Source organism: Acinonyx jubatus, chromosome B3 (assembly GCF_027475565.1).
Source record: "Acinonyx jubatus isolate Ajub_Pintada_27869175 chromosome B3, VMU_Ajub_asm_v1.0, whole genome shotgun sequence".
Taxonomy (NCBI): domain Eukaryota; kingdom Metazoa; phylum Chordata; class Mammalia; order Carnivora; family Felidae; genus Acinonyx; species Acinonyx jubatus.
The window spans coordinates 22,260,548-22,332,636 of record NC_069386.1 but is presented as its reverse complement, the minus strand read 5'-3'; positions in this window follow the sequence as shown (position 1 = coordinate 22,332,636).

The following is a 72,089-nucleotide window of genomic DNA, read 5'->3' as shown; positions in this document are numbered from 1 at the left end:
GCATAACCTTAAAATGTACTTCAGACACTGAAAACATGGTTGAGAGTAAGGGATTAAAGACAAAAAAAAAAAAAAAAAAGGAAGTCCAATGCTTGATTTAAAGGAGTTCACCAGAAACAACAAAGAAAATGTAGAGGAACAAATTGCCTAAAACAAGGGATAACTTTATCTCAGGAGTGGGATATTTTGCTTTCTGGCTTCCTGTGGGGCCCAGGCAGAAGAGGGACCTGGGACTGCCAAGTTGATTCCTCTTTCTCCTTGCATGGACATCCCAAGTCAACTGCATCATAACCTCTGTACTTGTTGCTCCCTTTTCCTTGACTTTCCTTCTACCAGGTACCTCAAGGCATATCCCTCACTTATTGCAAGTCTTGACTTAGATGTCACTTTTTCCACCATTTCACACCCACCCCCCACCTTGACCACCATTTCACACCCACCCCCACACTATTTTATCATATCTTTTCTATTTTCGTTTTTTCTTCTTTCCATCCTTTCTTCCTTCCTTTTTCCCTTTCTTTTTGATAGCACTCATCACCTTCTTACAGGCTATACCTCAGGTTTATTTGTTCTCAGACTCCTTATTAGCGCTGTAACCAGCTAAAATATTAAACCTGGTAACCAAAAGTTAACAGGACTACTAAGTATAGCTACAGACTAATAAGTGCAGTTGCAACATTTTATCCAGACTGTTACCATTTGCCATTAAATATACCTGACTTTCAACCTTTGAGAGACAAATTCAAGGCTTGCCCTCCCCCTCTCTTTGTTTGGCTGCCTCTTGAATAAACCGTTTTTTTTGCTGTGTACTCTACTCAATGTTTCAGTGAGGGGCTTTGCTGTGCCTCAGGCAGATGAACTTGAATTTGCTCACACTTTTGGGGAGCCAGCCAGGATTTCTCTGCCTGTGGCTCATCAGCACCCCCAGCTGGTAAAGGGAGCCTAGTGATGAGTCAGAGCATCTGAGTAGGCTCTTTGTCCTAGACACCATCCCTGTGGCCCCACCCCAACTTGAAGCCTCTGATCTTCAGGATTTAATTTAACTCTTGTGTCAAGGAAACAGTGTTTGGTTTGTGTTTGGACAGAAGTTTTTGGTGAGTACTTCATGTGTAATGATTCATGAGCTTATTTATTACTCTGGTTTAGTTTGGCTCTCTTAGACTTCCTTTTCCTGCTTCATTGAGAAAAAGGTGACTAGGAAGCCATTTGGTTCAATAAAGCCCCAACTTCTTGGAAGGAATCAATATTAAAAAATGTCCATTGGGCTTCATTTGGTTTGTTCATTGCTGCAGCTTTTTGTTCTTTGAATAAAGCCAGCCATGTTCTAATTAGAGAATGGGAAATGACAATTTGACTCCCTCTTGCAGTCCTTTGGGTTGTATTCTCCAAAGTTGGGCAATGTGGTGTTCGTTTGTTTGTTTGTTTACCATTTTATTTAATTTATTTTTTTTAATTTACATCCAAGTTAGCATATAGTGCAACAATGATTTCAGGACTAGATTCCTTAATGCCCCTTACCCATTTAGCCCATCCCCCTCCCACAACCCCTCCAGTAACCCTGTTTGTTCTCCATATTTATGAGTCTCTTATGTTTTGTCCCCCTCCTTGTTTTTATATTATTTTTGCTTCCCTTCCCTTATGTTCATCTATTTTGTACCTTAAAGTCTTCATATGAGTGAAGTCACATAATATTTGCCTTTCTCTGACTAATTTCACTTAGCATAATACCCTCTAGTTCCAACCACGTAGTTTCAAATGCCAAGATTTCATTCTTTTTGATTGCTGAGTAATATTCTATTGTATATATAACAAGTCATCTTTATCCATTCATCCTCCGATGGAAATTTGGGCTCTTTCCATACTTTGGCTATTGTTGATAGTGCGGTTATGAACATTGGGGTGCATGTGCAAAGTTGGGCAATGTTAATTAACAATGATCTTTTTAATAATATTGGTTGGCCATAATATTCAATAGACTGTAGGAAAATGACTAATTAATGGATTTATAAATTATAATACCATCTTGCAATTATATTTCTTTTGTAAAAGGGAGATATTTGGAAATTGGGCCTTAAATGTCATCTCCATAAATATTAGTAAAGCAAAGGTTATAAGATTTTATTTGCAACATATTTATATATATATATATATATATATATATATATATATATATATGTCCATGTATGTTGTAATGTGAGATACTTTGGCTAACTCAAAATGGTATTGCTAAAATTAATTTGTGAAAGTGGGTTTATAGCAGGTAAGTTTAAGAATTGGACATATTAAAACTCAGAAAAATGGAAACTAACCCAAATCTTTTTTAGGTTCACATTATATGAGAAAATATTCAATATAAAAACTAATTTAAGGTTGTTAGTTTAATTAAAATGTATATGTCTTTAGAGTTGTCAGCATTAGAAGTAAAACTTTTCTTCTACCTGTGTTTACTGAAAATTGGGTGGATTCATGCTACCTCCAATGTAAAATTTGTGAGAAAAGAAAAAAATCACATGTCATTTGTCTTTCTACCACCAGTTTGTTTGTATTTATGAGTCTGCTTGTATTTTGCATGTTCATTTGTTCTTTTCTTTAAAAAAAAAACAGACTTCTGGGAACAATTTTGTATACAAGGAAAGTGAGATTGGTTATTTAAAGAGGGAAAACTTAGGATGAAATCTGAATATGAAATGAAAAATTGTAGAAGTTTATGAGAAGGGAATATTTATGAGAAGTTTTATGAAAGAGATTTTGTGCATGGTCTGGACTAATATTACAGAGATTAGTATGCAAAAAAAGTTTATTAGGGAAGTGATCAACACCTGGGGAGGAGAAGAGAGAGTAAGAAAGCAAGATTAGGCAAAAATTGAGCCGTGGCACAATATCAACAGAAGCTTCAGCTAATACTCTGAGAAGTTCCAAAATTGGATTACCCTTCAAAACCATCCTAAATTGGACCTAAAGTTCTGGACTTTTATATCTCATGTTAAACAAGGATGGAACTACCTGGGAACAGGGCATGGTCTTGGGAAGGGAGCTGCCTTCAGTAAAGGCAATCCATGATGTTGTCTGAGCATTGATTATTATTGACAACATTCCCTATAGCTGAGTCCTTCATTCCTAATGGAGATTCTGGAAAAAAAAATTCTTCTTGTTGGAATGAATGAGTATTATTTATTTTTTAAAATTTTTAAATGTTTATCTATTTATTATTGGGACTCAGCATGAAGCCCCACGTGGGACTTGATCTCGTGACTGTGAGATCATGACCTGAGCCGAAATCAAGATTCAGATGCATGACGAACTGAGCTACCCAGGCGCCCCAGAATGAATGAGTTTTAATATCGGAAGTATACCAGTGTAAGCTTGGAATTTGTTTTATCTCTCTGTTAAAAATGGCAGAACTTACTTACATTATTGGTCTAAATTGTAAATCTAATCAGCCTAGAAAAAAACAGAATTTCTATGTATTGTCTTTATTAACTCTTTGATTACTTATGAAAGTTGGAATCTTCTCAATATTAAAAGAGCTAAGTTTTTCTAACAACCATGTAACAGTATTTGCCTTTAGATTCTATTGTTGCCACATTGGCTAGATAGATAACGACATTTTGTAATGATCTGTAATCTTATTTAGGCATGTGCTTTAAAACTGATATTTCTAAAAAACTTACCAAAATTCAACTTCTCAATGAAATATTTTTTACTTGTTTGGCTTATTTATTTAATATGTCAAATTAAGTGGGATGTGTTAACAAATAAGTGATGATAAACCTCCTTAGGTTATATTTTATGGGTGAATGCTACACCTACTCCAGAAATTATGTAAAGGTCCTAACATTTGAAGATGTCCTGGTACACAAATACAGATCTCTGATACTCAGGTTAGTGTAACCTCAAAAGTAATAGTTTCCAGAATTAATGGGTAAACTGTGTTCAAACATACCAAGAGTTAATAACTAGGGCTGAATGATTAACCAAGATGATTGTATTTTCCTGTGATTCTTGTTTGAAACATTGCTGCTTCTCTAACATTTGCTTTTCCAGATTTAAGGAAATTTTTTTCACTTAAGCTATCTATGACTTACAGAAATTTGGTAAAATATTCCTTTGTAAACAAATATGAAACATTTATCTTTTTATCCTAACTTGATCCCTCCAGAATTTAGAAACTCTGAGTATTCTTATAATTTCATGGCAATTTATTGATTTGTATAAATTCAATAAGAATTTGTTCTCCTTATGACAGGACACAGTTGGAAATACTCATTATATTACCAAGGCTTTGAACTAGAATGTCATATCTGAGGAAGACATGCATAGACTCAGATATGGCCAGACAGCTCTAAGGAACTAACATTGACTTTACGGGACCAATAAGCCCCTTGAAAATTCAACTTGATACCTCAATTTCAGGGTTCCCAGCTGCCTTACAAGTGGAGTAAAGAAGGTCACTTCCTGGCAGGTGCACAAATATCTGGATATTTTGAAGCCTTCAAAAAGAAAGGAATCCACCCAAATCTGTAAGTATTGCAGGCAAAGTCTGATGGCAAGTATTTGGCTTGGCTCCTTAGTCTTGAGAATCTGTTAAAAGTTCAATTTGAAATTCCTTATAAATAGTTCCAGCAAAACAAAACAAGACAGAAAAAAAGAAAGAAAGAAAGAAAGAAAGAAAGAAAGAAAGAAAGAAAGAAAAAGGACATTTTATGGCCAATCATTATTCTTGCTGCACTAATGTAAATAATTGGCCAAGTTTGTTAAAACTAGACTTATTTTGCAAACAAATTAATGTGGCTATCTTTGGCGGAAATGAGAGTGATTTTAGAGAGAAATTAGGTTTCAGTAATACACCTTCATTGATTTAGATTCTAGTTCTAATTAACTGTCTTTGTTTGTTGTTTTCCTATAAAACTGGGCTCGATACTGAATTCTTCTGTTTTCCTCAGATCTTGCTATAACTCTCCAAACTAAACTTTCCAATTTTCTCCCATTCTCTTGACTTCAAACAAAACAAAACAAAACATGTGCCTTTTCCTGAATCCCTGCATACTGAAGTTAGACAACTTGAGGTAAACTTCAGAAAAAATTGCCACAATGGCCCATATTTAGAAACACAGATAATTGAACAAGCTTATTCCAATCATCACAATTTGATGGATCTGCCATTGAAAAATCGAGACTTTGAGATGTTCACAGATGAAAGCAGTTTTATTCATCAAGGGTAAAGCAGTGGTGACCCATCAGCTATTATCCACTGCCAAGAATGCCAGAAATTGGAATTGTTGCCAAAGGGAGAACGGAAGTACAAAAATCTTGGTAATGCAGAATGTTGAGTTTCAATTTGGAGCTAAGGAGTGTTTCTAAATGAGTGCAGGACAATTCCATTTCTCTACCCCAAATCTTTACCCCATTTCAGTAGGAAGTAACTAGAATGGTCATCATCCCAATTCCTCAAGAATGAGGACTGATCAAAAGACAGTGGAAATAGAAACCAGTAAGCAGAGGATTAATGGGACTAATAAGTGCAGCTGCAGACTAATAAACACAACTACAGATTTTTACCCAGACCTTTTTATTTGCCTTTATCCCTGACTCTCCTTCAGGGATGCAGATTTAAGTCTTGCCCTCCAGTCTCATTTGCCTCTTGAAGTAAGCCTTTCCTTGCTGCATACTTGATGTCTCAGTGATAGTCTTTGCTGTGCATCTGACAGGCAGACTTAGCTTCGGTTACAATATCAGGTGTGCAAATGCAGAAATCTTGGCCTTTTTGGCCTTGTAATGGAACTATAATTATCCTGGCAAAATGGCAAGTTCTCCATAGCTATTTACAGAATGAATAAATAAAGGAGTTTAGATAATCAGTCCTAGGTAGAACCTCAAATAAATAAAACAACATTTAAAACATAAAAAAATAATAAAGAAGAAAGGAGGAGGAGAAATCATTTACTTACACTGCCAAAAATATAAAAATGGCTATAATTTATTCATATATAACATTGAAAAACAAATTCAAGGTAATTTATGATCAAGTCCTCTTCCAGTGGGCTGTCAGTGGTGTATTATGAATTTATGCCTGTATTTCTACCTACTTTAACTTGAAGCAGTAGGAAGACATTGTTGTGGGGAAGGGGAAGGTGTAGCCACAAAATTTGCTGGCATGTTACTTTTCTCAGTTCATGATAAAAACCTGTTATGCTCAATATAAAAAATATCAAGTTTACAAATGATTTTTACCACTTGTCATACTTGCAGTTTTTGAAGTCCTACTTGTTTGTTTTTGCTTTTGGCGTCAAATCCAAAACATAATTGCCAAGATTAATGTCGAGAAGCTTACTGCCTATGTTTTCTTCTACAAGTGTTATGATCTTATGTTCAAGTCTGTTCCTTGAAAGGGAGGTATATGTAAAATGACTTTCAAAGGCTTAAGGAAACATAAGGTTGAATAAAAGGTTAAAAAGGATAGCTTGATAAGAAAGAGTGGATTAAGGGGATTTACCAACAAAAACATGTTTTGGCAGCTGCAAGATGAATAGATCTCTATAAGCCACCTTTCTTAGGATCTGCTTTTATAGCACTAGAGGCTGGGAGTATATGTTGGGGGACCATCCAAGAGGAGAATGTTTATAAATGAGTGTGTCATAGTCATATCTCCAGGGCAGATCGAGGATATGCCATGAGGGTGTACTTAAGGATGTTGTTAAACAAAAGGAAAGAATGTGTGTCAGTGTATGGGGGGGTCCTGTACCCAAGAAAGATTTAGGTCACAGAATGGTCATGAAGGCAGATTTGTCCAAGATGGCATTCGTCTGGTTCACAATTCACCCCTCAGATCTGTCTCTCACAATATCATGCACATCCCTCCTCTAAGGTATTCTCTGTTGCTGTCTGACATGGGCTCTTTATGGTAAGTATGTAAGTCGAAGGTATAAACCCCAATAGCAGTGCAGGCAGCAACAGGAAAAGATATTTATGCTGATGAGCAAAGAATGAGTAATAACCTTTGCCAACATGTACCCCAGGTTCTAAACCAGTTTGATAATCACAGGGTTAAAGTGAGTGCAGAACCATCTAACACTTGTATCTGTTTATTCATGTCTTGTAATTTAGTAGTGATAATGCCTGAATTATCAAGTCTATGAGTATATAAATGCAACATTCATTTTAAATGATAGTGCAAGTACCCCCTTGTGCTGCGGTGAGTACATCCAAGGCCATTCTATTGTGTAATATGGCCTTTCATATCAATGGCATCTCTATATTCATGAGTGTCAGACTATGGTAACTACTGTCAAGGGTCTTCTGGGTATAATTAGTTAATGCTTCCAGATGTATACTACATTTTCTATGCCTAAGGATGGTAAAAATATTGCTGCTAAGTAGCCATAGCAATGAAAGACGGCACAGGTTCATCATGTCTTTAAATGAGGTAAGTTTGTGAAGAATATTATAGTGCTGGCTATTTGTTTTTATGCCCAAGGAAAACCTAGAGACCCCAGCCACCCTGGGGACAGCCAAGGCCAAAGATTCATATCACAGAGCCAGTTAGTACCATTAGAAGCTAACCTATATATTCCTGGTCTTTGCGTCCAACCTAATGCATGCCAATCAATACTTTTTAAGTGTTTGTTTCTTGTGTTGATGTTCAGGTAATTGTACCATGTGTCAGGTGCTTTATTGCCATGTATCTTTAGAATGATTTAAATGTTCCAGGAACAATGGGCATTGCTGACTTAATGCCCATAAGATGGAGTCAGTAATATGAAATTAGTCCAGATTTGAGTAAAACCACCTTTATCTCCGCATGTCTGGTTCTTTACTTGTAGCAAAGCAGTTTGAAATGTCATGGTTTTAGTACACTTCACAGAGGCTAACTTCTTATTCCCTCGTTTAGACAAGGTGTTTTTTATAGGCCAGTGGAATATGTTGTCATTTATTATACCAGTGGCTATTATTGAGCTTTGTTGCTTGGTTTCATTGATAAATCCTTGGCAAGCTATCCAATCAGTTCCCTGTAGGGGTGACACCAACCATGATAATCCAGAAGTACTTGAAAAAGGGAGCAAACCATATATCTATTATAAACCATTTGCATAAATCTGTGCCTACTGCAGAAAAAGGTTTCCTTAACTAGAGCAAGAGAAGAACAGCAGGCTAATCATGAAAAATAAATAAATAAATGCTTCACAGGTAGTTGTCTGGGTAGATCTTCTCCCTCTATTAAGATGAGGATAGTAGCTTCATCCTTTGTTATGAGGACAGAGGTGGCCTGGGATGTATGAGCAAAAGGGACATCCTAGAAATGTTGCTAAGAAGCCAAAGAATCAGCCTATACATGTAAAATTAAAGGTGGTACAAATGACCACATTAGGTAACCACCTATATAGTACCTTGGGGTATGGGTGCCTGTCAAGAATACTTATGTGCGGACCGATTTGGCCCCAACTCCAACAAGATCAACAGGAACCACTTCAGCTGTCCAGGACTTTTTTCACACTCTGGTAAGAAATTGCCTACCCATCCTGGGGAAAGTTGCCATTCTACCCTCATTCAAGTATCCCCTCCCCCTGAGAGGATGGGCTGAGGAGTGAAGAACCACAGTTGTCTCTGGCCTGCTATGAGCTGAGGAAGGAGCACCTCAGGCCTTATTTTATGGATGGCAATAATCATAGGGTGATTTTGATACCTAACGCTGCATATAGGGTGATGCCATAGCATTTCTCAGTGGAACTTACTAAGCATATGGCTTCTGGCAAGACTTTTGTCCATCTTTTCTGCAACAGTGGTATCTGTGGGAGGGTTTTGAGTTGAACCCTAAGAGTGCCATTCTTCCTTCCAATTAGCCTGCTGACCTGTGGATTATAGGTTAAATGAGACCATCTATGTTTGTCCCACCCATGAGCCCAGTCCTGCACATCATGTCCAGTAAAATGTTTCCCTATCACTGCATATCCTTCAGGTATATCTGTATATGACACTAAATTGTTCCAACACATTGACAACGGTCTTTAATTGGATCTTGCATGAGCCCTGTGGCTGTGTCCACACAAGTTAAGGCATACTTTTCCCTTTGATTCATGGTAGAGAGCCAATATAATAAATTTTCCAGCCTAAAACTTGTTGTATCACACAGTGAATGCATCCTGCAGCATGTGGAACCTTCATGAGTCTTAGAAGCAGATTGGGCAGTTACTGATGGCTGCTAGGATGTCAGTATAGCAAAAGGGCATGTCTGTTCTCTTCATTATGTTCCAAATCACCTTAGGATAGTGACATCCACTGTGCTTATAAATCCATGTAGCCAATTCTGAACCTCATCAGGGGTAAGGGCCCTGATCTTTGCTAAGGTGTCTGCCTCAGTATTACTGGTATAAGGCAGTTCTATGCACTGAGGCACAGAAAACAGTAAGGGAGGCACCAGGGTTCTATATACTTTCCCATATGTCTTTCCATAATTCTGCTCTCCATAATGGTTTCTGTAAAACCTCCCAGTCACCCTGAGCCCTTTGGGCATCCAGGTTGTTAAACCCTTACAGATAGCCCAACTGTGCAGGGGGTGGGGACAAGGTTCATGTGTGCATATCATCCAGACAGTTCTCAACTCATCCCATTAGATGCTTTTATTATCTTGTCTCAAACAAGATAGTATAGCCTGAAGTTAGATTGCTAACATTGGGATTCCCCCATTAGAACCACCCATATACCAAGCATCTTCAGGAATAGAATATGTACCTTACTGTACTTGTGAGAAGGCTTCCATTAGAGACTTTAGAAAGGGGACATTAAAGGCTCCATATTCTGTGGGCCCCAAGACAACAATATAGCATGTAATTTAGTCCCCAGTGGACCAGTGGAGACTACTGCTATAAGTAAGCATTCCATTTTTCCCAAATAGGGGCTTGTGCTATGGCAGATGCTGGTCTTGCAAATATACCATCCTTTTACAGGCAACTAGTCTGAACAATTGCTGGAAGAGTGGTCATTAAAGGCTCCATTTGTGGAAAGGCCATATAGACCCCCAAAACTTATTTGATAGGAGAATATTGTATCTTTGCTCTCTTCCAGAGTTGTGACCAAAATCCAAAGGGGTTAACTTTCCATGCTGTTTCTGCCATAATTTCCAACTCATCCCATCCAGCATAGCAATCACATCTAGGGTTGTGGGGATACCAGGTAAAGGCATTCCTAAGACCTGTGCTTGAGCAACTAATAACTTGGCCAATGGCAGCTTGATGTTCTTCTCCTCAACTCCAGTGTACTCCCTTTTATATCAGTTGGTAGAGGGGCACAGGCATTGAGGTAAATGTGGTATAAAGGCCCTCCAATACCTCCAAGAGACCTAGGAATTCTTGTTATTGAATGTCTTAAGAATGGGAAAATCGTTGGATCTTTTCAATTACAGAGCTCAGTATAAGATGTGCCTTAACTCACTAAGTATACACCAAAAGCTTTGCTTGTGGTCCTGGGCCTTGTATATTCTGTGGGTTGATGGCCTCTCCTCATTTGTTCAGATGAGAGCAGAAACTGTTTACTTAAGGCTATAACAGGGACTCAGTCAGTTAAACATCCAACTCTTGATTTCAGCTCAGTTCATGATCTCATGGTTTGTGAATTCCAGCCCCGCATCAGACTCTGTGCTAACAGTATGGAGCCTTCTTAGGATTCTTTCTTTCCCTCTCTCTCTGCCCCTCCCCACTTGTACTTTGTTTCTTTTTCAAAATAAATAAATAAATAAATAAATAATAAATAAATAAGGCTATAACAAAGACAAGTCTTCAGAGGTTAGCATCACATCATTGATATAAAGGAAAATTTTAATTGTGGATGGTGGAGGGTATAGACAAATTATGAGCAACCATACCATGACAGGTAGTAGGATTATGCAAATAACCTTGTGGCAATACCTGGAATGTCCAGTGTCAACCCTTCCATGTGAAAGCAAATTGGTCCTCTGATTTCGGATGTAAAGAAATACTGAAGAAAGTATTGGCCTAAATTCAAAACTGCATGTTAAGAGCCTGCACCATACCATTTGTTCAATGATTTGTGTGATGTTTGGTACAGCAGCATGTATATCAGGGACAACCTTATTTCATTCTCTGTAATCAATAGTCATTCTCTAGGTGCCATCCAGTTTTTTCACAGGCTATACAGAGATATTATAGGGATTTTGTGGGGCCTAATTATTTGTAACTTTGCTAATTCCTATACAGTGGCAGATATTTCCTCAAATACTCCTGGCAATCAGTATTGCTTTACATTTAGAAGTCAGTTGGTGGTGGCAGGGAGGGAGTAATATAGGTTCCTAATGTTACTATGTTACAATCCTAACATTGTAGGACAGTTCCTTTAGGGAAGTTTTAATCTCCCAAATTCAAAGGTAAAATTCTATATAGGTTTGTAGCATCTTTCCCAGTAGAATGTCCATGCCTAATATTCTGTCAGGAATTGGAGAAACAAAAACCTCATAAGGGGCAGGTTGGCTTTTGCCTATTCTTAAGTGCACTGTTGTGCATTTCATCCTTATGGTTTTTCTTCTATAACAATCAATGGCTGCCTAGATCTGTGAGTGCCATTCTGACTGCCATGAACTAGAATAGATTCTTCTCTGGTACCCACTAAATCCATAGTTTTTTGGTGCCTAGTAAATTGTGGGTTCTACATGGGCCCTTGAAAGAGCGGACCTACACTACCGACTCCATCTTGTTCTGTGTCCTCCACCTTGAGTGACTATGTCCCCAACATGCCCCCTTTCTGGGAAAATCGCAGAAAACTCAGACCACGCCTCCTCCCCTTGAGTAACCTCCCGCTCACCCATTCAAACTTCCTGATCAAAACACACCCGGCAACCTGCTTAACAGGATTCTGACCCTTCCCCAGCCAATTGTCTGAAGCCACAGCCATTACCTCACCACTGCCCCTAGATCCCTATAAAACCTTTGTGCTTTTGAAACTTGCTCTCTCTCTCTCCAGTATCTCACTGCTGAATCGGTGCAGGTGGGGGATTGAGCTCGAGCTAGCTTGAATAAAGGCTCTTTTGCTTTTGCATAGGACTCAGCTCCCTGGTGGTCTTTGGGGATCGTGAATTCTGGGCATAACATTTGGGGGCTTGTCCCAGGATCCCCAAGACCCCCGAGGGACCCCCAACCCGGAGAGCCTGACTGGCCACGGTTAGTGTCTGTTTGTTCCATCTTTTCTGTGTGAGCTCATTTCTGAAATTCTGGTAGTGCCCGATGCAGCCTAAGTGGATGCACTGGAGGACCATGGGCAGGGAGTTTTGGAAGACGTTCCAATCCTCCATTTTGGTGGGATGTGGAATCTCCTCATCGGTTTTGGAGGGATGTGGAATTCCCTCATCGGTTTTGGAGGGACGTGGAATCCCCTCATTGGTTTTGGAGGGTCGTGGAATCCCCTCATCAGTTTTGGAGCTACGTGGAATCCCTTCAAAGGTCTGACATGAGGCGGGTTGCTCCCGCCAGTCGGTGCGTGGCCCTCATCTAGCTTTCAGTTTTGCTTCCATGGAGTTGGAAGACTTTCTAGGGGCCCTCTGTTTGTCTGTTTCTGTGTTTCTCTGTTTTGTTCTGTGGACTTACTGGATGGACATTATGGGACAGACTCAGGCTACTCCTCTAAGTATTATGATTTAGCACCTTAAGGATGTGAGGGGAAGAGCTAACAACCTCAGTGTGGAAGTCCTAAAGCATCGGTGGCAGGTTTTTTGTTCTAGCGAGTGGCCAACTTTCAATGTCGGATGGCCACCAGATGGGATCTTCAACCTCCCTACCATCCACCGAGTCAGGGGTATCATCTCTCGGCCTAAGACAGGCCATCCTGATCAGCTACCTTACATTATCACTTGGCAGGACCTTGCAGAAGACCCACCCTCTTGGCTTAAGCCCTTCCTAGCCCCACTCCCTCTGGAGCCAAAACCCATTCTTGCTTTGCAGGGGGCAAAGAAGAAGGAAAACAAGAAAAGTCTTACCCAGCCTTCAACACCCCTCTACCCTGTCCTACAAGGGGGAATGAAGAAGAATTAATTTTTCCTCCCCCGTATAACACCCCTAGGATGCCGGAAGAACACCATCCTCCTCCTCCAGGGGAGGCAGACGCTGTTCCAAGAGTGGGAGGCGGAAACGCTCCAGTGGGAAGCCCGCCCTTTACCAGACAAAGGGCTCAGAGGGAGCAATCCGCCTCCGCCTCTGATACCATTATTCTGCCCCTGTGAGCCACTGGACACCCAGACACGGAGGGAAATCAGCCCCATCACTATTGGCCTTTCACCACTAGTGACCTCTACAATTGGAAAGCTCAGAATCCTAAGTTTTCTGAGAAACTGGCAGGGCTTATTGATTTATTAGACTCTGTTCTTTTTACTCATCAGCCCACGTGGGATGATTGCCAGCAGCTTATGCAGGTCCTGTTCATGACTGAAGAAAGAGAAAGAATCCTCAATGAGGCCCAAAAACTAGTTCCAGGTGCAGATGGGAATCCCACCAACAACCAGGCTCAGATAGATGCCTCCTTCCCCTTAACTCGGCCCCAGCAGGATTTCAACACGGCAGAAGGTAAGGAGAGGCTCCAGGTCTATTGCCAGACTCTAATGGGGGGGGGGGGTCTCCGAATGGCTGCTAGAAAGCCAACCAATTTGGCCAAGGTAGGAAATGTACAACTGGGAAAAGATGAATCTCCGGCTGCCTTCTTAGAATGGATCATGGAGGCATTCCGTACCTATATCCCCATGGATCCAGAGGCTCTGGAAAGCAAGGCAGCTGTTATCATGGCCTTTGTAAACCAATCGGCCATAGACATTAGGAGAAAATTGCAGAAAATAGATAGACTAGGAGAAAAAAAGTCTGCAGGACTTACTGGTGGTAGCCAAAAAGGTATATAATAACCGGGAGCCTCCTGAGGACAAGAAGGCTCGCGCCATAGCAGCTGCCAGCAGTAAGCAGACTCAGAGACCTGGTCAGAATACTACTAGCTACCACTGCTGACTTCCCTGAGGAACGAGACCGCCGTCTCTGGCAGCTGGCAGACAATGTAAAAAAAGGTAAAGGAACCACCAAGGGGCGGGGGGGGGGGGGGAACCAGAGGCTGCAGAAAGATCAGTGCACATACTGCAAGGAGATAGGGCATTGGGCCCGAGATTGTCCGAAAAAGGCCAGTGGGAAGGGAAGCAAGACTGATCGAGTAAAAGTCCTAGAGCTAGATGAACTGAGTGATTAGGGGAGTCAGGGTTTGGACCCTCTTCCCGAACCCAGGGTAACACTTAAAGTGGAGGGGACCCCTGTTGACTTCCTCGTCGACACCGGAGCACAACATTAGGTCTTCCGCACCCCACAAGGAAAACTAGCCAGCAAGAAGTCCTGGGTACAAGGGGCAACTGGTATGAGTCAGCATTCATGGACTACCCAAAGAACTGTAGATTTGGGGACAGGCCGGGTATCCCACTCCTTTATGGTAATACCAGAATGCCCCTACCCGCTGTTAGGATGGGACTTACTGACCAAGATTGGAGATCAGATAACTTTCAGACAAGGGGGGACGGTGACAAGGGGTCACTGATGGCAAGGGCCACCCCATCCAGGTCCTGACCACGAAACTGGAGGATGAATACTGCCTCCACCAGGAGGTGCTCCTGAGAGAGGATAATATAGACAGATGGCTACAAGAATTCCCCTCGGTTTGGGCAGAGACGGAGGGGGGGGGGGGATAGGACTAGCCACTCACAGGACCCTGGTCCTGGTGGAACTCAAGCCAGGAGAAAAGTCCGATAAGTATCAAACAATACCCCATGTCTCAGGAGAACCCGGAAGGGGATCCAGCCACACATCCGGAGACTACGAAACCTAGGGGTACTAGTTCCTTTCCAGTCTCCCTGGAACACCCCCCTACTGCCGGTCAAAAAGCCTCACACAAATGACTACCGACCGGTACAAGACCTCCGGGAGGTAAATAAGAGGGTCACAGACATACACCCAACTGTTCCCAACCCATATACTCTCTTGAGCTCCTTGGTGCCTTCCAGGGTCTGGTATACTGTACTACATTTAAAGGACGCCTTCTTTAGTCTGCCGCTGGCACCCCAGAGCCAACTCTTGTTCACCTTCGAGTGGCATGATCCAGAGGAGGGCTACAGTGGGCAACTCACCTGGACACGGCTGCTTCAGGGATTCAAAAATTCATCCACCATCTTCGACGAGGCACTACACGAGGACCTGGGTGAGTACAGAAGGGAGCACCCTGGCCTCACCCTCCTACAGTACATAGATGACATCCTGATTGCTGCTGACATGGCCAATGACTGTGAGCGAGGGACCCAGGACCTGCTTGCTATCCTAGGGGCCTTAGGGTACTGGGCATCCGCGAAGAAGGCTCAGATATGCAGGGAGAGGGTAAGTTACCTGGGATATATCCTGGAGGGTGGACAGCAGCGGTTATCAGATGCCGGAAAAGAAACTGTCCTAAAGATCCCCACTCCCACCTCCCAAAGAGAAGTAAGGGAATTCCTAGGATCGGCCGGCTACTGCTGCCTCTGGGTTCCGGGTTTTGTTGAGATCGCCAGGCCCTTATATGAAGCTACCAAAGAGGGGAAAACATTTAAATGGGCTGAAAAAGAAGAAACTGCCTTTAATCAGTTAAAAAAGGCCCTCCTAAGTGCCCCAGCCCTGGGCCTGCCAGACATTATGAAGCCCTTCCACCTTTTTGTAGATGAACATAAGGGAATAGCAAAAGGGGTTCTAACTCAAGGCTTAGGCCCCTGGAACCACCCGCTGGCTTACCTGTCCAAGAAGCTAGACCCAGTGGCTGCCGGCTGGCCACCATGCCTCAGAATTATTGCAGCGACAGCACTCCTAGTCAAGGACGCAGACAAACTCACCCTACCTAGGTCAGGAGATCTGGATCACGACCCCACACGCCATTGAAGGGGTCCTGAAACAGCCTCCTGATAGATGGATGGGCAACACACGTATGACTCATTATCAGAGCCTCCTACTCAACCCTCCACGGGTGCGGTTCCACCCCAGTGTGGCCCTCAATCCTGCAACCCTGCTGCCCGACCCTGACCTAGGTGCTCCACTACATGACTGTGCGGGAATCCTGGAGCAAGTACATGGATTCTGGACGGACCAGACCGACCGGCCCCTCCCCGATGCCGAGGCTACTTGGTTCACTGATGGCAGCAGCTTTGTGTGGGCTGGACACAGGAGGAGTTACAGCTGACACCTTCTCTGGCTGGGTGGAGGCATACCAAACCAAGCATGAAACGGTTCAGATGGTGGCTAAGAAGCTACTGGAAGACATCTTACCCAGGTATGGTTTTCCTGCCATGATAGGATCAGACAATGGACCAGCTTTTATCTCGCAGGTAACGCAGCCAGTAGCCAAGGCGATGGGGGCAAACTGGAAATTACATTGTGCTTATAGGCCCCAGAGCTCAGGACAGGTAAAAAGAATGAATAGAACCCTAAAAGAGGCCCTTACCAAATTAACCATGGAGACTGGCGGGGACTGGGTGACTCTTCTACTGTATGCCCTTTACTGGGTTAGGAACACTCCTTACACCTTGGGTGTTACTCCCTATGAGAGCATGTTTGGCAGGCCACCCCCTATTATTCCCAACCTTCGAGCTGAACTTCTTGCTGAGTTTAAAGATCAAGAACTTTTTCTTTCCTTGAGAGGGCTCCAGAGGGCACATGAGGACATTTGGCCACGCCTCCGTGCCATCTACGAGGCTGGCCCAACCCCGACACCTCATCAGTACAGGCCGGGAGACTGGGTCTATGTCAAGAGACACCACCAAGAGACCCTCGAGCCGTGCTGGAAGGGACCCTACATAGTGGTGCTGACAACCCCCAACTCTCTCAAAGTAGACGGCATCGCGACCTGGGTCCATCACACCCACGTTCAGCCAGCGGACCCCTCCTCGATCCGGAAGGACTTCGTCACGCGATGGGCCATCAATCGGGACCAACACAACCCGCTCAAACTCAAGCTACAGCACATTCGACCCACCTAATATTGGTAACTCTGTTAACTCTGCTTGTCATTGTTCATGCTGCCAGGAGTCCCCATGTCCCCCAAAACATCACCTGGCAGATCATAGACACCAGCTCGGGGACAATACTTAATCAGACCTCCCAGAGCCACCCCAGGGACACTTGGTTCCCAGAACTTTACGTAGACCTCCAAACTCTGTTCCTCTTGTCACCATACGCCCCAGGATTACAAGATAGAAACGCAGCTGGTCCCATGATTGGGTCCGCAAGCTACATGACAAGGGGGGAATGAAAGGGCGGACCTACGCCACTGACTCCATCTTGTTCTGTGTCCTCCACCTTGAGTGACTAGGTCCCCAACATGCCCCCTTTCCGGGAAAATCACAGAAACCTCAGACCACGCCTCCTCCCCTTGAGTAACCGCCCCCCCCCCCCCCCCCCCCCCCCCGCTCACCCATTCAAACTTCCTGATCAAAACATGCCCGGCAACCTGCGTAACAGGACTCCGACCCTTCCACAGCCAATTGTCTGAGGCCACAGCCATTACCTCACCAACTGCCTCTAGACCCCTATAAAACCTTTGTGCTTTTGAAACTTGCTCTCTCTCTCTGGTATCTCACCGCTGCGTCGGTTCAGGTAGGGGATTGAGCTCAAGCTAGCTTGTATAAAGGCTCTTTTGCTTTTGCATCGCACTCGGCTCCCTGGTGGTCTTTGGGGATCACGAATTCTGGGCATAACACCCTCTGGTTTCCCTCAATTGCCTTCACATGGAGGCAAACTTGGCCCCAACTCTAGTTTCTCAGGTGAGGGGTTACCCAATCCTGGTAAGAAATCACCCCTGGCTTAGTTTCTTCTTCCTGAAGTGGTGTGGAAGCCAGTGACCTAAACAGCTGAGCAGGAGTAAGTTCCTTTTATAAAGCCACCAGAACAATGTTCAGCTGATAGCATATCTTTTCTCTTTTTATGCCTGCCACCAGCAGATCATGCTATATTTTCCATTTGGGTTACTCGAATGGGACTCTTATTTGCTTTAGATTTCCCTTTTTCAGCCCCTTGTTGAGATTTTCTGATCTTTCTTTTGGTTGCTAACCATACTCAATCTCTCCCCTTTTTCAGTCTCTCTTAGGTCAACTATAGCCTTTCCTACATCATACATCTTGCCTCACAAGGGGGCTAAATAGACATGAGAGGACCATGCCATAACCTGGGGACAATCTGTTTTTCATCACTGCTGTGAAAATAACTTCATCTGGTTCTTCAAATACTTGAGCATATATTGTTGGTTGATGCCCAATTCTCTTAAAAGGTTCTGCCTCTTCCAAGTATCTCCATGCAAGTATTTGTCCTGGGAAATCTTCATTTGTCCAAGCCTCCCTCACAGCTATGATTATCCAATCCATATAACTATGATTATCTTGCACTGGGCATTTCCTAGGCCCCAAGGCAGTAAGTGGTGACACTATTCATTTTCTCAGCTTCATTCCCTGTTAGGATTATGTCATCCCTTCCTATGTACAGTAGCAAGTCCTTCTTTCAGCAGCTGTTTGAAAGCTTTTGCAATGCCTAAAAAAACCTGCAGTATACTGTAATTTTCAGTTTCTTGTACATGTTGCCCATTGTGTTTCCCTGCTACCTTTGTTGAGTTTTTGTTTTCTGCTGCATTAGTGGTTTTTACCTGAGGAATAGAGGCTCTTCCTCATCCCCAAATATGACTTCTATATCATCCTCTATATTGCTAGATGTTTTCCATGGGTTCCATGTTTTAACATCTCAGTCAGCTGAGTAATGTCAGTTCTAATGCGATGCCACCACATTTTACAGCCCCCATGGCACACAAAGTGGCACACTAAGGTATTGATTTTTGCATCCAGGCTTAAATCTTATGCATCAAGTTGGAAGCCAAAAGGGATGCTGATAGTCTTGGGTCTTTCTCCAGCTGTAATTTTTCCTCCAACTTCCTTACTTTCTCTTCTGCCACTAGCTGGGTATCAGTGGCCATATAAACAGCCCAAAGAAGTGGCCAACCCACCACTGGCCTTCTTTAACCCAGTGGTAATGCAATTTTGTAACAGTAGGCACTCTATCCTAGCTGGTAATTTAGGGGCATCCCCATACTCACGCGGTGTTTGCATCTAGCAAATAAACTGTGCCTCTCCATATCAAGGTGGTTGGCCACCTCAGGATTTCCAAGAAAGCTTCATTCCTCTCACCCATTATTAAATCTCCAGGCTCCTCTTGGAGGAGTTTGATGGCTGGCCAATTGTTCCATGAAAGTGACATATATTCAAAATGACTTCCAAAGGTTGACAGCTATAAGATCGAAGAAAAAGGCTGATGAGTCCAGCTTGACAAGAACTGTTTTATTAGGGGGACTTACAGATAGACTGCAAATTGAGTAGATCTCTGCAACCCCACCTCCCTTCAAACCTGCTTTTATAGCCCTAGAGGTTTAAAGTACATTCTGAGGAACCACCCAGGAGAAGAATATTTAGAATGAGTGTGCGTTATATTCATATCTCCAGGGAAGATCAAGGATGTTATGCCATGAGGATGTACTTAAGGGTGTGGTTAAACAAAAAGAAAGAAGACTTCAGGTCACAGAATGGTCATCATGGCAAATTTGTTCAAGTTGGCATTAGTCTGGCTTACACAAAGTCTTTAGTCCATTTTGAATTAATTTTTATGTATGGTTAAGGTAGTAGTCCAGTTTCATCTGAAGGAAGTTTGAACATTACTTAGGTCTGTGATACACATTCAAGGGACAGTTCTAGCTGTAGAGTAGGGTCTGGTATTGTTCTATTCTTTTGGAACTTCTCTCCCATCAAGAGCTCAGTGCTACATGAGCTTCATCTCACAGGTGCATGAGCTTCATCTCACAGCTTCACCCTTCATCTCACAGGTGATTTCCACAGGGTATCTCTGATTCACATGCCCAATATGAGTCAGTCCCCCACCAAAAATTGGATGCAAATGGAAAAAGAAGAAAGAGGGGAGAGAGACAAGTAATGCATCTTGACCACCTTTCACCCACCAGGTAGCTTTAGTATCTAATCTGCAAAGCAGGGGGAAATATGGTACAATGAGGGAGAAGCTGAACAGAGAGAAAGAGCAAGTGAATTTATTGCTTTCCAGGAGCTTCCCTTGCCCTATGTTCAGTCTCTCCTGTCCTTGGGAAGGAGATGGGGAGAAAGAAAACTGTCTAAGTCAGGGTTCTACAGAGAAACAAAGCAATAGTGCATGTATATACAGAGAGATTTATTTAAGAAATTGGCTTACACAGTTATATAGGTTGGCACGTCCACAATCTTCAGGGCAGGACAGTAGACTGGAGACTCAGGAAAGAGTTGCAGCTCAAGTCCAAAGCCAGTCTGGAGGCAGACTCTTTTCCCTCTTTTCTAGGGAACCTTAGTCTGTTTTCTCTTAAGGTCTTCACCTAAGTGGATGAGGCCACCCACATAATGGAGAGTAATCTGTCTTACTCAGAGTCCTCTTATTTAAATGTTAATCTCATCTAAAAAATACCTTTGCAGCAACACCAAGACTGGTGTTTCACCAGATATCTGGGTAGTATGGCCTAGCCAATTTGACACAGAAAATTAATCATCTCAGGCACAAAATTATCATTAAAATTTTTTTGTACATGTATTTTTGAGAGTCAGAGAGACACAGAACACAAGTAGGGGAGGGGCAGTGAGAGAATGAGACACAGAATCCAAAGCAGGCTCCAGGCTCTGAACTGTCAGCCCAGAGCCCGACATGGAGCTCAAACCCACAAACCGTGAGATCCATGACCTGAGCCAAAGTCGGATGCTTAACCGACTGAGATACCCAGGTGCTCCTTAGACACAAAAGTATTAAAATACACAATAAATGTGCAAGAATGATAGGATGTTTCAGAATGAACTTTATATTTACATTTATCATTAAAGCTCATATTCACTTTTTATATAGATAATTAAATATGCCTCTGTAGACATCAATTATTGATTTAACTCAAAATCTTAATTGATAAGATGTATATATATGTGTATACATATATGTGTATACATATATATATAATTTTTCATTTTATAAAAGTAATTAGTTGGGGAAATGAGATTAGAAGAACTTCTCTTCAGACTTCAGAGTATAATTCCATTTGGAATAATAAGTATGTACACAAGAATCATAAAAAATGAGATCTAAGAATTTTGTAATATTTTATGATTCTTAACATATATGCTATTTCCTTTAATTTTTAAAATAATTGTAGGATACCTTATTAGCTCTATTTTACATGGTATAATGGAGGCCCCTAGCTCAGATTCTGCCAGTGCCAATTCCAAGACCATTTATGTCCAAGCCCATGGTGTTTTCACTATGTCACATTCTCAATTATTTGTATCTGACTTTTTTTTTAATTTTACTAAAAGTAAACAGACCTGGCTCTTTTCAAAACAATGTCATACATATCTGAAGAATAATCCTGAAGTGCCTTCTGCCAAAGATGCATATAAAGAAGTATCTGAGTCTAGAAGAGGCTGAGAGGCTGGTGGAGGATGCTGTTCCTCCCTGAAGTGGGGTGGATACTCCCTCTAGTCCCTTGGATTTGCTTTGCTATTCACAAAGGGGGTGTTGAACAATACAGAGATGATTTAAATTCCATACCCTCTAGTGCACATACACAAAATGCCAGTGTAGTAAATGGGGCTTTTCTTATTTTGAAAGAGTGGAAATCAGTGGTCTCTGGCTTCACATGACATTTCAGGGCCGGGAATAAGACTGTAATTCTATGGTTATCTTAGCATTAAGTATCATAAGAAGATTGTGACTAGACAGAAGGGCAGGGGACAGGAGACTGGGTGGGAGAAATTCCAGTGATCAGATTGCCTTTGTAGGATGCATGTATTTGGGCAATGGATGGTGAAGACAGGTGCTGGTTCAGAGTTGTTGAAGTGGCAGAAAGGTAACTGGGAATTGCCATTGTATGGCTTCAGGTCATAGTACATTTGTGAAAGATGTGCATTTCATGAAAATGCACATTCATTTTATTACAGAAACACTATATTTGGAGGACATTTCTCAAAGCCAATAAATAAATTTAGGTTATTTAACTTACACAGAATGATCATATGTGAAAAATGATATTCCAAATTAGAAAATAAATCATTAAGTAAAAAAGCCCAAAGCAGGATTCTTATATATCAATTTTGAACAAAGAAGATTTTGATTCTCATCAAAATAAAAAATAACTTAGCTCAATAAAATTGAGATGTTGTTTTTTTATGTAAACATTTTCATACAACCAGTTTATTTCAACAAAAATTTTACATTAAAAGAAATATTAAAATTTCCCAATTTTAAATTAAGAAATAAAATTTGATAGGGTTTTGATAGAGATTGCATTGTATCTATATATGGCTTTGAGTAGTTTGGACATTTTAATAATGTTAACTCTTCCAATCCATAAACATGGATGTCTTTCCATTTATTTATGTCTTAAATTTCTTTCATCAATGTCTTACAGTTTTCTGTGTATAGATTTTTCACTTCCTTAGTTAAATTTATTCCCAAGTATTTTATTGTTTTTGATGTTATTGTAAATGGGATTTTTTTCATCATAAACAACAGCACCAACAACTGGTAATGTGAGATGAAGGATTAACTAACCATATTGTAGTAATCATTCTGTAATATATACATGTATTGAATCATCACATTGAACACCTCACACTCATACAATGTTATATATCAGTTATATTTCAATAAAAGCTGGAAACATTTTTAAGAAGAAAAATCATGGAAAAGAGGAAAATAAGAATAAGAAAAGTAAATATCCAACAAATATCCTTCTCAGGTCCTGGACATGTTGCTGGAACAGAAAACACAAATCACAACCAGAGCTTTCTTGTAGTTAATGTAACAGGAAACTATCATGGTTTATATAATTCAGAGTAGAAAGGTGATAGGCAGGGGTCAGGGGAGAGGGAAATGGGGAGCTGCTAATCATCAGGCATAAAGTTTTGATTATGCAAAGTGAGTAATTCTATAGATCTACACAGCATTGTGTCTACAGTCAATAATAACGTACACTTGAAAATTTAAGAAGGTAGATCTCATGTTAATTGCTCTTACAAGAATTAAAATTCTTTTTTTCCTTTTATTTATTTTTTAATTTTTTTTTTTTTTGAGAGAGAGTATGTGTGTGTGAGAGCAGGGAAGGGGCAAAGAGACACAGAATCTAAAGCAGGCTCTAGGCTCTGAGCTGTCAGCACAGCCCAACACAGGGCTTGAACTCACAAACCGCGAGATCATGACCTGAGCTGAAGTTGGATGCTTAACAGACTGAGCCACCCAGGAGCCCCTAACAATTAAAATTCTTAAGAAGAGATTACAGGTAAATGATGATGGCATAGGTATAGCTCTTCCAGGAACACCCTCATTCAGAAGCCTCAGCAGCCCACAGAAAGTGAAAGCTCACCAGGGAAAAGGGTCCTGGGACCAAAGGACTGCTATGTGCATGTACATGGTTTGGGGGAAAGGATGAGCATGCCACATGGGGATGAGGATCTGGGATTATGCTCAATGACAGCACCAAAGACACTACCCTAGTGTTTTTTCATGCCTTATTTCTCTCTTTGCCTTTGGGCTTCCAAGGAGTTTCTATGCAGTTTCCCAGGCCAAGACCCTTATATCTTATCAACAAACATTCAGAAAAGCAGCCTTAAATTCTTGCAGACCACTTCCACTTTTCTCAGCAGAATTAATGCCCTTCATTTAATTCCTATCTCCTCAAAGCTTAGCAAAATGGGAATTGATTGTGGCTTAGCTAGAAATACCTCAGTCTAAATTTCAAATCCCCATAAAACTGAAGCAAAGGAATTGCATGCTTTTCTCATTGAAAGTTCATATAACTTAGTTAGGAATAGTCTCCTACTGGCTTCTCAATTTAGTACATTAAAATCTCTTTGAGATCATTGATCTTTTTTTAGACTCAGGAAGTCACAGCAATACATGTTCTGTTTCCTGAGGCTGAGCTGTTGCAATAGTCTTCTGATGACTCATCTCCACCCTCTTTCACCCATTCTGTACAGTGCACCATGTCCGATTATTTTTTCTGATGTTTGGCTTGGGGTCACTGATTTTGCAGCCCTTCTCCAAACATCATGATATCTTATTGTCCTTCATTACATCTTTAAATCCCTATCCTTACTCTAATCCACTCTTTTCCAACATGACACCATGATTCACACTGCTGCCAAAATCTGTCCCATGCGTGCAACTTCCTATAGTTCTTTTGTCCTAAAACTCCATGATGATAGAGAAAAGAATGGTCTTGGAAGAATTTATTAACCTCATGATATCCTAATTTTTTCCTGGGAGTCAAATATACCCTTCTTCAAGTCTAACTCAAAGAAATAGCTTTCACAATGAATTTAATGGTCCCCAAATTACAATTTCTTCTTCAATGTCATAATTCCATAGCCCTTCCTGTTACCATGACAACCTACATTGCAAAGGAGTTAATTTACTGAGAGGCCAAGAGGGAAACTTCTGGCATTTTTCTCATCTCTTTCTGTTTCATACTTTATACAGCATAGTTAGAGCCCTCTTTGCCTGATAGCATACATCAAATTCCTTAGTTATGTAGTTTTTATATAAAAAGCTACTGAAAACACACATTCTTCAACTACTCCTAATCTGTCCTCTAAGTTACAGTGAATAAAACCAGTCCCAAAGGCAAATTCCTTTAGAATTTATCTTAGAGACAAACATTATCCATTATACAAGCTTCCAATTACAAAGATAATTGTATAAACCAATGTTTTGGCCACTGAAGCTTCTTAGTTTGAACACAAAGAAGGAAAAGGTACAATATTTACCTACCTATAGCCTTTAAGCTAAGAACCTGGAATATTCTCCTCCAGTGTTGTTGAGCACCTACTTTTACACTGCCACTCACCACATCCACTAATCTTCACTGCACATCACAAGTATTACCTTTGCCTCTAAACCTTCTAGGGTAAACAGATGATTCAAGACTTGGAAACCGGCTGGGGCTGGCTCAGGAAATGTTGCCTACATGCCCCGCTGTGACTGAGCACAGCACCATATGTGTAGAATGAAATATAATCAGGCTTCAAAGAAGTAGGGAACCAGAACTTCATACCCAAAGGAAGATTTTGACCATACAGGTGAGAGGACACCCTGAAGCAACCTCACTGTAGTAAGTGTGAGCAAGAAAGGTGACATGGCCTCAGGAGTGTCATCCATTTCTGGGTATAGAGCTCACAAGGACTCTGAGCTGTTGTGGGTAACATCCTCTAGATGTAATTTTCACTGATCCTCTGAATTAGCTCTAAAGTCTTTTAAGTTTCAAATCTCATGCCACTTTACTGATATCTCACTGTGGCATTTGGCGTCTTCCACCTTGTGTTATATGCATGTGCGTAGTGTCTTCTCATGCTTACTTTGTTGCTGCCTAGACCACTTCATCTTTTGCTTCTATAAAGAGTAGTGCCTTGTTTACAGATGTTTACAAACCATGAGATCATGACCTGAGCTGAAATCAAGAGTCATACACTTAACTGACTGAGCCACCAAAGCATCCCAATGATCTTTTTTTTTTTTTTTTTAATTTCGTATTGAAATTCCAGTTAGTTAACATATAGTGTAATATTACTTTCAGGTGTACAATATAGCGATTCAATACTTCTTGATGATCTTATTCTGTTAGATGTTTGGAAAAAAAATGATGGGGGAATATCCATGCTAAGCCCCCATATTTCAAGATAGAAACCTGAGAGAATTATAATGACCACAATTTTGATATTTTATAACATTGCATTTGTAAGCTCAACATTCAATGATTTTTTTTTCATTTAGGGGCCACCAAAATCATTGGCCATGGTGCTTGGGTGCTGGCAGTGAATACTAGACTTGAGGCACTATTACACACATATTTCATCTCATATTGAGATAAACACAGCTGCTGTTAAACCTAAAACAATCAGGATTTTAAGGAAATAAAAAATATATATATGCCATATTGGTTTTTAACTTTCTTATCAACCAGAAATGACTTTCCTTGCTTTTAGATCCAGAAGTAGAAATTACTTTAGAATAATTCTATCTAACTTAACTTGTATATTAGTTATCTATTGCCTCATTTAAAAATCACCCCAAAATTTAGTGGCTTAAATGTCATTTCATAGTTTCTGTGTGTCAGGAATCTGGACATGACTTAAAGCCATTTTTCATCTCAGTCTCTAACTAAGCTGGAACTAGTCTTATCTAAATCCTGAGCAAGGATCCACTACAAAATACACCCATGTGGCTGTTGGCAGGATTCAGTTCCTTGTAGGTTTGGGTTGAGGGACTCAGGTCCTTTTTGGCTTTTGAGCAAGGCCACCCATGTGGACCTCTTCATTGGGAAGCTCTCGATATAACAGCTGGTTTCCTGAGATAGAGTGAAGAAGAGAGGCAGAAAGAAAGAGAGAGAGAGAGAGAGAGAGAGAAGAAGAAGGAAAGAAAGAAGGAAGGAAGGAAGGAAGGAAGGAAGGGAGAAAGGTAGTCACAGTCTTTTGTAACACAATCTCAGAAAGGACATCTCATCACTATTATTGTATTCTGTATGTTAGAAGATTCAGTTCATACTTGGGGGGAGAATTACACAAGGACACAAATACCAGGAGGAGGGAACCAGCAAGTTATCTGAGAGGCTGCCTACCACAATCTCCTCTTGGATTTGTAGGATTTATGGCCCTCTCACATGAAGAATATAATCACATCTTCCCAAAGTCTCCCAAAGTCTCATCCCATGACAGCATCAGCTCAAAGCCTAGGATTTCATCACCTAAATTTGTTCCAGATTTGGATGAGTCTCCTGGAGCATAATTCCTCAAATATAGCCAGCTCTTCAGATACCGTTTTTTTTTTTTTTTCTTGAAAGTAAAGAGTCAGTTTTCTCCCTCACATACACCTCACGTAAAGTGGGCAAGGATATGATAACTGCTAGGGACACTCTTGTTCAAAAAGCAGGTCACTGAGAGGCACAAAGAAGTCACTGGTCCGTAACAATTATGAATACCTGTTCTACAGATAACAAATCAGAGACTTGGAACTCTAGTGACTTGCCTAAGAGTAAATGGTTAGTGTATGTCAAAGTTCTGTTTCTCATCAACAACTGACTGTCTCAATTCGGATTGTAACAACACAAATTTACATAAGACCAATAGAATTCAACTAATATTAATTTAAAACATTTAAAATTGTTTTAGAAGAATAATGTTAAAATATAGAGAAAGGTATTAAGAGGAAAAGGTTTTAGGGACAGCCGTGTTGTGGACACGTAGAATCAGAAGTGAGAACAGGATGAATTATAATATAATAAAAGCTAGATCTCAAACATGGATGAATAGTTGCAGTTGAAGAAAAAAATAAAAATATGGACACCTGTATAACTCCTACTAGAAACCAGGAGGGGAGGTGAACCCAGAGGATTCCATGTTAGGGAGGATGTTTCAAAGATAGAAATGTTGGAAGGATCCTCTTTCTTAATGTTAAACACAATTTATCCAAAAAAAACCCCACATTAATTGTTTTCCAATAAGTCTTCCTCATCCCATACTCCTACCCCTCAATCGTGGTCTCAGTCCTCAGAGTTACCCATTTTTAGCAAATGCTGGTAGATCCTTCCAGACATTTCCTAAAGACATGTTTCTTCTTTATCATATTTTATCTTTCTACTACTAAAGTCATGCTTTTTGCCATACCACAACTTGTTTTTTCATTTGCTAATATCACAGTCATCTTTCCATTCCAGTGTAGACACACCTACCTCATTGTGCAGAGGGTTGCACTTTAGAATGGTCCACAATTTAACTAGATTTCTGTTGATTTTGGTACCTTCCAGCCTTTTGCTGTACAAATTATCCTCCATTAGATATCTTCATATGCAACAGTAATTATTGTTTACATATTTTATCTGGTGGGAGGGAAAAAGGCATTCTGAAAATGTTAAAATGAATAGATTTCCTCAGGATATGTGCCAGAATAATAGTGAGGAGAAGGTCTCCAGAAGGGGACCAGGTAGAGAAGGGTCATTGTGTAGCTTAATTTTCATGGGAGCAATAACTAATGGCCATTGTGTTATAGGTGTCTATGAAATCCAGATTCCAAAGACTAAGGGAGAAATTGGAAAGAGGCATAGAGATGACATTTGAAGGGAGCTAGACCAGGCAAAGAGAGTAGTGGTGTGTCCCTGAAGGCTGAACAGGGGGATAGGTTCTTGCATTATACTATCATCCAGAGAAGAAATAGAGGAGAAAAGAAAAGAGATTTGCCAAGGCCATGGTGGGCATAGACCCACAAGCTCTTGAGGAAGAGTTTGGCCCTGCCAATTTCAAGTTAACATATAGTTTGTGTTTTCGTTTTGCATTTATGGATTCCCTCCTAAAATCTGGTAGATTCTGCAAGAAAAAATTCCTTGACCCGGACTGGTTTCTAGATACTATGATGAAAAGCAAATAAATCTGAGAAATTCAAGGTAATTTTATAATGTGTAAATAATTGAAGTTATTCCTAGAATTACTGGCATTACCAGGATGAAATTTTTAAATGCTCACTTAGGCTGTTTGTGTTCAATACAAATTGTGTGCTCATTAGTGATGCCCATCCTCCATCCAAAGATTAAGGGAGATCCAAATAGCTGGTGGATGATATGAAATAAAATCTTTCAAGGTTATCAGTCATGGGATAATCCATCTATAGACCACACTGGGACTGAACTCACACGCGGATTATAGACTTTTTCACTTTAGAAACATTGTAAAGAACATCACACTAAATCATTGGTTTTGGCCCTATGCAATAGCTTACACAGTGCTCCAAAAATCTCTATTTCAGATTCATTTATTTTTGGTTAAAAAACAAAACAAACAAAAAACTTCCAAATGCTACCTAAACATTCTGTTTAGGGAAGTGGTATAAGATCAAGGCATTATCAACCATTAACAATTTAGCATGAAGCACAGGACAGGTCAGGTATATATTAGTGGAAGAAAGAAAAGAGAAGTATTTATTGATAGTAGGATTGAGGTAAGGATAAAGAAAAGTGGGGAGGAATGGCCCTGGTTTCAAATGACCCATGCATTCCTCCTCTAATGCCCATATGTCCCATCTATTATAATGTCAATATTTACATAAAGTGGAAATTTCCCTTCAGTGACCTCAAAGGATTCTTCCAGCTTGAAAAAGTCGGTACCCATTCCCTCGTTTATATTCTTCAATGTAGAACAGATGAAAGGACTCTACATCACTCCTTAAAAGAAAATAAAAATTTAATTTCCAAAATATGAACATATTATGTTAAAGTGACTCCAGCTCCTCTGGGCTAAGCATTTACAATTACTCCAATATAATTATTTAGTGCAAAACAATCTTTTACTGCAAAGATTCAGCTAGTGGTGAAAGACATTTATTGTGCTGCACAGTAATTCAGGAAAACATTTCTAAATCTTTTTAAAGTTAAAGAAAATAATTCTAAGGTCTATGAAAAGCACCACTCATTATGAGGTGGAAGGCATTCATAAACAATGTCTTGGAGAGTTCCCGAGTAGGTTTTGAACAGCCATTTTTGTGCTGCTTCAAGGCTTAGATGGAGACAGGTGTTAATTGTGATGTTCTCTTTTGCAAGGGTTGAAGTTCCTCCACTGATGATACTCAAATCTGTCATTTGATAACAACCTGATGCTGACTGTTGTACCCTTACTCTTCTGTCTGGTGGGAAAAAAAAAAAAACAACATCTAACATAGTTCTATTCCAACAAACTCATTAATGTCTATTTTCTCTTCACTCTTTGGAAGTACAGAATGAGGAAAATCACTTCTTACACTTATTCATCAAAATATATATGTTGAGTCCTCATTGGCTCCAGAGCTTGAGCCAGATCAGGGTTACAGGAAGAATGAGTGAATGAATGAATGAATGTAAAAGTACAGGGTATTTGGACTTCCTTAACTAAATGAACCTAAGTACCTTATTTCTTTAAGTAGATAATGTGTTCAGCTAAACAGATGTCTTCAAGATGGGCATATTAGCTGTTCAGGCACTATCAAGGCAGTCTCTCCACTTGGAGGAGAGCTTTTCAGTTTTAGATGCTCAGTATACCAGTTCATACAAAGATAGACTTCTGAAAGGATGATTTGTACAACCCAAACTCACAAGAAATCAACACATAAACAAATGCTCATATCATTTATAATGAGAAGATATTCATTCACAGCAATAAGGTAGACAAGATAATTTAATATGTATCTAGTCAAGAATATTTAAAGTTGCTGAGTACTGCAGCAAACATACTTTTAAAAGGATAGCTGAGTTCCCAGCAAAGTAAATCCCCAAGACTGAAGTTTAAAAAGAAACTGCAATCCAGAACAGTGAATACATGAAGAGACCCCACTGATGCCTTCATCTTTTGGGACGAGGTGGTGCTTTGGGCTGTATGACATAGAAATTATACCTACTAAGGCTGCTTTATATGCTGACACTTCCTCAACAAGTAAAGAAGACAGAAAAACAATCAACCTCCCACAGGTTTAGGGAAACAACAGAAAGCCTATCTGTCTAATCCCAGATTTGGGGTGGTAAAACAAGGTCTCCCCTAAGAATTAGTAGGAAAATGTTGACACTTCCAGTATATTTGTGCCTGAATTTATACTCTCCTTATAGTATAGGAGTACACAAGCTAAGACACTGATAGAAATTTCATCTTGGATGGTAATTACACTGCAGCACTGTCATGTGAAACAGATTCTGAGATAAAAATTAATATGCAGAAGGATTATTAAAGTGCTCTTGAAATCTACACCTGGAATTAGGGGAAGAATGCAAGACTCAGCACAGGGAAAGGCAAGCTTCAGCCAACCCCTCAAGGAGTTCTAAAGATTAGATGGCCCTTAAAAATTGTTCTGAATAGGGCAAGAAGTAGGGCCTATAGAACTCTGAGATGACCAGTCTCTGGATTCCTATGACCTTCAGTCACAGGGCAATGTCATAAGGGGGCTGACAGCTGACCACTGTCTGTTGGTGGGACTGTCAGTCTGAGGGCAATAATCATCTTATTCCTGAAGGAATATCAGGGTGGACATCACTGTGTCAACTGTAGTCATCTGGCATAAGCACACACAAAGCAACTGTGAAGGAGAAGATCCTCTACCCAGCATTCCAACAGATTCATCCAAGCAGCATGAAGATATAAAATAATGGTATAGTTGTCATAAGAGCAGTAATAACTAACTTGGAGGTATAAAAACCATTTAGAGCTAAAATATCAGATGTGAAAAAATATGAAAGTTTAAAAGAAGTCAATCAGAATTCATGGGTTCCAAGGTCCTTGAACTGCTCTTATTAACTGATTGATTTAAGACTATAAAGTTAAGTATATTTATTAAAATATAACAGGGAATTTAAAATATAGACAAATAGAATCTATAAGTATTTGGCAAAAGACATTAAAAAATAAAAACAGAACCCAAAGCAATCCACACATTTAATGTAGTCCCTACATCAAAATACCAACAGCATTTTTCACAGGGGTAGAACAATCCTAAAATTTTGTATGGAATCACAGAAGACCTTGAATAGTCAAAGCAATTTTGAAAAAGAAAAACAAATCTGGAGGTATCTCAATTCAAGATTTCAGGTTACATTACAAAGCAGTAATAATTAAAACAGTATGGTATTGGCACAAAAATAGACACATAGATCAATGGACTAGAACAGAAACCCCAGAAATAAGCCTACAATTATATGATTAGTTAATCTTAAACAAAAGAGGAATAAATATACAATGGGAAAAACAGTCTTTTCAACAAATCATGTTGAGAAAACTGGAGAGCCATATTCAAAAGAATGAAATTGGATCACTTACTAAGACCATATGCAAAAATACACTCAAAGTGGATGAAAGACCTAAATATGAGACCTGAAACCATAAAAATCCTTGGAGAGAGGACAGGCAATAGTGTCTCTAACTTTGGCCATAACAACATTTTTCTAGACATGTCTCCTAAGGCCAAAATAAACTATTGAGACCATATCAAAATAAAAAAGTTTCTTCACTGGAAGGAAAAAATAAACAAAACTAAAAGGCAACTTACTGAATGAGAGAAGATATTTACAAATGACATAACTAATAAGGGGTTAATATCTAAAATATATATAAAGAACTGATACCACTCAACAGCCCCCAAAAATAATCCAAAAAAATAGGGCAGACCACATAAATAGAAATGTTTCCAAAGAAGATATACAGATGGCCAACAGACACATGAAAAGATGCTCAATATCACTTATCATCAGGGAAATACAAATCAAAACTACAACGAGGTATCACCTCACACCTGTCAGAATAGCTAAAATCAGCAACACAGGAAACAAAAAATGTTGGCAGAGATGTGGAGAAAAAGTAACCCTCTTGTGGGAATGCAATAGGTACAGCCACTATGGAAAACAATATGGAAGTTCCTCAAAAGTTAAAAATACAATACCATGCAATCCAGTAATCATGCCACTAGGTATTCACCCAAAAAATACAAAAACACTAATTCAAAAGGATACATGGGAAGCATCCCAAGGAACCATTGATAGCAGAATGGATAAAGAAGATGTGGTATATATGAACACACACACACACACACACACACACACACAAAAGAATAATTTCATTTGCAATGACATGGATGAAGCTACAGAGTATAATGCTAAGCAAAATAAGTCAGAGAGACACAAATACCATATGATTTCACTCATATTTGGAATTTAAGAAACAAAACAAAAGAGCAAAGGGGGAAAAAAAGACAAACAAATTAACAGACTCTTAACTAGAGAGAACAAACTGATGGTTACTGGAGGAGATGTGGGTTGGGGGATGGGGATTAAAGAGTGTACTTATCATGATGAAGAAAGAAAGAAGGAGAAAGGAAAAAAAAGGAAGGAAGAAAGAGAGAAAGAAAAAAGGGAAGGATGAAGGAAGGAAGAAAGAAAGGGAGAAAGGGAGAAAGAAAAAAACAAAAACATAAAAGCTAAAGTAATCTATAGCATACAATAAAATTATTGAAATAAATTGAAATATATTAGTAATATAGTATATATAAACAAATAAAATATATTTGGTGTAAGGCTTAAAATTAATATGTTTCACCCTGACATCTAAAACTGGAGATCTTGAATGGCTTAACTGCAATTCCCTCTACCAACTCTAGACAAAGAATTCTCTTTATTATGGGTTCCAGTCACAAGAATTTTAAGTGCCACCTCAACTTCTTGTTACTACAAAGTCTGTCTTCCGCAGACCATGCTTGTTCACTCTGCTTGCGTGTGCAGCCTTCACATGTTTAGCTGTTCCTTAGGCCTAGTGCAGGACTCCCTCACTGATTGACAGGGAGGCTAAGTGAATAAAATAGATGATAATAAAAAGAGATATTTGGATTGGATTATTTTGTGGTATAAAAAATGCCAAAAGTAAACATGCATATAATATAAAGAGACAAAAATATCATGGTAAATATATAAAAAATAAATAGCAGACATTTACCAACCAAAAGAAAGCCACTGTGGCAATGCTAACATCAAACAAATTAAACCATAGGTTTTTGAATTTATTAGAAATAAATACATTCACTACATGAAGGGCAAGTATACTGCTCATCAGAAATAGATAATAATATTAAACTTGTTTATACCTCATAACATAAAATCAACTATAGTCAGAATTACAAAAAAAAATAAATGGGCCAGTAATTAGACTGATCACATATTTGTCAAATAGGCCCATATTTAACCCTGCAAAAAGTATTTGGAAATTACTTATTCTTTTTATACACTCATGGAACATTTATAAACATTGACTATGTACTATAGGTACAAATTTCAAAAAAGATATATAGATCTTATTATCTAACATTCTTCAACCACAGTGAAATACAACTAGAAACTAAACCAAAACTATGAACAAAGATTATACGATAATAATTAAAAATACTTCTAGATTATTCATTAGTAAAAATTATTTTGCAATAATAGAACATAATGCAAATATAATGCATTAGTAATCTATTGTTGAATAATAGATCATCCTCCAAACAGTGATTTCAAAACAGTAATGTTTTATTATGTTTTGTAGAGAGATGTCAGAGATTTGTGAGCAGCTCAATTGATTCTGGCTTGAGGGCTTTCTGAATCAGCAGTCAGATGTTGTCTAGAGCTTCATTCATTTGAAGACTTCACTTGAGCTAAAGAATGCACTTTCAAGGCAGTTTAGTCACATTTCTGAGAAGTAGGTGCTGATATGGATTCCACTCCATGTGGGGCTCTCCACAGGGCTTCTTAAGCATCCTCTCAAGATGGTGGCTGGTTTTCCCCAGAAACTGAGATATCCAAGATCCACAAAGACCCACTAAGAGAAGTTCTTCACTAAGTTCAGCAGCCCACATTCATGGGAAAAAGGTTATATTCTGACTTTTGATGGAAGGTGTGACACATATATTGTAGACATATTTTAAAACTACCACATTATTTTATTTTTATTTTTTTATTTAAGTACAGTTGACATACAATGTTACATTAATTTCAGGTGTATAACATACTGATTTTACAAGTTTATACATTATGCCACGCTCATCACAAATGTAGCTACCAACAATCTGTCACCACACAATGCTATTATAATATCATTGACTACATCCCTTATACTGTGTCTTTTATTCTCATGGCTTATTCATTCCATAACCAGAAGCCTGTGTTTCCCACTCCTTTTTCACCCATTTCGTACATCCACCCACACTCCTCCCCTCTGGCAGCCATAAGTCTAATTCTGTGTTTTTGTTTATTTACTTTTTAGTTTCCACAGATGAGTGAAATTACGTGGTATTTGTCTTACAACTTATTTCATTTAGCATAACTTCTAGGTCCATTCATAATGTCACAAATGGCATGATTCATCCTTTTTAATGGCTGCATAATATTCCATTTATACAATATTATCCATCCTGTATATATGTATACACAGTAAAATCTTGGTTTTTGAGCACAATTTATTCCATAAACATGCTTGTAATCCAAACCACTTGTATATATATGTGAATTTCCCCATAAGATGTAATGGAAGCTCATATGATTTGTTCCACAACCCAAAAATATTCATATAAAATGATTATGATAATGTAATATAATACAAAATAATAAAATACAAAACATAAAGAAAAAGAAACTAATTAATCTGCACTTACCTTTGAAAATCTTCGTGGCGGGTGTGAGGGAGACAAGAGAGAGCAGGGTTATTGTGTAGGATGACTTTCACTATTATTAACAAATTGCTGCTATTTATTAGCTCAATGGAATCTTTTTCTTTTCATGAAACTTTATCCAATAACATTTGCTTTTGCCTCCTTTCAAGGATTTTGAAAGGAATGTGGCATTGCATTGACAATCACCCACAATCCTGCAGCGAGAGAAAGAGAAAAAGAGAGAGAAAAATCATTGACTCAGTTGTAATCATGTGACATTCAGCATCACATTTACTCATATTACAAGACATTGCTCGTTTGTCAAATTAAAATTTATTAGAAATGTTTGGTCATCTTGCAGAACACTTGCAAAAGAAGTTACTTGTGATCCAAGGTTTTACTGTAATACATATATACCCATCTTTTAAAAAAATGTTTATTTTGAGAGAAAGAAAGAGCATGAGCATGGAAGGGACAGAGAGAAAGGGAGACAGAAAATCCCAAGCAGGCTCCACACCCAGCACAGAGGCAAACATGGGGCTCAATCCCACGACCCCGTGGGTCATGAATTGAGCCAAAATTAAGAGCCATTTAACTGATTAAGCCAACCAGGCACCCCATATGTACAAATTTTTCTTATTCATTCATCTTCTTATTCATTCATCTATCAACGGACACTTAATTTGCTTTCATATCTTAGCTGTTATAAATAATGCTGCAATAAAGACAGAGGTGAATATATCTCTTTGAATTAGTGTTTTCATTTTCTATGGGTAAATACCCAGTAGAGAAATTATTGGATCCTATGGTAATTCTATTTTTAATTTTTTGAAGAACTTTTGTACTGTTTTCCATAGTGACTGCACCAATTTACATTCCCATCAACACTGCCACAGTTCTTTAGAGCTAAACAGAAATAAAAAGCATCACATCAAGGATGTAAAGCAAATAACACGGAGCTTAAAATAAGTAACAAAAAAAGAGACTAAATGGAAATATTAGATGGATGAAATTCACCAGCTAGGTGGTATTAATGAAACAAAAATAAATATGACAAAGATTTAAAAGTAAAGATCAACAAAACCAAAGTTGAGTATTTTAAAAGACTAATAGACAAACCTTAGCCATATCCCTTTATATAAAGAGAAAGAATACAGATGATTAACATTTGTATTAAAAATTTTTATATACAAAAATATACTTTTAAAAAAGTAAATTATAAGTAAATATAAATTGGTAAAATAAATTTGAAGCTTCAGTGGCCTGTTTCCTAGAAAAATATCTTAAAGTAATTACATAAGGTAGAAAACTTTTATAAACCTACTAAATTAAATTAATTGAATCAATACTTTAAAATGAACTTCAACAGGGGCACTGGGTGGCTCAGTCACCCACAGCCAGAAATGAAGTCTGACTCTTGATTTCAGCTCAGGTCTCACAGTTTGTGAGATCAAGCCTTGTGTAGGACTCCAGGCTGACAGCATGGATCCTGCTTGGGACTCCTTCTCTCCCCCCCCGCCCCCCCACTTTCTCTGACCCTTCCACTTTTCAAAATAAATAAATAAACTTTAAAAAATGAACTTCAATGAAAGTACCAAAATTATATTGATAATAAATTATATTTAAGAAACATAATTTTAGTCTTACATCATCTGTTCCAGAGAGTAGAAATGAAATAAAAAGAAATAGAAAAACACAGGGCAAGTATAAAAACAAAGCATTACAGACTAAGCTCACTTATAAAGGGGGATGAAAATACCTTAAATAAAAAACTATAACATATAATTTATAATGAGCACAAGAAAGTGATGTACCTTAAAATAAGTGTAACACATGTTTGCTACACTTTGGTGGAGAAATATATATAGTATTTTCTTTCAGAGAGAGGAAAAAAATCAAAATAAATAGGAAAACCAAGATTTTGCTTCAGAAATCTAAATACCACAAAGATATTTAGTCGTTAAATACAATGCAATTCAAATATAAATATTAACAGGATATTTCACTGAACTCAACAGAACAAATCTAAAATCCATATGGATGAGCATGGGGCGAAGAAAAATTAAAATGATTTTGAATAAGAAAAAGTGCAGTAAAGGGTTAACATGGCAGCCTGAATTCCCAAAATCCACGTTCCAAAGGTCTTCAAGACTGACCCCTGATGGGCTCTTGGAGATAACTTCTGAGCCCTGGGGATATGCTGCCTGATATGTCACAATGTGGCCCAGAGCTGCACACGTAGAAAAACAGATGTTCACCATAAATCACAGAATTAGCCTATACCATCTTGTACCTTAAGAATACAGAGACATATCAGGCAGCGTATCCCCAGGGCTCAGAAGTTATCTCCAAGAGCCCATCAGGGGTCAGTCTTGAAGACCTTTGGAACGTGGATTTTGGGGATTCAGGCTGCCATGTTAACCCTTTACTGCAGTTTTTCTTATTACTTTGATTGTGAGGGGGTGGGGCCACTGGAAACTGAGCAGCTGTCAGTCATGTGGGTGGTTCTTGTCTATGTCACTAACACCAATAAAAGCCCCACACACCAAGACTTATGTAAACCTTCTCAGTTGACAATACTGCACATTTTATTACATATAATGGCAAGGAATATTAAGTGATGTCTAACTCTACTAGAAAAACATAAGGGAAGCTCATGCCTAGTCGCTACTAGACTCTGTTGCACATACCTTTTCCTTTCTTGGTCTAACCTGTATCCTTCTACTATAATAAACAGTAACTGTGAGTATAACAGCCTGTCTGGGTACCTGGGAGTGTTTTGGGGGACTCCTGAGACAGGAACCAAAGTGTGTGGGCATTGACCAGTTAAAACCTAGCAAAGCCTATAATGAAGCTATGGAAATTAAAATAGTGTGGCAATGGTTTAGAGACAACAAATAACAAATAAATTTTCTTTAGTAGAAAATCAAACCTTAAATGAGAATAAATGGCATTGCAGATCAATAGGCAAAAGGTAAACTATTGAACAAAGTCATCAGATTATCCATTCAAGAAAAAAATGTAGAATTCTGACAGACACAATTTATAAAAACGTTTCAGAAAAATATGTGAAAGGCAAAATCAAATATATCCTTACAAGAACATATAGAATGATTTTTTTTTATATTCTCAGGATAGGGACAGATATTTAAGTAGACAATCATACAAAAAATTATTTGTTAGTTTGACAACATTAAAATTAAATACATCTGTACATAAAAAGGCATCAAAAACCTACAAAGATTGGATATAAGTGAAGTAAGCAACAAGAGCTTAGTATATCCAGACTAGTATATCCAGAACGTATATCAGTCTATTACAAATAAATTAATTCATCCAACAAATCCTTATTGAATGTCTGTTATGTACAAATTGCTGTTCTGGCCACCAGGAAAACTGTAGGAAACAAATCAGACAGTAGTTTTCATTCATAGGGAAGACAGACAATAATAAATAAATAAATAAATAAATAAATAAGCCTTGGATTTTAGCAAGTGCTAAAGAGAGAAAAAAAGTAAGTAAGGGAATAACAGAACTTGACATGAGATGTTATTTTAGATAGGTTGATCAAGGAGGGCCCATGTTAAAAATAGATATATTTTTGAATCTAATAGTCTACGAGTCAGTATGAAAAGGAAAATAACTCAGTAGAAAAAGTCTATTCTCAACTGAATTTACTAAATGGCCAAAAGGTCTCTGTAATTTATTTAAAAATAATTTTGCATGTGTGTTCATGTTAAGAGGATTATGGGATTTCAGAGAAAACATTTGGGTATAAGTTTATGATTTTTGAAACTGAGTGATGAGTTAATGGCAATTTATTATATTATTTGCTCATTATTTTTTCTCTTTTTTCTTTTTCCATATATACACATATATAAAATTATATATTAAATTATATATATTATATGCATATATAATTAAAATGTATATTAAATATGTTTATATAAGTATAATTATAATATATTTGTGAATACAAAGGTACAAGTAATTATATAGTCATATATATTCTATATAATTAAATATATAAGCATATAATATTTAATTATATACAACTTACATTATATATATGTTATATATTATATACATATGACATAAAACATAAATAACAAATATTAGGAATGGAAAGGAATGCCATCACAGTTTCCTACAGGTATAAAAACATAACTAGTAACTATTATGAACAACTTTATGTCAAAAATTTGAAAAATAGATATATTCTTAGAAAATATGATTATTAAACCCAATCAAAAATAAATATAAAATATTCACAACCCTAAATAATTAATTAAATTTAATCAGTAATTAAACACTTTGTTATGAAGAAACTCCAGATTGAATCAATGATAAATTTTACCAAACATTTGGGGGAGAATACATACAAAGGTGTAGAGAATATAAAAAAAAATGCTTGCCAATTAATTTTACGAGGCAAAGATAATCTTGGTACAAAACCAAAATGAGCATACATGAAAGGAAAGTTACTCTTTAGTTCTTTAAAAGTTACCTTGAACTCTTGAAAGAAAAAAATATTTCTCTTGAACACAATTTAAAAATAAATCAAAGTAAGGATTTGGCAAATACAATCTACTGATATATACACAAAGAAAAAAATATGTCATGAGCAAATTGAGTGCCTTTAGGAATTTACGTTTGGTTTAACAATTGAAAATAAATTAACAATTATACATGTTAAGAGAAAAATTCAGTATTACTTTTAAAATTTGAACTATCTAGTCATGATTACAAAAAACTATAAAGGTTTTTGGGAAGATGGCAGCATTGAAAGACTCTGGGCTCACCTTGTCCTGCTGATCCCTTAGATTCCACCCATATCTGCCTAAATAACCCAGAAAACTGCCAGAAGACTAGCGAAACAGACTCTCTGGAGCCAAGTGTAGACAAGAGACCCACAGAAGAGGGTAGGAAGGGTGGAGAGGTGATGCATGCTACACGGACTGGTGGAGGGAGCTGGGGCAGTAGAGGGGCAGCCTGCCTGGCAAGGCAGAGCCCCCAGGGTCTTGCTTGCAAAAGCAGAGGGGTCAGACTTTGTGAGTTCTGACAGCCAGTAGGACTTAACATCTGGAATGTTATAAGTCAACAGCTCTGCTCTGAGAGCGGGAGGGTGAGAGGACAATGGGAGGGAGAAGTGTTGAGCCCTGGAAGATAGAACTCAGCTTGGCAAGGAACAAAGGCACTGGCCAGCGCCATCTCCCTCTACCATCCCCCAGTCGAAATCCCAAAGGGAACCAGTTCCCATCATCCAACTTGCTTGCACTGTGCAAACACCCCAATGCTGCCCTTCTGTGGATCCATTCTGACGACGACAGGTTTGTCTCCCACCCAGTGCCACAGGGCCCCTCCCGCAGGGCACCACCAACAGCAAAACAAGCTAAGCCTGCCCCTCCCACACCTGTGCACCTTGAAGATCCACCCTGGCTAATACACCAGATCCCATCAAAGCAGCACCACAAGCCTGGCAGTGTGCAAGTAGCCCAGACAGCGGCCACACCACTCCACAGTGAGTCCTGCCCCTGGGAGAGGGGAAGATGAGGTACACATCAGTCTGACTGTGGCCCCAGCAGTGGGCTGGGCACAGACATCAGGTCTGACTGTGGCCCCACACACCAACACGAGTTACTCCAGACAGCACAGGGGAAGTGCCCTGCAGTTCTGCGCCACCCCAGGAAGTATCCAAAATGACAAAACAGAAGATTTCTCCTCAAAAGAAACTCCAGGAAGTAGCAACAGCTAACGAATTGATCAAAAACTATTTAAGCAATACAATGGAACAAGAATTTAGAATAATAGTCATAAAATTAATCACTGGGCTTGAAAAAAGTATAGAGGACAACAGAAAATATATTGCTACAGAGATCAAGGGACTAAGAAATAGTCATGAGAAGCTAAAAATGCTATAAATGAGGTGCGAAATAAAATAGATGCGACCACAGCTCGGATTGAAGAGGCAGAGGAGACAATAGGTGAATTAGAAGATAAAATTATGGAAAAGGAGAAAGCTGAGAAAAACAGAGATTAAAAAGTCCAGGAGTATGAGGGGAGAATTAGAGAACTAAGTGATGCAATCAAATGGAAAAATATCCATATAATAGGAATTCCAGAAAAGGAAGAGAGAGAGAAAGGGGCTGAAGGTGTACTTGAAGAAATCATAGCTGATAACTTCCCTGATCTGGGGAAGGAAAAAGGCATTTAAATCCAAGAGGCACAGAGAACTCCCTTCAGACATAACTTGAATCGATCTTCTGCAGGACATATAATAATGGAACTGGCCAAATACAAGGATAAAGAGAAAATTCTGAAAGCAGCTAGGGATAAACACACTCTAACATATAAAGGGAGACCCATAAGACTAGTGGCAGACCTATCTACTTAAACATGGCAGGCCAGAAAGGAATGACAGGAAAGCTTCAATGTTATGAACAGAAAAAAATATGCAGCTGAGAATTCTTCACCCAGCAAGTCTGTCATTCAGAATAGAAGGAGAGATAAAGGTCTTCCCAAACAAACAAAATATGAACGAATTCATCACCACAGCCTACAAGAGATCCTAAGGGGATCCCTTGAAGAAGGGCATTATATAATAATTACAGGGTCTATCCATTAGGAAGAGCTAACAATTGTAAATGTCTATGCACCAAATACAGGAGGCCCCAAATATATAAAACAACAATCACAAACATAAGCAACCTTATTGATAAGAATGTGGTAATTGCAGGGGACTTTAATACTCCACTTACAACAATAGATAGATCATCTAGACACATGGTCGATAAAGAAACAAGGGCCCTGAATGATACATTGTATCAGATGGACTTGACACATATATTTAGAACTCTGCATCCCAAAGCAACAGAATATACTTTCCTCTCGAGTGCACATGGAACATTCTCCAAGATAGATAACATACTGGGTCACAAAACAGCCCTTAGTAAGTATAAAAGAATTGAGATCATACCATGCACACTTTCAGACCACAATGCTATGAAGCTTGGAATCAACCACAGGAAAAAGTCTGAAAACCTCAAAAGCATGGAGTTTAAAGAACACCCTTCTAAAGAATGAGTGGGTCAACCAGGCAATTAGAGAATAAATTAAAAAATAGGTGGAAACAAATGAAAATGAAAATACAACAATCCAAATGCTTTGGGATGCAGCGAAGGCAGTCCTGAGAGGAATGTACATTGCAATCCAGGCCTATCTCAAGAAACAAGAAAAATACCCAATACAACATCTAACAGCACACCTAAAGGAAATAGAAGTAGAACAGCAAAGACACCCCAAACCCAGCAGAAGAAGAGAAATAATAAAGATCAGAGCAGAAATAAACAATATAGAATCTAAAAACACTGTAGAGCAGATCAATGAAACCAAGAGTTGGTTTTTTGAAAACATAAACAAAATTGACAAACCTCTAGCCAGGCTTCTCAAAAAGAAAAGGGAGATGACCCAAATAGATAAAATCATGAATGAAAATAGAATTATTACAACAAATCTCTCATAAATAAAAGCTATTATCAGGGAATACTATGAAAAATTATATGCCAACCAATTGGACAACCTGGAAGAAATGGACAAATTCCTAAGCACCCATACACTTCCAAACTCAAACAGGAAGAAATAGAAAGCTTGAACAGACCCATAACCAGCGAAGACATTGAATCAGTTATCAAAAATCTCCCAACAAATAAGAGTCCAGGACCAGATGGCTTCCCAGGGGAATTCTACCAGACATTTAAAGCAGAGATAATACCTATGCTTCTCAAGCTATTCCAAAAAATGGAAAGGGAAGGGAAACTTCCAGACTCATTCTATGAAGCCAGCATTACTTTGATTCCTAAGCCAGAAAGAGACCCAGCAAAAAAAAAAAAAAAAAAAAAAAAAAAAAAGAACTACAGGCTAATATCCCTGATGAATATGGATGCAAAAATTCTCAATAATATACCAGCAAATCGAATTCAACAGCATATAAAAAGAATTATACACCATGATCATGTGGGATTCATTCCTGGGCTGCAAGGCTGGTTCAACATTCACAAATCAATCAGTGTGATACATCACATTAATAAAAGAAAAGATAAGAACCATATGATCCTGTCAATCGATACAGAAAAAGCATTTGACAAAATTCAGCAGCTTTTCTTAATAAGAACCCTCGAGAATGTCAGAATAGAAGGAACATACTTCAACATCATAAAAGCTATTTATGAAAAGCCCACAGCTAGTATCATCCTCAATGGGGAAAAACTGAAAGCTTTCTCCCTGAGATCAGGAACATGACAGGGATGTCCATTCTCACCACTGTTGTTTAACATAGTGTTGGAAGTGCTAGCATCAGCAATTAGACAACAAAAGGAAATCAAAGGCATCAAAATTGGCAAAGATGAAATCAAGCTTTCCCTTTTTGCAGATGATATGAAATTATACATGGAAAATCTGATAGACTCCACCAAAAGTCTGCTAGAACTGATACATGAATTCAGCAAAGTTGCAGGATACAAAATCAATGTACAGAAATCAGTTGCATTCTTATACACTAACAATGAAGCAACATAAAGACAAAGAAACTGATCCCATTCACAATTGCACCAAGAAGCATAAAATATCTAGGAATAAACCTAACCAAAGATGTAAAAGATCTGTATGCTGAAAACTATAGAAAGCTTATGGAGGAAATTGAAGAAGATATAAAGAAATGGAAAAACATTCCGTGCTCATGGATTGGAAGAATATATATTGTTAAAATGTCAATCCTACCCAAAGCTATCTACACATTCAATGCAATCCCAATCAAAATTGCACCAGCATTCTTCTGGAAGCTGGAACAAGCAATCCTAAAATTTGTATGGAACCACAAAAGACCCCAAATAGCCAAAGTAATTTGCAAGAAGAAGACCAAAACAGGAGGCATCACAATCCCAGACTTTAGCCTCTACTACAAAGCTGTAATCATCAAGACAGCATGGTATTGGCACAAAAACAGACACATAGACCAATGGAATAGAATAGAGACTCCAGAATTGGACCCACAAAAGTATGGCCAACTAATCTTTGACAAAGCAGGAAAGAATATCCAATGGAAAAATGACAGTCTCTTTAACAAATAATGCTGGGAGAAGTGGACAGCAACATCCAGAAGGATGAAACTAGACCACTTTCTTACACCATTCACAAAAATAAGCTCAAAATGGATAAAGGACCTGAATGTGAGACAGGAAACCATCAAAACCCTAGAGGAGAAAGCAGGAAAAAACCTCTCTGAGGTTGCCACAGCAATTTCTTACTTGACGCATCCCCAAAGGCAAGGGAACTAAAAGCAACAATGAACTATTGGGACCTCATGAAGATAAAAAGCTTCTGCACAGCAAAGGAAACAACCAACAAAACTAAAAGGCAACCAACGGAATGGGAAAAGATATTTGCAAATGACATATCGGACAAAAGGCTAGTATCCAAAACCTATAAAGAGCTCACCAAGGTTCACACCCCAAAAACAAATAATCCAGTGAAGAAATGGGCAGAAAACATGAATAGACACTTCTCTAAAGAAGACATCCAGATGGCCAACAGACACATGAAAAGATGCTCAACGTCACTCCTCATCAGGGAAATACAAATCAAAACCACACTCAGATATCATCTCACACCAGTCAGAGTGGCTAAAATGAACAAATCAGGAGACTATAGATGCTGGCAAGGATGTGGAAAAACGGGAACCCTCTTGCACTGTTGGTGGGAATGCAAACTGGTGCAGCTGCTCTGGAAAACAGTGTGGAGGTTCCTCAAAAAATTAAAAATAGATTTACCCTATGACCCAGCAATAGCACTGCTAGGAATTTACCCAAGGGATTCAGAAGTGCTGATGCCTCAGGACACTTGTACCCCAATATTTGTAGCAGTGCGTTCAACAATAGCCAAATTATGGAAAGAGCCTAAATATCCATCAACCGATGAATGGATAAAGAAAATGTGGTTTATATACACAATGGAATACTACATGGCAATGAGAAAGAACGGAATATGGCCCTTTGTAGCAACATGGGTGGAACCGGAGAGTGTTATGCTAAGTGAAATAAGTCAGGCAGAGAAAGATACCATATGTTTTCACTCTTGTGTGGATCCTGAGAAACTTAACAGAAGACCATGGGGGAGGGGAAGAAAAAAAAAAAGAGGTTAGAGAGGGAGTGAGCCAAAGCATAAGAGACTCTTAAAAACTGAGAACAAACTGAGGTTTGATGGGAGGTGGGAGGGAGGGGAGGGTGGGTGATGGGTATTGAAGAGGTCACCTGTTGGGATGAGCACTGGGTGTTGTATGGAAACCAATTTAACAATAAATTTCATATTTAAAAAATAAATAAAATTTTGTGAATATATATTTACTGAAATATAACATTAAAATAATTAAAATGTGGGCCAGAGAGTGGGAGAGAATATTTCAAGGACATGCAATAGACAAAAGTTCTTATCCGATTATATAATATGCTCCCACAGATCTTTAAGAAAAAGACTAAATTAAAAAATGGAAAAAAACACTTGAACAAATAATTGACAAAAGGAACACATTCAAATGATCAATGTTTATATATAAAGTTGCTCAACATCATTAGTCATCAGAGAAATGCAAATAGAAACCACCAGGACATAATACTACATACCTATCATGATGAGTAAAATTTAAAGACTGTCAGAAAATTTCTGGTGTAAATATAAATTGACACCATCACTTTGGAAGACTATTTTGTTTGGAAGACACCTATGAATGTGGATTAAAATTCAAACCTACTACAAAAAATTAGTAGTCATAAAGTTTCTTGGTAAGTGTAGAAGCAAAGTGGAGTGTTATTTTTCATCACTCAGTTGTCATGACCCATTTGCCTCTGGAGGATGAGGCAGGTTAGCCAGTAGCTGAGAGGGGGCAGGTATGAGAGAGCAAGAGCAGTGGCCCAGCTGTCACTGCTGGAGGAAGTCCAATCTCCTGAGTAGTACATCCTGTATTGAGATATGTCAATACATGACACACCAGTGCTGTTATAGAATGCTGATATGGGGGAGCATCTGGCAACTCAAAACAGTATTTCTCCAAAAGCAGCTGGGTCATAGGATTAGCAATTAAGATGTTTGAAAGGCGCAGTATTCCATGTAAGAAGTCTGCACTAGGGATGTTTTCTGGAAGAGACACTGTGGAGGAGATGCTATAGCCACTGTTTCAGAGAGTCAATTCCCTTAACGTGAACCTGGCAAGAGAATGGCAAGATCTGTCAGACAAGAATTAGAATTCCAAGAAATCCTGCCACATTTTTCAAAATGGTACCACTGTGTTAAGCAGGGAAAGTGGCTTAAGTCATGGTATCCTGTGATGTCACTCCCATTTGCTACTCTCTTCCCTATCCGCATGTCAAGGTCAACATCCCCTTAAAAGTGGGAAACACTTGCCTGCCTTGTGGTGGTTAGCTTGGGCTAATAAAATAAGAAGAGAAGTGGCAGTGTGTCAGGTCCAAACAGAGCTTTCCCACTCCTATGAGCATGGCATTTCCTAGGAGGGGGCATGTCCTTAAGTCTGGATCCTGGAGGAAAGGACATATGTGACTCAGACCTACAGCCAACAATCAGACATAATATAGCACAAATAGGGAATAACTATTTTTCAGTGTAAGCCACTGAGATTTTATGGTTGTCTGTTCCCATAGGAAAACTGACTAGCACAACACAGAATTCATGAATAAGTGGGTAGTGGTGATTAATAACTCTGTCTGGAACAGAACTGCCCTGAAAATGCAAAGAAGCCTAGAGAACGCAAGCAGAGGGCAAGCGACCACAGAGAAAAAGGCACAGAGAGGCCTGGATGCAGCAAGACCTGGTCCAAAAAGAACTCCAAACTCTTAAAGTATATTTCACATGGGTCATAAAAATCTGGCAAATTATCCCAGATCCAAACAGGTATAGCAAAAAAGACCACTAGTAATTCTTACTACCCAACTTCTTTTTTAACCAGTTGTCAAATGCAATGTAGCATATTACCATTGGTTTTTATCATGTAATGTTTTCCCGAGGTAGCTCTTTCCATATACTTGAGAATACTCTACTTCCATATCTTCTTTATATTTGGTAGATTATCTGCCAATGTTCGTAGTTTATCCCACTTTTATATTCAAAATTTCTTCCATGCTTTTAGGACCAGATCCAGGACCAATGTCTCATCTTTGATAAAGCCTCTTCTTATCTCCCTGGTTAAAAGAAGGAATTCTCCCTCCTGTGAGGTTTAGGGGTACTAATTTCCTCATTGTTTGGGAGCCTTGTTATACAGATTTAGGCCATAAGATTTTCAGGGATAGATATGGCTTATTATGCCACTGATGAGCCAGCATCATGTTGTGATTTCTGTACTAATAATTTAATAACTATATGTTTATAATTTTCAGGTCCTATAAAATATAATTTCAGGGAAAATTCTCTCAACTCTGTTGTCAAATTCTGTTTGACCACTAGGACACTATTGTTCTCTGAGCCTGTCACATGAACTTGACTCTAAATAAAGCATAATTCTTGAGCTATCTTCAAGAATTTAAAGTCTTTCTTGAAATTATTTTTGCTCACATAAAAATGATGGTCAAAAACTGAGTATTAAAACCCCAAAAAACAAGTAGTCCAATTTATACTTTTACATGTAGCTGTCCAGTTTTTCCCAGCACTATTTATTGAAAATTCTGTATTTTCCCTATTGTGTACTCTTGCCTCATTTATCATAGACTAATGGATCATATAACCATGTGTTTATTTCTGGGCTCTCTATTCTTTTCTATTGATCCGTGTGTCTGTGTTTGTGCTAGTGCCATACCATTTTGGTTACACAAATTTGTAGTATATCTTGAAGTCCAGAATTGTGATACGTTCAGATCTGTTCTTCTTTACCAAGATTGCTTTGACTATTTGGGATCTTTTGTAATTCCACACAAATTTTTGTATTATTTGTTCTATTTTTTGTGAAAAAAATGCTGTTGTTATTTTCATAGGTATTGCATTGAATCTTTAGATTGCTTTGGATATTATGGACATTTTAACAATATTAATTCTTCCAATCCATGAACATGGACTATCTTTCCATTTGTTTGTGTCATCTACAATTTGTTTCATCAATATATTATAGTTTTCAGAGCACAAGTCTTTCATTTTTTCGGTTAAGTTTATTTCTAGGTATTTTATTCTTTTTTTGTGCAATTGTGAGATCATTCTCTTTCTGCTACTTTATTATTAGTGTATAGAAATACTACCAATTTCTAGCTATTGATTTTGTATCCTGCTTCAGTGAATTCATTTATTACTTCTAATAGTTTTTTTTTGTTTGTTTGTTTTTTGGTAGAGTCTTTAGAGTTTTCTATGTATAGTATTATGTTACCTGCACATAGTGACAGTTTAACTTCTTTACCAATGCGGATGCCTCTTATTTCTTTTTCTTGTCTGATTCCTACGGTTATAACTTCCAGTACTGTGTTGAATAAAAGTTTCAAGAGTGGACATCTTTGTATTTTTCATGATCTTAGAGGAAACACTTTCGGTTTTTTATGATAGAGTATGGTATTAGCTGTGGGTTTTTCATATATGGCCTTTATTATGTTAAGGTATGTTCCCTCTAAATCCATTTTGTTGAGAATTTTTATCATGAATAGATGTTGAATTTTATCAAATGCTTTTTATGCATCAATGGAGATAATAATATAACTTTTATCCTTCATTTTGTCGATGTGCTGTATCATGTTAAGTGATGTGCAAATATTGAACCATTCTTACCTCCCTGAGATAAATCCCATATGATCATAGTGAATAATCTTTTTAATATATTGTCATATGTGGTTTGCTAATATTTTTGAGAGTTTTTGAGTCTATGTTCATAGGGATAAACAGTCAATAAAAAGGATGAGATCATGCCATTTGAGACAACATGGATGGATCTAGAAGGTATTACACTAAGTGATACAAGTAAGACTGACAAAGACAAATACTATATGATTTTATTTATAGGTGGAATATAAATAATAAAACAAGTGAATAAACAAACATAAGGTAGAATCAGATCTATAAATATGAACAAACTGGTGGCTGCCAGAGGAAAGGAAGATGGGAGAATGGGCTAAATGGGTGAAGGAGAATGGGAGATACAGGCTTCCAGTTAAGGAATGAATAAATAATGGGAATAAAAGGGACAGCAGAAGGAATATAATCAATTATTTGGGAAAGTGATGTATGGTGACAGACGGTAGCTACATTTATGGTGAACATAGCATAATATATAAACTTGTTGAATCACATGTTGCACACCTGAAGCCAATGTAGCATTACTAAAAAACAGACAAACTCTGCAAAACCAAATAAAGAAGTTATGGTGACTTGACTTCCCTCAAATTTATAGAAAATATATTTTCTCATGGGAAGAAACAAGTACACTAATTCTAGAAAGCACTTTGCTCTTTTTGCAACTACAACTACCAAATGTAGCTAATTCCAACAAAGTTAATCTATTACCCACATAAGTATCAATATACATGAAGGGAAACTGAACCTAAAATATTACTGGTAGCTTCAAGTCATTTATACATTCCACATCTTGCCTTTATAGAAAGGAATACAGAATTAGTTCAAACACTTCAATACTTAGCCAAATTAATATTGTAAAGAAAAACATTTTGGAATTTAGACAAAAAGAGTGGTTGTCATGTGAGAGGTGAGTCCAGACAACAATCCAGCATCAGAAAGCATGGCCATGGGGGCCATAACCTTATAGTTGGAAAGTACCTTGTGAATTAACCCATAGATTCTCCTAAAACACAAAGATTTCCTGAAGAGCATATCTGGTAGAGAAAGCTACTATAAGAGGCAGCCTATCTCATTTTGAAAAAAGTTTTCCTTGTTATACATTCATTTCCTAAGACTAGTCTTGGTTATTCTTCTTGAGGCTTCCCCTTCTTCATCCTAGTTCTGGCACTTGAGATATTATTTCATTACAAAATATGATTTTACATAGTTGAAGACCTTTATTATGTATGACTCCTACAAATATTATAGATTTCTGCATATAAGTTTTCAGATTCCCTGTCACCTTTTGTATATTCTTTTTGTCAATATCATTCTTGAAATAAGCTGCCCCCTCTCACCAAAATGATTCACCTAAGGAGGCTTATATGAGATTCCTAAATGAGTTATCATGACTATATTTCAATTCCATTTTTTTATTTATGAAAGGAATTTATGATCCTTCTCAATTTTGTCAGAGATAACAGAACCAATAAAAATCATTTTAAAGTGTGTATATGAATAAGTGCTATAAACTTTTCAACAATGAATATGAAGAGGAGAAAAATTATTCTAATATTCTCTAGAGTTTATCATTTTTATTTTTTAATTTTCTAATGTTTTTTAAATTTATTTTTGAGAGAGAGAGGGACACAGAGAGAGAGACAGAGAAAGAGTATGAGTAGGGGAGGGGCAGAGAGAAGCAGGCTTCAGACTGAGCTGTCAGCACAGAGCCGGACACGGAGCTTGAACTCATGAATCACGAGATCTTGACCTAAGATAAAGTTGGCTGCTTAATCGACTGAACCACCCAGGTGCCCCTAGGGTTTATTATTTTGTTATTAATAGGATACTTCTAATTTTCCAAATCTACTGAAGATATATTATAATGTATATTTTGATGAGAATGTTTTAAATAGATGTATTTAAAAAATGTATTAAGAATGAAAAAATAATTCTAGCTATAGTAATGTCTACAGAGGAAACAGTAGAACTATTAAAACCTTTATTTCAATCACTGTCACTATTTTGACAACCTTGTCACAGGAGTTGTTTCTGTGAGGTTTTACTTGTCTAAAATCCCATTCCTTCCTCAAATGAGTCATCACAAAACCAGGAGTCCTTTGTACCTTGCAAGTGACTTTTTGTAATACAGGCTATTACTTTTTTTCAAATAAATTTCATTTTATTTTTATATAGCTCATCATTTTTGTTTTTTGATGCTAGTTTATGTTTTTACTTTGATTCTATCTTCTACAGAGGAAACAGTAGCAAATATATCTTCACTTGAGCTTCTGATAAAACTACCAACCAATGTGTACTGGTGACCCACCATTAAGAATCACCTTTCAGGGTGCCTGGGTGGCTCAGTCAGTTAAGCATCTGACTCTTGATTTGGCTCAGGTCATGATCTCATGGTTCATGGGTTCGAACCCCACATTGGGCTTTGAGCCTGCTTGGGATTCTCTCTACCCCCTCTCTCTGCCTTCCACCACTTGCATTCTCTCTGTCAAAAATGGATATACATTTAAAAAAAAAAAGGATCTCCTTTCAATTTGACACAGATCTGGTAAGTACTCATTAAAGATATAATTGAAGATTTACTTTCCTACCAACAGCACTAATTGATCCATCAAGATAGATTCATTTGTCAAGTACTCAGCTAAAATCAGCATATACAATACATTCTAGTCTAAAGGGTAATAATCATATGTTCAATTGAGCCTGACTTAGTCATAGTGAGCCTGGACCTGTAATATACAAGAATTAGTCAATAAATTTTAGCTGATATTATTGTTGTCCATTCACATTAATCAACACCCTATTATCTAAATGCTCCTAAGCACGTTGTTTTAAAGCTTGATAGACTGTTGTGTTAAGATAATAAGCCTTTATTTTCTGAAACCAGAGGTTAATTAACATGGACTTCAGTTTAGCTGTCTAGTACCACAAACAATCTAGCACCAAGGATACACTGGGCCACATGCACAGATTTATTCTTAAAATTCCTTAACCTAAAAATATCTCATTTTACACATATGATGATCTTGGAGCCATTCTAGGTACAAAGGGAATATAACAGAAAAAAGCTTAACATAATGTCTGTACTCTCAGATAACTCTTGACCTGGCAAATAAATACAAGTCAACTATACAGGTAAAGTTTTCTCCATTCTTGTACCTCAACATCTGGCATAGAGCCTGGCTTAGTAACAGGTGCTCAAATAAGTCTGATGAATGGGAAATTAGCAATCAGAAGAGAGCTTGTTTGCATGGCAACTAGCATGTATGTGTATAGTACAGGTGTGATGCATCCCAGCTCTCAAAGCTCTTCCAAGTTATCAGAATCAGGGTTCTGGTATGAGGTGTACAGGCTGGGGATACTGAATGCCCAGAGGTAGAATGACTTGTAGACAGACATTCACCTGGCAGAAAGTGGCAGAGGTAAGGTGACATATCTGCAGAATATAAATCATCTGAAAATTCTAAATAATTCTCCAACATGGAAGAAAGAGAGGAAGCCTCTATATTTTTAGATTTTTAGTAAGAATCTAGGAACTGTAAGATGCAAAGAGGACTCACCTGGGCAAAATGGAGAATCAGGCCAAGGAACTCCTCAGTGAGCACTGTCAGGCCACCCAGTGAGAGTGCGTATGAAGTTTAGTGCACATCCTTAGGGGCACCATACACATAGTAACTATCATAGGTTTGCATATATTTTATACCAATTATGTGTCAGATGGCAAGAGGGTATTACTCTAAAAAGATCAGTACATTATGTCAGTCTTCTGAGAGACAGAAGTAAGGTGTTTTGTGAAAAGTATAACTTCTTATTCTAGTCCTCATGGGGGTGTTTTATGGGCTGATGATTATCTAGTGTCTAGTCTCTTTTTTTTTAATCAAGTATTCTTTTAAAATAACATATTTTTAAATTTTTTATGTTTATTTATTTATTTTGAGAGAGAGAGAGAGAGAAAGAGAGAGCACATACATGTGAGTAGGGGAGGGGCAGAGAGAGAGAGGGAGAGAAATCCCAAGCAGGTTCTGCACTGACTGTGCACTGTCACATGGGGCTCAATCTCACAAACCATGAGATCATGACCTAAACCAAGATTAAGAGTCCTTTGTTTAATCCCCTGAGTCACCCAGGAGCCCTAACATATTCTTTTTTAAATGAGATATATATTACTAAATTTCTAGTTTCCAAAATTTTCTCAAACTTTCTCAAAGTTAATTACACACTGCTATTCAATTTTTCCCCAATGTCATTGTCTAAGATCTTAGTTTGGAAAAATTGCAGTTGCAGTTACCAATAACAAACCTCCGTATATGGCACATACACAAAAAAAAATGAGAAAAAATTCAAATATTATCTATATTGTGCACATATCTATATGAGATATTGTTGTATATCCAAGACATTAATTTGCTTTTTATGGCTTTTTTTCTAGGTTATTACTAATATATGATATTACTCTATTTTGTTTCTTCAAAGTAGGATGTGAATAACATTTTTAAAATCTCTCTAAAAAGTTAAAAAAAGAATCTATTTTTTCATTTAAAACAAAAACAAAGATCAGTGGAGTGCCCATTATGCTTTGAAACTCATCAAGGGCAAATGGAAAGAACCAGAAAGAACTTTGCCCGTATATATGATGACCCCTAAAAGCTTTTACACGTTTCATTCTCTTTATTTGTTCATTTTACAGAGCCTACTGGTCTCAAATATAATTGCCTGCCAGAAGCCAACATGAAAGATGTTTGAATTCCATGTATTTTGTGCTGTGTAGGCATTTAATTCATATTTATTACATCCAGAGCCATACTAAGTATCCCAAGGATTTCACAAAGTAAAGCCAAAGAATGTAGGCTTTATGGTCAGACAAGCTAAGGTTTAATTTCCAACTATTGCTTTCAAGATAGAATGTTACTGTTTTCATGGTCCTCATTAGTGAAATGGAATGAATAAAACCTGCAGGGCTGGGAAGAATAATGGGTATAAATCATGCAAGTGTTGAGTGCACTGTCTAGTACATGGTTGGTGCTCAGCTATAGCTAGAGAGACAGAAATGTGTGATGGTGAAGAGTTCACACTGAATGGAGGCCAAGCTCTACATCTCCTAGCCATGTGTGACCTATGACAAGTCCCTACACCTCTCAGAGCCTCATCTGTTAACTGTTGAATAGCTATTTGGGAGTTAATGGGCACATGAGTGCACAAAGGTCACTGCTGCTGCTGCCTAATGGTTCTGATCCTGCCTTCCAGGCAGAGTATGCTCCCCTTGAAATTAGGGATGTCTGTGTGATTGTGCTTCAGCCCATGACATCTGATCTTGTGTCACTTTTAGGTGAATGCTTTGAGGCAGTGTATGATTTTATATCCCTTTCCTCTGTCTCTGCCAAACAGTAAAAATAACATAGATTTCAGTCCCAGCCAACAAAAAATGTACACAGAGTATGAGTCAGAAATAAGCCTTTGTTGCTTTCCATTGCTGAAAAGTTTGATGATGTCTACCCAATCTTAAATGTTTACTTTTTTAAGACTGAGTGAGAGAGAGAGAGAGAGAGAGAGCAGGAGAGGGGCAGAGAGAGAGAGGGAGACAGAGAATCCCAAGCAGGCTTCCAACTGTAAGCACAGAGGCCGACGCAGCACTCAAACTCGAGAACCATGAGATCATGACCTGAGCCACAATGAAGAGTCATTTGCTTAACTGACTAAGCCAGGTACCCCAAGCCTACCCCATTTTATCTGAAGCAGCATATAGAGTGTCTGCACTAGTTCCTAGCACATAATCAGTGTTCAGTAAATGTTTATTATTAGTAGTAGTAATATTTATATGTGAAACAGCCCCCACTCTGCCTAGCTATATCTAAGCTAGTAATGGACTTCATGATTTTAAGATTTCCATATTCTAGTGCAGAAATGAGTTTAGTATTTGGCATAAGAAAAGTACAGAAAACCCTACTTCAAACACCCACTGACTGACCATGTAAGCATCTAAAAGTGACTCATCTCTGAGCCATAATTCCCTTATCTGTAAAATGATAATGAATGGTGATGGTGGACAGAGTTGGACAAGGGACAAGGTGGACATGGAGTGCAGTGCTAGAGTGAGGTCAGAACCTAACAACCCCTGCTGCCCTCTGTTTCCTCCTGCCTGGGATTGCCACTTTTGTAGCCACCAACTACAGTTCCTCTTAACCTTCACATACTAGGTCTCTCCCCAGTTATACAAACCTCTCCTCCTTGTCATTAGCTGCTCCATGAGGAGATGGACAGAAGATAGCTGATTTGTTAATTTTGCTATTGGCAACTTGAGGAAAAATTGTGTCCAGTGAAAGAAGGCCACCAAAATATTCTATGGATTTTAGTTAGTTTCATTGGCCCTAGTCCACAGAGATAGTTATGAACCAAATGGAAAATTAGAATCATTTGTAACTTTAAAATAACCTAATGCATTCAGCATGTTTGTCCGTGCGTAATGAAACATTTTCAGATTTAAATAAACCAGTTGTTAATTTTTCCACTCTCTTGGCTTTTTTTCTGGGTAGATCTTATCAGTGATGCTCTGGGCACACAAAGGCGGACAAGTCATGACCTGGACCTCTCTGCTTACAACCATTAAGTGTAATTGTGTTTCAACATCTTAGTGAAAGTACCTCTTCAAATAACTGAAAGAAAAACTAATTAAACTTGTAAAACTTTAATTATTTCTGGAGGCAAACCAAACCAAAGCAGTGATGCCAGTTGATCTTAACCATAACTCTTTAATTTAATGGTAATTTCAATAAATAAATATATTGTTATGTGAGGTAGACCTAGAAAGATTTTCATCAGGTTCTAGATGAAAAACTTAATTGCTCTGCTCAAATTTGTTCACAAAACTTTAAGGTGTGAAACAAGAACCAGACTCTTGCCTTTCCACTCAGAATCTGGGTTCTCACCACTGGGCCACATGCCCTTTCTGGCGACCAGCAGAGAAGAAATAGACCCTGATTCATGTTAAGGGTTTTAAAAATCACTAATGCTTTTTGTCAAAGATTTAAAAAATTTAGAGGATATGGTAGCAGATATGTTAATGTATATTATTATTTTTCTTCTTCATCCTCCTCCACTCTGTTTTTTCTCTCCGTTGTAGTCCACATAAGTTGGCATATGCATGTTACATTGCAAGGAAGGTATTGAAAACTTGATGTATAAAAATGTATTTTTTAAAGATTACCACATTTATATGCTAATTAGTGTGAAAACATACACTTTACAGCTTTTGTGGTGCAATAATATAGATGGGTCAATGTCATGAATGTGAATGTGTGCAAGCCGGTCATTTGAAGTGGGAATGGTAACTCATGGGAACAGACTGGTGAAATGCTGTGAAGAAATAAGGTTGAGGATGCCCCACTGGCATTTATTATTAACAAAGTAGATTACAAAAAACTTCATTTGTCAATGTGTATATATGTGTCTTGATTTAGCAATTCAACTTCTTTTTTTAAATGTTCATTTATTTTTGAGACACAGAGAGAGACATGGCATGAGTGGGGGAGGGGCAGAGAGAGAGGGAGACACAGAATCTGAAGCAGCTCCAGGTTCTGAGCTGTCAGAACAGAGCCTGACACAGGGCTCAAACTCAGAGCTGTGGTCATGACCTGAGCTGAAGTCAGACGCTCAGCCCACTGAGCCACCCAGGCACCCCTAGCAATTCAATTTCTAAAAACTTATTTTAAATAAGTAGGAATTTATAGAGATATTTAGACGTAGAGTTGATTATAGTTTCTTTAGAAAAATCAAATCATGGGGGCGCCTGGGTGGCTCAGTCGGTTGGGGGTCTGACTTCGCTCAGGTCATGATCTCTCGGTCTGTGAGTTCGAGCCCTGCGTCGGGCTCTGTGCTGACAGCTCAGAGCCTGAAGCCTGTTTCCGATTCTGTGTCTCCCTCTCTCTCTGACCTTCCCCCGTTCATGCTCTGTCTCTCTCTGTCTCAAAAATAAATAAATGTTAAAAAAAAATTAAAATAAATCAAATCATGATCCAGACTGAATCACTCTACATTCATTAAATTGGCACTATAGAGATTTATTCATTTTTTTTATGAATATGGAAAATGCATTTAACTTCAATGCAAGGTGGAGAGACAGAGTCATCCTCAGAAACACAGATTCCCAGATATCAGTGATATGGTGACTTTCATTTTCTTCTTATTGTTTACCTGTATCTGAAAATTATCCTGCACTTAACATGGGTTATTTGTATAATCAAAATGTATTTTTTAAAAACATAATGTATGCAAATATTATTGTTTGGTTTCTTGAACTGACTTTGCTAACAACCTTGTTGTTAAGGTTTAAAACAACCCATTTAGGGTTATTTTACATCTGACTCATTCTGTGGCAATTTGGGTCCAGTAAGTTTCCAGAGGGTTAGGTGTATATCTTTTTCACTGTAGCGTCGTCCCTATAAGTGAACTGTCAGCTACTGGCCTGAAATGGAGACTTTGATTCAAAACTAAAGAAATGGTATCCTAATTCCTGGTTGTGTGCTCCTGGAGAATGGGGTCATGTAATTCTTCATCACTGGGCTCCTATCCTCCTTCCCACCAGCACATGTCAGGGGCCGCTTCATAGCAATCATTCAACAGAAGTTTGTTCAGTTGATCCAAATCTCCTTACTGGTGAGGAGACTGAGGCCCATGGAGATTAAATGTCCTGTTCATGATCACATAACACCTGACCCTATTCCAGTCAGTGCATTCTGGGCTGACAGATAAGCCTCCTGGACAGGAGGGGGATGCTGAACACCTCTCTTAAGAGAAATTTTCCTTTTACTACACACCTATGTTGTTTGTCATTTTTCATCAGGATTCAGGAAGACATAACTCTCCTAGAAGAAAGGGCAAAAAAGCCTCAGTGGAACCAGAACACTTTAAGATGTCATGATTGTTTAACAAAGAGTGAAAATCGGAATGTTCTCCTGAGATGTGCATAGAGGAACAGCTCCATTAACTGTCTGTTTAACAGATGCAAAGCACTTTGTGGTTACTGCCCTGGACACTGGTCAAGTATCTTCCTTTAGAGTTGGAGCCACACAGATAGTATGCCACAGGGCTAGGACACAGACTTTGATGTTACTTTCATGGGCATCTCTTCTAGGTGAATGTAAGGATTTGAGGCAACCCAGAGATTGACCCTGCCTTGATTTTCATGAGATATCATGCCCAAGTTTATTTTTTTCTGATGATTAGAGAGTTCTTCCATTCTCTTCACGCCTTTTATATGTTGCTTCCCAATAATATGGCTTGTTTGTGCCTGAAAATCTTCAAAGTGTGATCTTTTTTATGCTTTTCTATCTGTTGCCATAAATGTAGCTTTGTGTTTGTCACTGTCTGTGATGTAAATCTCATTTTGTAACCCTCATCTTCAGAAATGCTTTGTTAATCAGTCATCTGTTCCTAACAAAAAAAATGGATCTTTTTATTCTTTATGTTTTTTTTTCTCAGTAGCCTGTCCCTATGAGGAAGAAGGCTGAGTTATAGAGTGTTGGTAGGTAACTACTGTAATTATAAACTTCCCATACTATTCACTTACAGTCTGTGTAAGTGGTTCAGAATTGGACCACAGATTATGGGTGGCATGGTTGGAGAGATCAGGATGAGGAAAGAATTCAAGAAGCCAAATATCTGAAACATGAGATATCTGGCCCAGAGTCTGTGCAACTGTGTACCCAATGCAGACTTTGATCTGGGTCTCAAAGGATAGTGCATTTTATGTAGTGCATTTTAAGTAGAGGAGGAGACATTTCAGAGGGAAAGAGCTAAATTTGCAAAGGCATAGAAAGAGCAACAGAAAGTAGTTCCAGATTGCAATGGCACATAATTATTGTGGAATAGGTTGGACATTGGCTTATGGCCAAAAAAGCTCACTTAGAAAACTCTGGCCTCAGGGCACACCACTAGCATGACGCCTGGCACATAACTGCTGCACAATATCTATAAGGAAGATACAATGAACATGCACCCTGATATAAGTCAAGATATTTTTTTCCAAATTATCCCATTATCTCATATTCAAGTCCTTCCAAAGACCCCCTCATTTGAGGAGCACTTTCACATATTTTGAATACCAAAGTCATATATAGTGAAAATATAGGAGCCACCAATGACTTAAATAGTGATTATTTTGCATACTTGTAAAAGTCATTTAACTTAACAACAACAAACAACCAAAAAAAGGTGAGAAAGGGAGGAGACAAGTATGAAAAAAATATTTAACCCACATTTAGCCATTATTCTAGAAATATGACCTGATAATTTCAACTGTTGGAATCATTGTAAATAAACAGTTGAAAATTAATATGTTCAGTATATGGATCATGCAATGTCGTGGGAAGCACCTGTGCATGAGGCCCTACGAGGTACTGAAGAGGACTGAAGAGGCTCTGAATGCATCTTGGAGGATTCAGTGATTAACACCCCAGGGTTCTACATAGGGTGTGTGTCATGCAACCTTTCTCAAGTCCAGACACCCCTGGTTCTGTTGCTCTCCCTGTCAACAATCTTCCACCCCAGGATACAGAAAGATATTGCAAGATGGGCACAGAGTCCCTGATCCAGCTAGAGCTCTTGCCTCATTTTCTATTAATCTCTGAAGGAGGCTATAATTGAAACTTGACTCTCTTTTATACATCACCCCTTCTGGAGTTTTGCTGACTTCTGCTTCCATAAAACCCCCTCCCTCATCAATCAGGCAGAGAAATAGGAATCCTTTAATTTCTACTAGTAATTAGCATTTCTGGTGCTCTCTGGACTCTTGGTATACATTTAAAGAGATTCCTGGAAAATGACTCCATGAGATCTTTCTGCAGAGAGTTTTACCAAAAGGTCTACATTTTCCTCAGAGATCTCATGGTCCAGTTGCTGAAATAAAATGTACATTAAAAAAATAAAACTAAAATAAAGGAGATAAATAACAATTCAAAGAAATAATGCAAAAAGAATCACAATCAGAATACTGTCAATTGTAGTCAGAATAATGGTGTTAAAGGTGTTCTGTAGACAGTAAGCTGAAGTTGCTAAGCAGAAAGAGTTGTGTTAGGAAAGGAAACTCTGTAAGAAGAAAACCTTCACCAGGTAAAACTGCAGCCTTGGGACACCCAGGGATGTTGGCACTGATATTGGTCCTCAGAGTATCTGCTGCAGCAACTTCTGAGGACAGTCCTCTCATTCTGGTGGCAGAGACAGGACCCAGATAACCTGCCTGAGCACATTTAAATGCAATTCCTTTCTCTGGGTTTTAAGAGTATCCCCCAAAGGGAGAGGAAAGAGGGAGAGACAGTAGGGTAAAAAGAATAAAGAGAAATCAATGACTGAAAATGTCCCAAATTTGGCCAAAGACACAATCTGTAAATCCAAGAAGCTTAATAAAATCCAAATGGGATAAACCTAAAGTATCCATAAAAATACATTATAATTAAACTTTTAAAAACTAAATAAAAAATTTAAAATCTTGAAAGCATCCAGAGAGAAATGATACATTACCTATAGTGAAACACAAATTTCTATAGTGAAACAGCAGATTTCTCACAGAAAACCAAGAAGGAAGCAGTACAACATAAATAAAAATGGTGGAATAAGGACTTCTGAAAACTCTCTTCTCCATAAAAATAAGTTAAAAAACTGGGGTGCCTGGGAGGCTCTGTTCGTTAAGTCTCTGGCTTCAGCTCAGGTCATGATCTCATGGTTCATGGGTTTGAGACCCATGTCAGACTCTGTGCTGACAGCTTGGAGCCTGGAGCCTGCTTCGGATTCTGTGTGTCTCTCTCTGTCCCTCCCTTGCTTGTGCTCTGTCTCTCTCTGTCTCTCAAAATAAATAAAAGTAAAAAAAAATAAGTAAAAAACTGATGAAATTTGTCAGAATCAACTTTCTCAGAATTCTGTAAATTTACCAAGGGCTTATGCCAATCTGGGGAGTGGTTAAGACAAACAGATGAATATCAGGAAGAACAGTAAGTTGCAGTATCCCCACTCTACCCTCACTAAGTTTGTGGTAGCCTTAAAGATAAATGCTCACAATAACAATGAAAAACAGGAGCTTGGCAGCACCAGGAGGGATATAAAGTGATTGGAGGTCTTTCAAAGCCCCATACTTGGAGAATATGTCATTATGGGACTTGTCTGGTGGTTTCCTGTAAGACTTAATTACAAATCTGTTATTTAACCTGACTTGGACTTCACTAAACGTTAAAAATATTTTCTCCAGGGATGCTTGTCAAAAACAATTAGGGGCAATAGTTTAACTTCATAAATTCATCAGGCAGTGGATAATGGGGCAAATAACAGGCTAACCAAAATACTTGAAAGAAAAGCTGGGGAACCTGAGTGGCTCAGTTGCTCAAGCGTCTGACTTCAGCTCAGGTCATTGTCTCATGTTTCGAGTTCCACATTGGGCTCTCTGCTGTCAGTGTGGAGCCTTCCTGGGATTCTCCCACTCTCCCTCTCTCTCTTTCAAAATAAGTAAATAAACTTTAAAGAAAAAGAAAGGAAAAGCTAAGGAGCAAGATTTCACAGTGGTGCTGGCATATACCTAAGAATCTAGATGACCATAGGCACAAACAGGTATACTGTTTGCATGCCCAGGAGTTGTGCACATGCTTAGTAAAGACTTGAGAGATTCTAAGCTCTCATCTCTGGCTGTATGCAAGCAGAATGTAAAAGCTAAAGATGGGTTGCTAACTGCCTGCCTGAGTATTGAAGGCCTGTCCCAACCTTCACACACAGTCTCTCGGTAAGTCTAAGAAACTTATTGATGGGAGACATTTAAGGAAATCTCTATTCAAATCATTAGCAGAACACTAAGCAAACTGAGCAAATTTCAGTGAGAAAACAGGAAAAAGAACCAGAACTTACAGAATTATGTCAGAAAAAGTATTAAACAAACATTAACACAACAAATAGCAGAATAACAAATTTGAGGGAGAGAGAATATCAGTTCCAGGATTTCCACGTTATATTGTTTAAAATGTCCAATCTTCAGTAATAAATATGAGATACCCAAACAAATATTATGCACTCACACAAAATGTAAATAAATAAAAACTAAATGAAGTAAATAAATTAAATTGATAAAAACTGTGCTGAGGAAGCCCAGAAGTTTGACTTCCTAGACAATGACTACACATCAACTATTTTTTTAAGTAGGCTTCACCCCAGCATGGAGCCCAACATGGAGCTGGAACTCATGACTCTGAGGTCAAGACCTGAGCTGAGACCAAGAGTTGGATACAACCATCTGAGACATCCATGAGCCCCTGTACATCAACTATTTTTAATATGTAAAAAGAACTAAAGAAACCATGTCTTAAGACATAAGGAAAATAAGGGAATAATGTCTCCTCCAGTATAGACTGTAATTAAGAAGCTATAAATTGTAAAATTTATTAGAGTGTCTCAACTCAACAGCAGATTTGAGCAGACAAAAATGATTAATAAATATGAAAATAGATCAATAGATATTACCATTTTGAGAAACTAAGAAGGAAAAAAAAGAATGAAGAAAATTGAACTGAGCCTCAGAGACATGTGGAAAGTCATAAGCATATCATATACATAATGAGAGTCCTAGAAATAGAAAGGAACAAGAAAGGAGATAAAGAATAGTTGAAGGGATATTTGATGAAGAAATTATCTACACATCCAAGAAACACAACAAACTCCAAGGAGTATAAAGTCAAAGGGATTTACAAATAGACACATCAAAATAAAATTTTCAAAAGCCAGATTTCACATAGAAGAGATCCTCAATAAAATTTATAGCTTTTGCAAATCATGGACAGATGACATATTCAAAGTGCTAGATGAAAATGATTATAAATCAAGGATTCTATATCCAGTAGAATTAATCTTTAATAAAATAAGAAGAAATAAAGACATTTCCAGGTAAAAATTTAGAGAATTTATTAAAAACTGGACTACCCTGCAAACAATACTGAAAGGAGTTCTTCATGTTAAAATGAAAGCACGGTAGACAGTAAGCTATAAGCAAAATAAAATAAAATAAAATAAAAACACTGGTAAAGGTATATACATTGGTAAAATATAGGAGACAGCATAAATAAATATTTGTTGGCTGGAGTCAACATGGTAGAGGAGTAGGGGGACCCAAAGTTCCCTCGTCCCTCAAACACAGCAGTATTGAGGTCAGAAGCCTGGAATTCCAGGAATCTGGGCTACATAGTGACAGAAACATCTCCAGGGTCCCAAGGGGGTTAACTTGGTGGGTCATAGGTGCATGATTCAAAATTAGGAGAGATAAAACAGGTGATGTAGGCATGAAGGGAAAGAATTCCCTTCTGTGGAGAAACAAAATGAAGAGAAAGAGAGGCTGTGGAAGTGTAGGATTGTATTCAGACAAAAGAAAAACCTCCCTGGACCATGGACTGTGGAATGAAAAAAAGGAGAAAGAACCAGTTTCTAACACAATCCAGGGTTGTGGATTCTAACACAATACAGGGCTTCCTGCCCTGTACACGTGCCTGGGGGGGATGGGGAGCTAGCCCTAGGCTCAGTAGCTAGCTCAGAGGTGCAGTTGAAGAGAGCAGTCCCCTTCCTTAAGTCCTGTGAGAATAAGATATAGAGCCACTCCAAGGACAAAAGACCCTGCAGGTGCCCACAAGCCAGAGGTCCTTTATCAGCTGGGTGGAGTGGCACTACCTCAGAACAGGGCATGTGGAACAGGATCCTTTGAGACATCAGGGTTTGAATCCCAGCTGGGTGCCTGGGAGGTGCCAGAGACTGTGTAGCATGGAAACTGGCCCACTGGTGCCCGAGGGGCACTGTGAGGATGGCATGAATGGAGTGGTCTGGGATACCTGGTCTGGGTAGTAGAGACTGGGTATCACCATTTTTCTCTCGATCACCAACAAGGTGGAGCTTTAGGGAATAGAACAGCAGGCCCACAGTGGAGGCGGGACCTGCCCACACCAAACCATGTCCTTTTGTGCCTGGTAAGTGCTTATCTACCCATCAAGATTGACACTGATGAACCAGACAGCCCCTCCTCCAGACCAGCACAGCCACGGGTTCTAAGGCACCATCAGATATTGGTCCAGTGGTTTTGCATTTTCTGATGTGATTCTTGGTCAATTCTTATGATATGTATATCATATATTTCATATACATATATTTTTTCTTTCTTTTTTTCCTCTTATTTCTTTATTCTGGTTGTTGGTTTGTTTAAACAGGCATTTTTAATCTATTCTTTTTATACCTCTTCTGTATCTCCTTCTTCTTTATTTTCCTCTCTCTCTCTCTCTATCTCTGGATTAAGCCATATAGTTTCTCTGATTCAACTTTTCTTTTCTTTTTCCCCTCCCCTGTCATTTCTCTTTGTATGAGATAAGGCTTCCTGATTACTTCAGTGAACAAATCAAAGCACACCTAGTGGAAGGTCCAAACCACTATTATGAGTAGGGAGATAAAGGTAATAGAGTCACAACAACAGAAACCATGCAACACACTCCAAAAACACCTCCTAAAGGGCCAGGCCCTGGACAGCATATGACCCCTTTTTAATATAGTAGTGCTTCCAGGTGCAGGACACATAACAAACTATTAAAACACTTAAAGGACAGAAAACTAGCCAAAATCATGAAATTGAAGAATTCTCCTCAAAAGGAATTCCAGGAAGAAATGACAGCTATAGAATTGCTCAAAACAGATGTAAACAATATATCTGATCAAGAATTTAGCATAACAGTCATAAGATTAATAGCTTGGCTTGAAAAAAAAAGCATAGAAGACATCAGAGAATCTACTGCTGCAGAGATCAAGAAACTAAGAAATAGTCATGATGAATTAAGAAATGTTGTAAATGAGGTGCAAAATAAACGAGATGCAGTGACAGCAAGAGTGGAAGAGGCAGAGGGGAGAATAAGTGAAATAGAAAACAAAATTATGGAAAATGATGAGCCAAGAAAAAGAGAGATAAGAAAATACTTGACCATGGGGGGAGAATTAGAGAACTAAATGATTCAGTAAAACATAATAATATCCGTATCATAGGAGTTTCAAAATAAAAAAGCAGAGAGAAAGGGGCAGGTTTACCTGAACAAATTATAGCTGAGAACATCCCTAATCTGGGGAAGGAAGCAGACATCCAAATCCATGAGTCACAGAAACTCTCTTCAGATGCAAAATTAATAGGTCTTCACCACAGAATATCATAGTGAAACTGGCAAAATACAAATATAAAGAGAGAATTCTGAAAGCAGCTAGGGACAAACGGGACTTAACCTACAAGGGTAGAGACATAAGGTAGTAGCAGGCCAGAAATTTGGCAGGCCAGAAGGGAGTGGCAGGAAATATTCAATGTGCTGAATAGGAAAAATATGCAGCCAATAATCTTTTATCCAGCAAAGCTACCATTCAGAATAGAAGGAGAGATAAAGAATTTCTCAAACAAAAACTGAAGGAGTTCATGACCACCAAACCAGCCCTGCAAGAGATCCTAAAGTGGCCTACGTGAGTGTAATTCTTTAAAGACTAAAGAGGACCAGAGGCATCACCACAAACATGAAACCTACAGATAACACAATGACACCAAATCCATATCTTTCAATAATAAATCTGAATGTAAATGGGCTATATGCCATGATCAAAAGACATAGGATATCTAAATGAATAAAAAACAAAAAACCAAGATCCTGGGTGCCTGGATGGTTCAGTCAGTTAAATGTCTGACTTCGGCTCAGGTCACGATCTTGCGCTTCAGCAGTTCAAGTCTTGCATCAGGCTCTGTGTTGATAGTTCAGAGCCTGGAGCCTGCTTCAGATTTTGCGTCTCCCTCTCTCTCTGCCCTTCCCCTGCTTGCACTCTGCCTCTCCCTGTTCTCTCAAAAATAAATAAATGAAAAAAAAAACAAACCTAGATCCATCTATATACTGTCTACAAGAGACTCATTTTAGACCTGAGGACACCTTCAGATTGAAAGTGAGGGGATGGAGAACCATCTGTCACATTACTGGAAGGCAAAAGAAAGCTGAAATACCATATTTATATCAGAAAAACTATATTTTAAACTAAAGGCTGTAACAAAAGATGAAGAAGGGCCTTATATCAAAATTACAGGGTCTATCAATCAAGAAGAGCTAACATTGTAAATGTTTATGCCCCAAACATGAGAGAACTCAAATATATAAATAAATTAATCACAAACATAAATAAATGTATAGATAATAATACCATGATATCACAAACATAAGCAATCTTATTGATAAAAAAATAAGGAAATTTCAGGGGACTTTAATACTCCACTTACAACAATAGACAGGCATTAAAATAAACAAAGAAACAATGGCCTTGAATGATTCACTGGACCAGATGACTTTGACAGATATATTCAGAACCCTTCATCCAAAAGCAGCAAAATACACATTCTTCTCAAGTGCACATGGAAAATTCTCCAAGATAGATCACATACTGGGTCACAAAACACCCCTCAATAAATATAAAAGAATCAAGATCATACCATGCATATTTTCACACCACAACACTGAAAACTGAAATCAACCATAAGAAAAAATTTGGAAAGCCTCCAAATGCATAGAGGTTAAAGAACATCAGACTAAAGAATGAATGTGTCAACCAGGCAATTACAGAAGAAATTAAAAAAATATATGGAAGCAAATGAAAATGAAAACGTGACAGTCCAAGTCTTCGGGATGCAGCAAAGGCAGTACTAAGAGGAAAATACATTGCAATCCAGGCCTATCTCAAGAAACAAGAAGAATTACAAATATAAAACCTAACCTCACACCTAAAGGAAATAGAAGCAGAACAGCAAAGAAAACCCAAAGCCAACAGAAGAAGAAAAATAATACAGATTAGAGCAGAAATAAAAAATATAGAATCCAAACAAAACAAAACAACAACAACAACAAAAAGCATAACACATCAATGAAACTAAGAGCTGTTTTTTGAAAAAATAAACAAACTGATAAACCCCTAACCAGAATTCTCAAAAAGAAAAGAGAGAGAACCCAAAAAGATAAAATCATGAATGAAAGAGGAGATATCGCAACCAACACCACAGAAACACAAGCAATTATTGAAGAATACTATAAAAAAGTGTATGCCGGGGCGCCTGGGTGGAGCAGTCAGTTAAGCGTCCGACTTCGGGTCAGGTCATGATCTCACAGTTTGTGAGTTCGAGCCCCACATCAGGCTCTGTGTTGATAGCTCACAGCCTGGAGCCTGCTTCCCATTCTGTGTCTCCCTCTCTCTCTGCCCCTCCCCTGCTCATGCTCTGTCTCTCTGTGTCCCAAAAATAAATAAAACATTTAAAAAAAGTATATGCCAACAAACTGGACAACCTGGAATAAATGAAAAAATTCCTAGACACCATACACTACCAAAACTCAAACAGGAAGAAATAGAAAATTTGAACAGACCCATAACGAATGAAGAAATTGAATCAGTTATCAAAAATCTCCCAACATATAAGAGTCCTGGACCAGATGGCTGCCCAGGGGAATTCTACCGGACATCTAAAGCAGAGTTAATACCTATCCTTCTCGAGTTGTTTCAAAAAGTAGAAATGGAAGGAAAGCTTCCAGGCTCATTTTCTGAAGCCAGCATTACCTTGATTCCCAAACCAAACACATACCCCACTAAAAAGGAGATTTACAGGCCAATATCCCTGATGAATATGGATGCAAAAATTCTCAACAAGATACCATCAAGTTGAACTCAACAGTATATTAAAATAATTATTCACCATGATCAAGTGGAATTTATTCCTGTGCTGAAGGACTGGTTCAATATTCACATATCAATCAACATGATGCATCACATTAATAGAAGAAAGGTAAGAACCATATGATCCTGTCAATAGATGCAAAAAAAGCATTTGATGAAAAACAGCATACTTTATTAATAAAAATCCTCCAGAAAGGACTTTCTCCAGAAAGGACTTTCTCCAGAAAGTCATAAAAGCCATATATGAAAAGCCCATAGCTGATACCATCCTCAATGGAGAAAAACTGAGAGCTTTCCTCCTGAATTCAGGAACACGACAGGGATGTCCACTCTCACCACTGTGGTTTAACATGGTGTTGGAATTCCTAACATCAGCAATCAGACAACAAAATGAAATAAAAGGCATCAAAATTGGCAAAGAAGAAGTCAAACTTTAACTTTTCTCAGATGACATGATACTCTACATGGAAACCCTAAAAGCCTCCACCAAGAACCTGCCAGAACTGATACATGAATTCAGCAAGTTGCAGGATATGATATCAATGTACAGAAATCAGTTGCACTTCTATACACCAACAATGGAAGCAACAGAAATAGAAATCGAGAAATCAATCCCATTTACAATTGCACCAAGAAAATACCTACGAATAAACCTAAACAAAGATGTAAAAGATCTGTGTGCTGAAAACCATAGAAAACTTATGAAAAAAATGAAGAAGACACAAAGAAATAGAAAAACATTCCATGGATTGTGAGAACAAATATTGTTAAAATGTTGACACTGCCCAAAGCAATTTACACATTCAATGCAATACCAATCAAAGTTGTACTGATATTCTTCTCAGAACTAGAGTAAACAATCTTACAACTTGCAGGGAACCACAAAAGACCCTGAATAACCAAAATAATGTTGAAAAAATGAACCAAAGCAGGAGGCATCACAATCCCAGATGTTAGTGTCTACTAAAAAGCTGTAATCATCAAAAAAGTATGGTATTGGCACAAAAACAGACACATAGACCAATGGAATAGAATAGAGAACCTAGAAATGGACCCACAAATGTATGGCCAACTAATCTTTGATGAAGCTGGAAAAAGTATCCAATGGAAAAAAGACTGTCTTTAGTAAATGGTGCTGCGAGAACTGGATAGTAGCATACATAAGAATGAAACTGAAACACTTTAAAACACCATACACAAAAATAAACTCAAAATGGATGAAAGACCTAAATATGAGACAGGAAACCATCAAAACCCTAGAGGAGAAAACAGGCAACAACTTCTGTGACTTCAGCCACTGCAACTTCTCATTCCACACATATCTAAAGGTAAGGGAAATAAAAGGAAAAATGAACTATTATGACCTCATCAAGATAAAAAAGCTTCTGCACTGCAAAGAAAATAATCAACAAAACTAAAAGTCAACAAACAGAACGGGAGAAGATATTTGCAAATGACACATCAGATAAAGGGTTAGTATCTAAAATCTATAAAAAATTTACCCAACTCAACACCTAAAAAAAAAAAATAATCCAGTGAAGAAATGGGCAGAAGACATGTGTGTCTATGTGTAGACATTTTCTCAAAGAAGGCATCCAGATGACCAACAGATACATAAAAAGATGCTCAACATCACTCAACATCAGAGAAATACAAATCAAATCCACATTGAGATATCACCTCACATGGGTCAGCATGGCTAAAATTAACAACTCAAGAAACAACATATGTTGACGAGGATGTGGAGAAAGGGGAACCCTCTTGCACTGTTGGTGGGAATGTAAACTGGTGCAATAACCCTGGAAACAGTGTGGAGGTTCCTTAAAAAATTAAAAATAGAATTACCTTATGACCCAGCTATAGCACTAGTAGGAATTTATCCAAAGGATAAAGGAGTGCTGATTCATAGGGGTACGTGTACCCCAATGTTTATACAGTGCTTTCAACAATAGCCAAATTACAGAAAGAGTCCAAATGTCCATAAACTCATGACTGGATAAAGAAGATTTGGTTTAGACAAACAAAGCAGTGTTGAAGCCAAAGGACTTTGAACTCCAAGAGTAGGGGTGGAAAAGAGACAGTCGTGCTTCCAGGGACCTACCAGGACAACTTGACGGGCCATAGATGTATGATTGCAAACTGGGAGAGATAAAACGAATGGAGGGGAGGGATTCCCTTCTGCGGAGAGACAAAGGGAAGAGAAAGAGGGGCTGGGGATGCATAGGACTGTATCTGGACAAGAGAAAAAACACAGACTGGGGTGGGGAAAGAGCCAGTCTCTGAGAGGCTTTCTCCAGACGGGGGCCAGCTGCCTGGATTGCACACCTAGGGAGGAAGGGAGCCAACCCCAGGCTTGGTGGCTAGATTAGGAGCACAGTCCACAGTAGGAGAAAGCAATCCCCTCCCTGGAGTGCTGTGGGGCAGGACAAAGCCTGCCTGTGTCTGCCAGCCAGAGACCAAATATCAGGTGGTGTGGAGTGGCACTTCCCCAGTATGAGGGCACATGGAAGAGGGAGTTTGAATCCCAGGCAAATTCCAGGGAATGAGAGTTGGTGGAGCAGGACAAACCACCTCATTTGTGCCCACAACACAGGACAGCTCGAACAGAGTGGTTTGGGAAAACTTATCCGTGGAGGAGAGACTTGGGTGTCGCCATTTTTCTCTCCATTGCCAACAAGGGGGGACTTCAGCAAATGGACAGTGGAGGACCACAGTGGGACCCATCTACACCAAACCACACCCCTCCACGCCTGGTAACTGTGTATCTACTGGAGCTGTATTGACACTGATGAACCAGAAGGTCCCGCCTCCAGACCAGAGCTGTTCCACTGCCTGATTTAATTCTCAGACAGGTCTTATTGTATAGATACCTTCTTCCTTCCTTTTCTTCTTCTTATCTCTTCCCTCCTGTAGTCTGGTTACTCTGCTTGTTGGTTTGTTTATGCAGACATACTTAATCCATTCTCTTGATACATGTTTCACACATCCTTCTTTATTCTCCTTTCTCTCTCTCTCTGGATTAAGCCATATAGTTTCTCTGGCCAATTTTTATTCTTTCTTTTTCCCTTCCCCTGTCATTTCTCTCTTTGTATGGGATAAGACCTCTTCCATCAGTGCCACTTCCACCCTGTTGTTTACTTGTAGCTGGAGTTTCTGTTTTTTTTGTTTGTTTGTTTTGAGGTTTTGTTTGTTCATTTGTGTTTTTTTGAGTTTGAATGGTTTTGCTTTCTGTTTGTTTTTTGTTTATTTATTTTCCTTTCCAGGGCTACTTCAACAAACAAATCAAAGCACACCTGGTAGAGGGTTCAAAACATAACTACAAGTAGGGAGATAAAGTATCCAAACTCACAACAACAGAGAGCAAGTAACACTATCCAAAAAACACCTCCTGAAGGGCCAGACCCTGGATGTGTTTGACCTCTCTTTAATATATTAGTGCTCGCAGGTTCAGGACACATAACAAGCTTTTAAAACACATAAGGGACAAAAAGCTAGTGAAAATGATGAAACGGAAGAATTCCCCTCAAAAGAAATTCCAGGAAGAAATGACAGCTAAAGAATTGCTCAAAACAGATATAAACAATATAACATAAGAAGAATTTAGTATAATAGTCATAATATGAATTGCAGGACTTTAAAAAGCATAGAAAACAGCAGACAATCTGTTGCTACAGAGATTAAGGAACTAAAAAATAGTCATGATGAATTGAAAAATGCTGTAAATGAGGTGCAAAATAAACTAGAGGTGGTGACAGCCAGAATTGAGAGGCAAAGGGGAGAATAGGTGAAATAGAAGATAAAATTAGGGAAAAAGATGAAGCTGAGAAAAAGAGACATAAAAAAACTCTGGATCACGAGGAGAGAATTAGAGAACTAAATGACTCAATGAAATGGAACAATATTGGTATAACAGGAGTTCCAGATGAAGAAGAAAGAGAGAAACGGGCCAAAGGTGTGCTTGAACAAATCATAGCTGAGACTTCTCCAATCTGGGGAAGTAAACAGACATTGAAATCCAGGAGGCACAGAGAACTCCCTTCAGACATAACTTGAATCAATCTTCTGCATGATATATCATAGTGGAAGTGGGAAAACACAAAGATAAAGAGAGAATTCTGAAAGTAGCCAGGGGTAAACAGCCTTAACCTACCAGGGTAGACACATGAGGGTAGTAGCAGACCTATCTACTGAAAGTTGGTAGGCCAGAAAGGAGTGGCAGGAAATTTTGAATGTGATGAATAGGAAAAATATGCAGCCAAATAATCCTTTATCCAGAAA